The sequence below is a fragment of the Oxyura jamaicensis genome, chromosome 4 (assembly GCF_011077185.1).
Source record: "Oxyura jamaicensis isolate SHBP4307 breed ruddy duck chromosome 4, BPBGC_Ojam_1.0, whole genome shotgun sequence".
Lineage (NCBI taxonomy): Eukaryota > Metazoa > Chordata > Aves > Anseriformes > Anatidae > Oxyura > Oxyura jamaicensis.
In genome coordinates this window covers 84,312,439-84,384,527 of record NC_048896.1, presented here as the reverse complement: position 1 = coordinate 84,384,527, position 72,089 = coordinate 84,312,439, and the positions used below count along the sequence as shown (strand labels likewise).

The 72,089-nt window shown below is 39.0% G+C and overlaps 2 protein-coding genes across 5 annotated transcripts in view; both read right to left on the bottom strand.

Annotated features, from left to right (window-relative positions):
• The window catches only part of TBC1D14 (TBC1 domain family member 14), a 65,965-nt gene extending 59,244 nt beyond the window's left edge, over positions 1 to 6,721 (bottom strand). The window contains exons 1-2 of one of the 2 annotated variants that reach the window (XM_035324127.1): positions 6,511 to 6,721; positions 500 to 1,235 (exon numbers count right to left, since the gene is read on the bottom strand). In XM_035324127.1, the coding sequence (XP_035180018.1) occupies positions 500 to 1,235; positions 6,511 to 6,706 (932 nt within the window). In that variant the 5' untranslated portion in view covers positions 6,707 to 6,721. Of the gene's footprint in view, positions 1 to 499; positions 1,236 to 6,283 lie in introns of both variants that reach the window. The other variant, XM_035324128.1, reaches the window with a different exon arrangement.
• Positions 6,722 to 14,098: 7,377 nt separating this feature from the next.
• On the bottom strand, positions 14,099 to 65,642 carry KIAA0232 (KIAA0232 ortholog). Of its 3 annotated transcripts, XM_035323550.1 has the most exons (8): positions 65,142 to 65,642; positions 49,642 to 49,779; positions 37,116 to 37,182; positions 35,691 to 35,772; positions 31,012 to 34,309; positions 19,767 to 19,848; positions 17,694 to 17,791; positions 14,099 to 16,730 (listed from the first exon to the last, which is right to left on the bottom strand). In XM_035323550.1, the coding sequence occupies exons 1-8, from the start codon at positions 65,370 to 65,372 to the stop codon at positions 16,551 to 16,553; spliced, it is 4,176 nt and encodes a 1,391-aa protein (XP_035179441.1). In that variant the 5' UTR covers positions 65,373 to 65,642; the 3' UTR covers positions 14,099 to 16,550. The 3 variants fall into 3 exon arrangements, with proteins under 3 accessions (XP_035179441.1, XP_035179442.1, XP_035179443.1); XM_035323551.1 differs by lacking the exons at positions 49,642 to 49,779; positions 65,142 to 65,642 and adding an exon at positions 39,334 to 39,416; XM_035323552.1 differs by lacking the exons at positions 35,691 to 35,772; positions 49,642 to 49,779; positions 65,142 to 65,642 and adding an exon at positions 39,334 to 39,369.
• Between the last annotated feature and the right edge of the window lie 6,447 nt (positions 65,643 to 72,089).

The following is a 72,089-nucleotide window of genomic DNA, read 5'->3' as shown; positions in this document are numbered from 1 at the left end:
ATCATAGCAGTCAGGATGTTCGACGAGCATTTGTGTTTTAAACTTCATGTATCCATCAATAAAATGCTCCATCACTACTAGATCATTATGAATCCTCAGATGTCAAAGCTCTTCCATACAGGTATGTATCCTGCCTATATTTCTCTACAGAACATGAGGTTAAGGATCTTGGCCAAAACACTGAAGGCATCACTGGAAGAAAACCCTTGCTCAGAGGAAGAAAACCCTTTTTCAGGTCTCCTTTTCCTGTAACACAGAGGAATCTTTTAGGAGGATTTAAAATACCTCCATATATCCTAAAGATAATACAGAGTGGGATTCAAAGCCTTAGCAGGCAATATTAGCCTACTTACTCAGAACAGACCGATTATGTTCATAATGCCATTTTACACTAAAATAGCAAGGTATTTTCTCTTTCAGAGTAAAACGTCACAGGCATTGCTCCTCTGGTCTCGTTTACTCTCATTGTTAAGACCAATGTATTTTACAGAAACGTTACCTGGCAAAGAAGTTAGTGAAAGGTCCCAGTATTTTTCGCTTACTGTCCACGTCTGTCTCTTGGCAGCACTCCTGCTGACTCTGATCGTTGGTCTCTTTAGTGGAGTTCAGGGTAACATCCGAGAAGTGCGCTTCGTCAGTCTCGAGAGTCACAATCGCGCTTGAACTGCTTGTGACCACGAAGTCCAAAATGTCTTCGTTGCTAACAGATAAAGTCGTTGACAGTTCTGTGCTAAGACTGGAAACACTACAGACAGAGATATCATCACTTCGATTCAGAGTTTTTGAAGTTGGGCTATAAAGTTTGACGGTGTCATACCCAGTTCTTGGAAAAGTAGATGATTTTCGCACAGCGTGATCGTGTTCAGAAGTCAGAGAAGGTGGAGGCACATAAGACGGCAGCGTGCACGCACTCTGAAAAGCTCTGTCAGGCACAATCTCAGGTTCTGACTGCTTTCTCTTCACATTTAACACACTGCAGTGAACAGGCTCTGGATTTCCTATTTCTAGAGTTGGAATACCAGAATCCACAGATTTAAGGCTATGACAATCTTCTAAAGCACTGGAGGGCTGACCGGGTCCGTACTCAGGCAGCGAGAGAGATCTTGGGGCCCTTGAATTCAAGGTTTGAAGACCCTGGATACCGCTGCCACCTCTCGCGTCCAGAATTCCCATCAAGCTCAAACCATTTAAGGAGTTGGATAAATTTACGTCAGTTGTCTTGGGCCAAATGGTAACTGGTTAAAAAGGAAGAAAAGACAAGATTATGAGTTTGCAGGGAGATTTTTTTTTTTTTAATTACACTCAGTCCTGTCATAGATTAGGCTCTGTAATTAAAAGTTATTCATCTTCTCCTGCAGATAATTGATGTCCCTTCCCCCTGCTTGAACAAGCAGGACAATGGCAACTTAATTTAGGCTTCTAGAAAATGTCAAGCATGAAAAGCTTTTCTTCAACAGTTTGTGTGCCAGTGATCGCTCCCCATCCGTCTCCTGAGAGTGAAATTACACGCTACAAAAATTGCAGTACTTGAATGTTCCACATCAATATTAATACAAAACTGGAGATTGGTTTTTATATAGTCATAAATGCATATTTTCTGATGTATAGGACCTATAAAAATTGTTTCCACACACTTTACAACTAAGACCAAAATTACAAAGTGAGTGTTTCAATAGAATTTCTTAGCTTTCTCCTGCAAGCCACAAAACTTACAATAAATTTGTCACTCAAATAGAACGTGTAATATATGAGCTCTGCACTAAGCAAGAGATGCGGAAGCTGAACAGCTATGATGTTATTCATATAGTCAACGTTTTGACAATGCACATGATGCACTTCATCAGTGCACGTACAGTAAAACTGACACACATCTATTACATTTACTGCAGGCACGGACCGCTCTACTTCCTATTTGCACCACTACTGACCCTTTAAAACAGGACGTGATCGTTACCATGGCATTACATACGTGCTTCTGTACAAACAGTTAAATTATGTCCAGCTCTGCTGAAGTTTGCAAGGTAATTACATCAGCTGGCAGAAATGTGCACATATTGCTTCAGTTTCTTCCCTCCAAAACACTTTCTGTGCTAAGTGTGAAGCAGTGAAGAATACTCCTCCCATCTTGCAAATGGCTCTTTCTAAGCAGATTTTTCTCCAGCTCCTGAAGCCGGGCCTCCTGCTGCAGGTCTCTCTCCGAAGTGCAGCACTTAATTAAAGGTGCCAGTCGTCCTCCAGGAGGATCCCCCCATTCAACAAATAACTTACTCAAGAAAACTCCGAGCAGGTCCAAACCTCTGGCTCACAGCCCTTGAACCCTGCCAAACGCCAGGGTCTGAGGCTTCTTTGGCCTTAGATCTGAGCTTATCAACGCACTTTGGAGTTGTGCTGCAGGCAGGCAGTGAGCAGAAACACTTTTCAAACATATTCAATTTCTACAATTTGTAAAGATTCTTCCCTAAGCGTTTGGTCATGTGAAATGTTCGTGAACCCAAAGCTAATTCTCAGGTTATACCAATTCCTTAACTGAACTCCAGGAACGCTATTCACTACACAATCCACCACTCCATTCACTCCTAAAATTAAGAAAAAGTCAAGTAAAAACCCCTCTGGTTATCCCACCTTTTGGACACTTCCAGAACTTTCTAGCAGCCAACTATGTACCATCCATGCAAATCAATCACTGCAGCAATCGTCTAGGCCTTTGGATAAGCCAGGTTTCAAACTTACTGTTTTGACTAAAAAGCTTGAAGATGTACACTTCTCTTATAGAGTTGCTATAGCAACCTTTATTTTTTCCACGGCTTCAAAAGTTTCCATCCTCTGAAATTTTCAGATGTCTCCAGCTAGCTAGCATACAAAGTGCATACATTGTGAAGCTCTCCGGTCACTAAATTCAAATTCCAAGGGTCAGCAAACAGAAACCTTAAATAACAATTCCTGAATAGAGGGAACTATTCTCTCTCTTGAAGTCAACTATGATATTCAAAGCATACAAATATGACATAATTTGAAGTATTAGATACAATTACTGTTGCATACACTTGGATGTTCTGCTCTTAGGCCTTCTTGCTTGGGTTCACTTATTTTTCTACAGTTCACTTCAGTGTTTTCTCTTCCCCGTGCTCACCCATCCCTTCACAGACATTACATGGCTCTTTAAATCAAGAGCTCATCCAGCCCCGGCACTTCTGCACACACAGACAGAATTTGACAAGCACGGGTGCAGACGTTTGCTTTACCACAACTCATACTTGTTAACACATCCAGAAAATAAAGTTGAGAAACGCAATGAGCCAGGAACAACGCTGACGTTTGGGTAAATGGCACAGACGTGTTCCCATAATGAATTCCTGCACTGACTGCCTTCACTTCTGCTCAGCAACTTTCATAAGCAGGCACCAGTCCTTAGTTTATTTGCACAGCTCTTCTTGACTAAGCTTACAAACCGTAAGCATTCAAGCAGCGTTGGCAAGAGCTGGGAAATACAGCAGCTCGAGAGGCAGAACAACTCTGGAAATGAGAGTTCAAAGTGAAGTGAAAATAAATTTCCATGCAGGGTGCTGAAGCTGTTTTGACTTGGCTTGATAATTTTTTAAGGAGGAAATTTAACAGGAAGAGATTCTTTAAACAGGCAAACAGCAAATGCAGAAGTACATAACAGCCACAGCTCGCTGGAGAAAATTATGCAATAACAAGCTACAAAGATTTTACGCTGTTCAGCGAAACCGTGAGAAGCTTTGAAGTACTCATCAAGGGCTTTGAGTGAAAACTTGAGATGCGATCAGCTGTCAGAAACATACACACGAACTCCCTGATTCATTTTGCATTATGCTGTTGTAGGACTGCTTTTAAGGATGTAGTGATATTTATATTCCTTATTTTAGCTGCTTTGCTGGCAAGTGCAAAAACTGACAATTGATGCCAAACATTCAAAGTGTCATGTGCTCCAGTACTAACTTCTTTCCATGAATCATCTAGTAATGTCACATTATTGTAACATTGCTACTATGATAAACATGGTAATGAAGTATTATTAGTATAATAAACTACTGAAAAACAATAAGCAATTTCATCTGCACAACATCCACAACCCCCAAGACTTATTTAGATGGTAATACATCTACATAAAATTGAGGTATGTAAAGTCTTCCTTAACATCCCTTGTCTTACAGGAGCCATGATCTCATCAACGTTAACCTCCCAAAAGACAGATAATGAGAGAAAGGGAGACAAAAGAACACAAGAGAGGTCACAAGTAGCAAGGACAAGGTAGGAAGGGGTCATTTACATATTAACTTTTCCAGCGTAAGAGCTATGGGGCACCAAATAAAGTCAGAGTTGTAGCCAGGCACAAAAATAAGATCAGGATTCATGCAACAGGTACGTGAGCTACGGAACTCCTTGCCATAGCACACTGTCTGAGCCTAGAAGTTTCCATGCAAATTCACAAAAGGAAGAAAAAAATCACTAAAGAATCCTACACACAAAGAAGCTCAGGAACTCCTTGAGCTGCAAGTGTCAGGGCCTCAGGAAAACATCAATAACCATTAGCCCTGCTTGCTGGCTCTCTCGCAGGTAACTTTTTCGGTCTGGTAGGTGGAGTTTTGGTCTGACCCCGCATGGCTGTCCATACGCCCCACGTTGCTGAGATTGTGCTCACGGCACATAAGAAGGCATGTTCTGACAGCACCACAGCTCTGCAACGGATTTTGACTTTCCACATCACCCAGCCATGATGAGGGAAGAAGTCACAATTGATCGTAACTTCTAAAACATGTACAATAAAATAGTTTTTTTACCCATTTTATTGTAAATTCTTAATAAAAATGTTAACGCCATCAAACTGTTAGAATAAAACAAAGCTCAGAAAGAAGCCAACTCAAGTCATGTTCTTTTAAACTTGCAGGGACTTGCAGCGTGACTTAGACAAAGAACTTATTTAGAAAGTACGGTATGACAACAGCCCGAGAAACTGCCTTTGTATCTTCTTGCCTCGCAGGAAGGAGAATGGTTTGCATACACTGCTCAGCCATCAAGGGGTTAACATCATTTTTATCACCTCGTCTCCTCAACACATCCCTCTGCCAGCTTTTTTTTTTAAAAAAAAAAAAAATGTTTAGAGTGAGGAACTTCCTCAATTACAGAAACTCGCAACTGCTTTTTTTCTTCTTAAAGGATTTTTTTTTTAAGTGAAAGGTTTACACCCTTCATGCAGCTGACAGCATCTCTCGGTGCATTCAATAAAAACATGCTGTACATTACTGCTACCAAGCGCAGGTGACCTCAGCGCAGAGGAGCATCAAGCCCAGCTCTGTTTACTGCAGCTCTCCTAGGTTCAGGCTGTTTGTGCTCACACGCTAGCAGCCACAGCGCTGCCAGCAGCGAAGAACTCCCGAGGCTACAAAACAGCTCGGCTTTCCACAAAGCCAGGAGAGACAGCGATTATGGCTACACATGCGATCGCTGCCAAAACTGTGATGGCAAAAAGATGAGAAACGACTTGGGGTTTTCTCACTAAGCTGCCGTTTATCCATCTCCCAGCTGGCTCCCTTCACGAAGGGCGAGCTGTGCAAACCTGGCTGCTGAGCGGAGCACCCACAGCGCTCACAGGCGAGCCACTGAGGGCTTTTCCACTTTCCTGCTGCAGCAGGCAGGCAGCACAAGTGAGTCACAGTGTTTTACCAAAGCCTCCGCTCCAGAAGCGGTTTACAGGTCCTTTTTTTTTTTTTTCTTTACACCCCCAATATTACTCAAAAATGCGAGGCCAGCGTTAAGTTGGCAGCAGGGCTGCAGGAACTTGAAGCACTGCTGCGGGGTCCCTCAGTATTTAGTCTCCAGGAATCGCCTGAGAGGCCTGGGTTAGAGACCGCAAGAGATGAAAGTTGTTTCCTTTCCACGAGCCTTAGGTCTGCCTCGGCACTGCGAACGGCTCCTAGCCGGTGGCCTTGATGAAATAACAATAATAATGAAAAAAAAAAAAAAAATGAAAAAAGAAAACACCAGCCAACCAACTTACGCCTGTCCCCAAAGGCCTCTGGGCTCCCCACGGGGTCGAGCAGCTCCTCCAACTTTTTAAGGGCCCAAGAAGCCGCCCCGGAGACCCCGGCCCGGTCGCCTCACGGCGGCGTCTGCCCTCGGTGCCAGGGGCCATAGGGACCCCCCCGTCCCCTCATCCCCGCAGCCGTCCCCGCTCCGTGCGCTGCCTCGCTCCCAGCCCCGGGCAGAGCCGCGGCCCGGCGGGGCTCGGGGGAAGAGCCGCGCAGAAACTTGGACGCCTCACCGGTGCGCCGCTGCCCTCCGTCGCTCTGCTCCTGCTGGGCCATGCCCGCCCCTTCCCCGCTGCGGCACTAGGAGGCGGCCGGCGGCTGCTCCATCGCCCCTCTCCGGCCCCCGAGGAGGAGCGGCGGCTTCAGCGGAGGGGAAGCGGCGCAGCCCTCGCCCGCCGGGTGCCCTCCGCGGGCAGCGCGGAGCCTCCCATGGCGCCCGCCCCCGCGGCGGGCACGGCACCTGGCTGCGCCGGCGGGACAGGTGCCGAGCTCCTGACGGGACTCCCCGCTCTCCGTGCCTCGGCTGCCCCCTCCTCCTCCACCTCCTCCTCCTGTTCTTCCTCCTCCTCCAGCCCCAGCGCCGCCCGCCGGCCGAGGGAACGCCTGCGCGGTGGGAGGCGGGCTGGCACCCGGGGGAGGCGGCCGTTGGCCGCCATTTTGAGGCGCCAACAGCCATGGGGGGGGGACTCGGGGAGCCATCGTGGGGGATCGCCTCAGGCGCAGCCCCGGCGGTGCCGGGTTGTGGGGTGCTGGGGCATCACCTGAGGGGTCAAGGAGGAGAGGGTGCCCTGGAAAGGGTTCTCTTGGAAAGGGTTCCCTTGTACCAGAGGCTCCCTGCAGGCAGGGGGTTGTGAGGTTGTGGAGGGATGACCCCCAGGGAGAGGAGGGCAACGGCGTGTTCCAGGCTGGATTTAAGAAAACGAAATTTGGTGTTTTACACTAGTTTGTTACTGTGGGAAGTGTCAGTCTGGGGGTGCATCCATATTTCTGTGGAACTGGACCATAATGCCAGAAGTTGAGGCTCTAGGGTGATCGCTGTTGTTCCAGCAGCTGTATTTATGGTTCCATTTTCTCAGCCTTATTTACCGTCTTTTACCCCGTCTCAAATTGCTCGGATGTTTGCATCAACACAACTCTGTGCACCCACACACTGAAACCAAAGGGGTTAGAAGCACTCAGTACCTCACAAGAGTAGAGCTCATGTTTCCTGCTTGTGTTTGAAGCTCATCCTTTTTTTTATTATTTTTTTTTCCACAAAAAAAAAAGTTCTAGATAGCACCCAAACTCAGCGATCGTGTATATAGATTATGTTAAGATATATTAAGGTAGCAAAGCTGTCATCTGCCTTAAGAGCATCTGTATATACGAACTTCTCATGATCTCACTCACACGTGTTAAGTCTGCCGTGAAGCTGGAAGTGTGAATGCAGCAAATGCAGGAGTATCTGAACTTGTATTAATGTAATTAGTTAAATAACAAGAAGAGCAAAAACACGATTATTTAAGCTTTGATGTGGGCAAGTTACACCTGAATAAATTGTCAGGCTGAGGTAAACTTATACTGAACTACCTGCCACTGTGACCCCATTGACAGCAATTCCATGCTATCAAGATGAGAATTAGCACGTTATCAAGATGAGAAGAAGGCACTTATCATCAACAACCAAAAATTATACCTCTGCAGGTATATCTCTGGGTCAGAGAGAGATAAATTTCATCATTTGTTCTGCTGGATTTGTAAGATAAATATCAGAAATAATATGAAACAGTTAAAATGTCATATTTCTCCTTATCTTTCTTTGACAGTCACTCCTACCTCTGTAAGACACCTTTCCTGTTACATTTAAAACAGAATAAATAAAAGCAAAACAGCTTTGAAACACTATAATATAGTGTTATAATATGTATATAGTTTATGCAAGAGATACTATTTTGGAAGATTCACTGTCACTAATTCCTTTTTCAGTATTAATATTTTCCTTTTGTTTTTGAGAATGGAAATCAATCCTTCTTTTGTAGCAGCTAGAAGATTGTACCGTCACCATGGTATCATCTATCTTCGGTCAATGTTCTAGGATAAAAAAGTTCTAGGTCCTAGGGTAAATAACAGAATGAAAGTACGCAGTCATTAATTCTGTATCTGTGAAGTGTCTTCAAAGGAACTAATTACACTCCTATCTTTGCAATTTTAATTAGGATGAAGAAACTTTAAAAAAAAAAAAAAAAAAAAAAAAAAAAACTGCCATAAGAGATCTTTCAGCAGTAGCAGAAAGTAGAGTAAGCTAAAAGTTTCACATCAACCAAGGGAGTTAGGCACTTAAAGACTTTTAGAGTCAGTACTTATTTAAGAGCAGAGTTGTGCCCTAACAGTCATAATGCCTTGAAATCTTGCATTGAAATGCCCATTCTAAAGTGATTTATTTTAGTGATTTTTTCCATTTCCAACCCACTCGTGACTCCTCCTGTTCAGCTGGTATACTTTTTGACACCTACTCACAACAAAACTCATATTGTTCTTTGCACTGAAGACACGTGTAAGAACAACCAGGATCCCACTGTGCTAGGCAGCATAAAAATACCAGGCTCAGGCTTAAAATGCTTGCAGAAAATCACAGCCTAGTCAGTGTAAAATATATACTCCTTGCTACGTGTGAATGACCATATACTTTGTTGAAACAAGTAGTAGCATTTTGGTTGTGAGCTACTAGCAAAAACTTCCTTTTTCCAGCAACAGTTAGCATTAGGTCTGTAAGGCTGCCTCCATCAGAGATAACGTAGTTTCTCTCTGCAAATATTGTGTATTATTGCTCTGTATTGATGAAGGGCTGAAATTATGTGACTAAATACAGCTTTGTTAGCCTTCATGGAAGTGTGGAATGTCCTAATTACTAAAAGGAAGCTGAACAGGTACTACCAGGTACAGGAAGCATGAATGCATAACTGAGATCAAAGGAGTGCTTTAGAAACCTTTGTTTTTCTGCTGTGTAACATCTAATTGACTTCATCCAGAACGGCAGGCTGAGAAGGGCCTGTTCTTTTTAACAGTTGGACTGTAAGTAAACCCCCAAAAGCATGATAAAAAATCAGCCTTGGTGTTGTATTTTTTGCTAACGTGTCATGTGCTTGTTAGTGTTTCTTATGTTTAAACCTGCTCAACTGCCTAAGTAGTTTGAAGAAACAGAAATTTGCATGAAGTGTCATGACCACAGAGTATACAGGAAAAATGTTTGCAGTAGCTTGAGGTTTTTTGGTAGTAGGTGAGCTGTATCCTTCCTGAATTATTTGGAACCTACTAAATACTTCTTAAAACAGTGAAATGAAAAATAAACCCAAATAAAAATATGTTCAGCCTTCATCATAATTTGAGTAGCCTGGCACAATGACAAGGGCAAAAATAAAAAGAGACATTTATGCTAACCACTCAGGGTGGTTATCATCAGTGTTCTGGCATTGACTTAGAGTCAGGTAAACCTGTAAAATAAATATTTAGGTTTGTAAAAATTCTGGGACAAAATGTTTTAAAGTTCAGGAGTGTTTTGCCTGCAGCTGCTGGGTAGAAATGAAGCACTGGACAGAGCAGCCTGGGATTGGTAACTGATGTTCACCTAGCAGGCAAAAAACATCTAAGTGGTCTAATACTGGCTTAGTGGTAGAGAATTTAATTTCTAGATGTGTTTCAAAAGCCCTGTCATACAAACTCATATCCATACCATCAGAGTTAGGTGCACCAGTTTTATGATTACTCTGTGAGAAAGCAGGAAGGGTTTGTGCGCTCTGTTCTCTCTCGACAATTTCTCCAAAATATACGTGGCTATGGAAAAAGTATGCAAAGTAACGCTCGTACTTTGTTCTTTTACAGTAGAATTAAGAAAGAGTTAGGGAACGGAAATGCAAGCTCCCCTCGTGCTTCTTTAGCCTATAGATGGTGGGAAATCATTCTCTGCTTACTCTTTCAGTTCTGTTTTGAAGCTTCAACAATTTTGCAATTGAGAAAACTTTTAAAGAACTAGGTGGAACCGTCTAGATTGCATGTTCATTCATCGCAAGCCAAGTATGATGCAAGCGGGTTTCAGACAGCCAAACAGAGCTTCATGTGAATCAGCTGTGCGGTTCCCTATCGATCTGGAGGTCAGCAATTCTGTCATAAACTAGTAGAAATTCCATTAATATTTCTTCTCCAGTTAACCAAAGGTTTGCATGTTGTGAAGATCCAGGATTCACGCAACATTGTATACCAGCTGATCAGCAACCCCTGCCTGGATTTCCCATCACTGTCATTTAAGGTAGTTTTTTTTAGCTCATGCAAGCCAGAGAGCAAGTGTGCTGAGTATAACAAGTGATGGATAATCTCCGATACATACAGTGCAGAGACAGAGAAGGTCACTCCTGAAGGTGAGTGTCAGAACAGAAATGAGACATTGATCTTTTTCCTCCTTGCTTTACAGAATTGTTTGTACATACGGGTAAGTAACTAATGCCTGTTCTGTGGCACAGGAAAAGGGAACAGTGAATTCCTATTTCTGCTGCTGAATTGTAACCATGAGCAAGATGATTTGATCAAAAATTATTACCTGACAAGCAAACGGTGATGTTTTTGACAAATGAAGAATAATTTGCTGTTCTCCTTCAAAGTCATCACAAATTAATTTTGTTCTCACCAAACTAATATTTGCCTGTTTTTTGTACATCTGTGCTTGGCAGCAGTCCATTTCTAGCACAGCCACCACCTGCATGGGCTTTCCTACTAGCAGTGGCAGTCTGTCCACCAAACCAGTTTAAGAGGTTTGGGATGAGTCGGGAACAGCTAGAGAAACTGCCATGTTACTCCCCCCAGAGGGTGGCTCCTTCTAGAGGCATTTCATTCTGATAAGCGCAAAAGGTTGAGGAAAGTGAAACCAGGGCTGTAACTGCCATTACTGTTCATCCTTTTGTTACCGCTGGGTAAAAATAGACTTTTATGGTTGAAAGCTTCCATCCATGAGACAGCAAAATAAAGAAACCTAGGAGAAGGTATTGTGAGACTTTGCAGCACTTTTGAGTTGATATTACTGAAACCATATGTATGTGACCAGAATGTTTCTATCGTTGTCTACAAGCTATTTAGGAAAGACAAAATGAGTAAACAGGTGTGAAGGAGGAAGACTATACATACTAAAAATGCTGCTTCTTGTATTAGTATCTCAACACAATTTAAATTGTGTTTCTAAAAGCAAATAGGTCAATTCTATAACACAAAAGGCATTGCACCCAGCGTATGGTAACTTTCTATTGGAACTTGCTAGGAAGAAAGCGAGTACCGAACTAAAATCAGTTGTTGTCTAGAGCTAGTAATGTTGAATGCAATAAAGTAATACTCAACTTGGGCAGATAACAGATCCAATTAATATTCTCTATGGAACTGTAGTGCTTCAAAAGACTTGGTATTTCTGTCTTGAATAGGATTGTAGGGAAAAGGGAAGAAAAATATTTTAACAGCATGAATGAGAAGATGACTTTGTCGTCAAATAGATAAAGGTTCCAGAATCAATAGAATATGGGATAACATCCCATCTCAAAGCAAAGATAATTAAAAGCTAACATCAGTACAAAGATTGGAAGTTAACGTAAAAAAAAATATAAGAGTAAAATCCTACTGATGAGCATGAAGAGTGAAAAAGAAATGTGCAATGCCAATAAAATAAATGTTCAGTACCGATTTCTGTTCTGCAGGTGGAAGGGATCAGGGAAGCCTGCTATAGGAGGGATTATGAGGCAAATTATTTCTTGGAAGATGGGTTTTAACCACTCAAACATTGTACTTTTTTCAGATGCAAGCTACTGGGATGAGTAAAGGAAAAACTGCACAAGATTTAACACTACATAGGCAATTTATTTATTTATTTATTTTCCTATGAATCAATTTAAAAGCCCCTCTGGATATAAGCTATTCCTGCACGGAAAGAGGATTCACGGAGCTCTAGAGTCCATTTTGTTCCTCCTTTTCCCCCTAAGGCAAGATGTATGCATACATACCTGCATAACTTCTGACACATTTGTCTAATCCGTTCCTAAAAATCTCTTAGGGGAAGGTAGTGTCAGTTTCTTAGGCAGTCTATTCCAGTGCTTATATTTGCTCTCAGTACCCTGACTGTATTGTAGTGCCATTTGCTACAGCATTTCCTTGCTTACAATAAAGCACTGAGATGAACATGGTTTCATAATCACATAATCACCTGCACTTTTTAACAAGCTTACTTGTTTAGATTAAGTATAGAAGAAAGAAGAAAATAAGAATTCGAGAATACTCAATTCTGTGCCGTAGGGGAAGCAGCTACATGTCACTGTGTCTCCGCTTCCTTGTAGTGGGAAAAATGTCTACGCAGAAATGATGGGCAGTGAAGCCTTCTTCATTAACAATTACGATGATTCCTAAAACCTTTATGTGCATATGAATTGTAACAATATTACATAGACATTGCTAATGGTAATAAAAGTGACCCTGCTGTGTGGTGACAATGAAAGAGACTTATTGCACTTTCACACCTCCTCCTCACAGTCTGAGATTGACTTGGCTCTACAGTAGCAAGGAAATTACAGCAAGAGGTACAGGCCTTCCAGAAACACTTCTGCAAGAAAGCTTCAGGTAGGAAAAGGCAGCGTGCACGTAAGTCTCTCCTCTCAGTCCACATCCATGGTGTGTTCCTTGTAGGTGATGCTGTAGGATATGATGAAGCAGGGCAGGGAAACCAAGGTTTTGCCACTCACTTTATCTCCACAGCCTACTGACCTGCAACCAACTCTGCCAGCTTTGTCTTTCCTTTAAGTCCCCTTATGATCATATTGAGCCTAGAGGTAGCTCAGAAGTTTATAAGCACTCATATATTGACATACAGATTGAGAGCAACTTGAACACTGGAAAAGGAATGTTACTGTACAAAGCTACAGTGCATCAGGCAAGTTTCATTTGCCCAAAACCTTAGTTTTGTTGCTGCTGGTTTCATGGGTCATAAAATTACTTGTGATGCTAAATGTAAGGGTAGATGATTAACTCATTGACAATATTTAAATACGCAGCTGCTAGGAAGAAGAGAATGAGTTACTGATGAGGAATCCTGGCAAGACCGGCTCTCCGGAAAGCACGGGACCTTTGCATGCATCTTCACTGTGGACAGCACCTGCGCTCCCCTGCACGCACAGCTCGTGCATTTACAGCCTGCCTTGCAACGGACAGCAGCAACTGCTGCCTTGGAATATTCAGTGTTTTTGGCACGACAGAAGCATTGTTTATATTGGAAACAAATTCCTTAAGATAGGTGGAGTTAATGCTAATTTAGATACAAAAACTGAACGGCCTGGCTGATCATGTTTAACTCTTATCAAGCATCAATGAACACAATGAAGCTCCTTTTGCTGTACTACTTGAAAGAATCCAAAATAATTTGTTACCAAGATGAGTTTGAAAATTCCAACTGTGAAGTTTAAAAAAGGCAAAGATTAGGTACAGGTCTGTGAATGAAAGTATTCACCCAAGTTCCTTACAGAGCAACTATTTCCCCTCATTTTCTCAAATACATATGTATGTATTGCTCTCCCATACGTCCAGCTATGGAGCTGCATGCCACAAACAGTTTTTCTAAAAGCAGAAGTCAGACACGGAGCGTTTGATGGCTGAGCACAAGTTCAGAGCAGGAAGTCTGCTAGTCCACACCTCATACTACATGCTATATAAAAACAGGTCTTACAACGTGTTCTCCAAACATGAAGTTGTCATTACAAATTAATTTTTGGATTGAGATGATGGCATTTTCTACAGAAATAATTAAAAATGGGGGCTAAATTTGTTAGATTTGCTTTGGTTGTCTTGTGTGTTCTTCTTTTGTTTAAAAATACATATGCAGTATTTTTTTATGCTTTTTCCAATAGAAAACAGGAAAAAATACTGCAACAAGAAGGACTCCCAGATTAGATACTTCAAGCTATCTCTTCAGAATGTTTAACTCCTAACTGGCACGTTGTACCTAGGTTACATACAGCAGCCAAAGAAAATGAAGAGACACACACACCGTCCAATTGTCCTTTTATATTTTTTATTTGGTGTTAAGTAACTCCACAAGAAAACAAAATCAGTTACTCTGGTGTACGTGAAATCAGAACAATACAACCACTTGAAGCAAAAAGTAGAAACAAATTTCAGCCCAGGAATGGAAAACTGATACTTCAGTGCTATGGATATGCAATGCGCTTCATACCACAGTGCGGTTCAGCGTATGCCAACCTTTAATGCTTTTGTTGTTGTTTTGTTTGTGTTTCTATCCATACAGAAAAACTAAAAACCACACTTCAACTCTCACTGAAAGCTTTAGAGCTTTAGCCATTAAACTATGAAAACAAGTAAAGACAATTTGTTATTGCCCAAGCTCAAAATACGATTTTATTTTCCCCAAAGGTGCTGGAATTATTACATGCCCCAATGTAACTATAAGCAACACCTTTGTTCTTTTTGAGCCCTTTCTTACCAAAAAAAAGCAGCTCCAGCCAAAATTAACTGAGCTGAAGTTTGTGTTTGAAATATGTCCATTTGGTCATTTCTTGTTCTTGAATGAAGTTCTTTTCCGTTCTTCAATGTAGTGATTTGAAGAATTTACGTGTAAAGTTCTTTTTTACTTTCATGTTACAGTTAACTAGTTCTCAGTGCAGGTGCTAAACAACCTCTCAAGGAAGCTCCAGAAGAAAGTAAAATATATAAAAATCTATCCAAAGTCTGCAAATAAATTAAGAAAATAAACTGTAAAGTGTCAAAAGACTCGTTGTATGAATACAAACCCTAAAGCATAGTTTAATAGGAGGACCAAAAGAAAGTCCCCGGGTAAGGACAAACCAAGCCAATTTTAGGTAAGGATTTCAACAAAAATGTTGCCCAAAGAATGGCATGGTTTTCGAACCACGTACTTCGATTCTTAAACTATCGCTTGAATAAAGGCAACAAAACCCAGTTATTCAAAAAACCCTTCTCGCACAGAACATATTTCAAAGCCAGTTCAGCTCACATTTCAAACAGCTCTAGTTCTCATGAGGTTTATTGCCTGTCAAAATTAATGGTTAAGCTTTTCAAGTCAGCATTGGACTTTCTGCACTTCCTGATGTTATAGACATGCTGCTACTGTATAATTAGTTGTTTGTTTTTTAAACTATGAGTTGGTAAAAACTTAGAACGTTTAGTTTTGCAAATATTGCTCCTCCTGGCTTATACGTTTTGCATAATGTGTTAAAAGCACAAGGAGTTGATAGTCTTGTACAGATGCAACTTGACAATGTATTGACTAAGTTAACAAAATAAAATTTAAAAGCAAGTCACATAAAGCAACAATCACTACTGCAATCACACATGTATGTTTGAAGTCATCACTTTCCCAACCCCCACCCACCACACACATAGCTTGCCCCACACATTCTCTCAGAAACACAAAATGAACTACGAGATTTACTAAATTACAGCCACAACAGCAGCTAACTGCAGCAGCCACAGGATTTCTTTCAAGTGAAGCACTGACCCTTTGCATTTAAAACATCGAACACTCTGAGCATTTTAGATAGTTTCAGTCATTCAGGCTCAAATTCAGTAGAGGATGCTTTTGCAGGTTACACGAATGCCATCGTTTGCAATAAGACAACATTCTCATTCCTTGTTACAGAATTCACAACAATCCACATTATCACCCCAGTGGTTTATTATTTTTGGTGTTACTTCTTTTTAAAGTCCTGCCCTACACCGGCAAGTTGCTAAAAAGGACAAAAAAAAAAGAAAAAGAAAAAATCCACATTGCCTCCATACCTACAAAAAATCCTTGGCTTCTCCAGTTAGCAAAAATACAAACCATGGTATCCTCAGTGTTGGTTTGCGGGAAGGGGGGAGAGGGGGAATCATAGGATAGAAAACACAGTTTCTGTAAGTCTCTAAAGCACAACCCTGTTGTTCCTACTTCAAAGTTATGAGATTTACTGAATGAAGACTGGACAAGTCATTCATGCTTTTCTCCTGCATTCAGAAAGGCACTGATAGATTACAGTGTTAAGTATTTATCTCCCAGTTCTTAAAGAACAAAGCCTAATGTGCCAAAAGCTAAAGTCTCTGAATAGCAGAAGTAGTTGTAGACACTGCGATGCTAAGAAGATAGTAATAGTGGTAGGGCTACAGTTACGAATGAAAATAACTGCAATTAAGATGCAAAGAAGCAGTGGTACTACTAAGACAAGCACATGCACATCCATTCTTGATTTGACAACACAATCTAGTCTAGTTCAAATAGCCAAGAATTTAACAGTTTGGGGGTGAAAAAAAAAATCTTCAACAGGACAGCTGTGTCCCCTTCTATAAAATAAGCAAGAAGAGAAAGATAAATACACATCTGAATCCATTAACTGAAGAGGAAACTCAAGTTGTTGTTTTAGAGCTACAGACCCTCAGGAAGGATAGTTTTCCATCTCATGTTACTTTTGTATCATCTGTTCTACTCTGCAGTTTTTAGAGTTGAGTTCGAGAAAAAAGCTCCTCCTCACACGGATCAGCCCATTCACTTCCACCTTCTGAAGCGGTGTCTTCAGAGCTGGAGCTATCACTGGAGTAGATCTTCTTTCTGAAGCCATTTGGTTTTGCCTCAGCATCTATATCATCTGCACATCTTGCTTCATAAACAGAAGAAACCTAAGGATTTAAACTGACAGTGTTGATGGGGAACAATAAAAACATGCTTGCTTTTTTCTAGGCTGGTAAATTGTATCATTTTATACATGGTCAAGAGAAACAGCACAATTAAGGGCAAATTATCCTCTTTCCCTTATGTACGAGGATTACAGAACAGCAGGAAAAAAAGTGAGATTTTTATTATTTATTTGTAGGGCCTTAGTATTTTAGGGCCCTTTAACTTTAGGACTCGCACAAAACAGCAAGAAAATCAAAAGTGAACTCAATGTGTCATTGATACTTATTTTTTATAAACAGAAAATTGCCGTAAATGCCGTCTCTAAGTTTCGGTACTAAGTATCAAATACCAAGAAACAGCACAAACCCAATTGTATTTCAAGCAAAGCCAGTATATTTTCATCTGTATCAGTAAAGTAACAGCAAGCATGTCACAGTATTAAATTTAACTGCTATCATCATTATCAAGTTGGAAAGTACATCAGTTGGAAAGTACATCAGTAAGTACACGTATACATGAAGATTTTCCCTACAGCAAAAATGACTTAAATACATCAGTTTTTGCTTGTAAGGAGGACAGAAGTCAGCATACATTGTGTTTACTCCTTTAATTACTGGTCCTTTCTGGCTTCATAGTGCACATCAGCCAGCCCTATGGTTGGTGAAATTTGAAGTTGAGGAAAAAGACTCGTACGTTTAACACACACAGCACACAAAAGCCAAGTGTTCCCAAAGGAAACTGAGTATGCTGAATTATTAGAAGTACAATGCTCAGCACTCTGTAGAGTTTTCAGAAGAAAGCTCAAGACACAGAAGAGATTAAAAAACGAAGTAAGGGTAGAAAAGCTTTTGAAGGTTTTTGTAGGAATTTCACTTGAGATCAGACTGAGAACTCTGAACAGAAAGACATGGTGGCACACCCTTATAAAATAGGAAGCACCTCCCCCAAACCAATGACAAACTTACCATATTAAAATCTAAAAGATGTTCATCATCATTGGATATTTCCTTTACATCTGCAAATTCTCCTACACCATTCTCTCCCTTGGCATTTGTATAACATTCTTACAGTGCGTGAGGAAAAGAGGAAGAAAAAACAGATTTGAGGAACACTGTTATTTACATTTAGCCAAAATAAATGCACCTAAAGAAATATGCTTGAAATTTACACCCTAGGTCACTTAAACTCTGTGGGGGATTCCAGTTGGACTTCCTTAAGAAGCTAAGTGGAATACCTTACTGCGACTTCATAGGACCTTACCTGGATAACCAAATAAAAACAAAACAAGCTATCTAAAGAAAACATTTTAAATAATGGTCAAAGAGGAAGAATTAATTTATGATAAATGGCTCCATACATTTTACAGTTCTGATACTGCGTGGTGTTTTAGATCACATTTCTATACCCATGGAAAATATAGTGCAGCCTGATACCGATTGAAACTCAAAACCAAACGAACATTTGATGTAAATGGCTGTAGTTTCTATTTACCAGAGTAAGCTTCCATACATAACGACATATATTGTATCAATATATATGGATCACATGCAATGTCCATATATAAAACTGTCCATACAGAAAACTAATGACTTATGAAAGAACAACATTAGCTCTGAGTATGATAAAGCTCTGGTTAACTTTGTCTAAAAGATGAAATCCTGAATTACTCAACTTCACAGAAGTTCTGTGACCGTATTAAACAAGTTCTGGACTTCACGGTATTTTACACTATATATAGTGTATTCTCCTGATGAAATATGGTGGTGAAACACTGGGATAGTTTGCTAATTCACCAGTAGATGTCAGCAAAAAGATTACATAAGTCACTCGCAGAAATTAAAGGATTACTCTGCATAAAATACATACTCAAGGTTGCGAGTCACTGCATTTGCTATTACACCAGTAATATCTCGGCAACTAACAACGTGGATAAGAAACTTTCAGAGGACACTAAATAACTTTAGTTACTTCAAGTTACCAAGTATTCTTCTAATATGGGAGGCCCAGGAGGCAAATCAAAGTCCTGTAGGCATGATCCCTTTCACAGAGCAAACATCATTATGGCTGGGAGCTCAGGAAGCCAAGATGGTTTTGAAAGCAACCTACACTGTCCTGAACACCAAAATGAGTGCACTTCGGTACTGAGAATACAGATTAGTTGGCTGCACTTTAAAAATAATTCAGTAGTAGCTACTTGCTTATCTACGTCCAAATTATTACACAACCAGGTCTTTGATCAAAAGCTTCTTGCACTGAGCCTCTGCCAAACAGAAGCCACGAGATATCCATCAATTCAGCATGCAGAACATTTTTGTTTATCTTATTGCCTTCTCCCCCGAACAGATAAATTGTTATGCAGCAAAACCCAGAGGGAAAAAAAAAGTGCTCTGGATTCTTGCCTGTGTCCACAGAAAAAAACTGGCCTTGGGCCAGCTGTCAGATGCCACAAATTCTTGGGAGGCAACAGAGTGCTGGAAGCACACCTGCTTTTGCTTATGAGCAGCCGGTCTACCAAGATGGGACAGAAAGACTCCCAGACTGTCACTGGAAAGGAGCGGCCAAGCGGCAGATCCCCCTGCTTCCCGGCTTGGGAGAAATTCCACACATTCACAGAATAACTGGCGTGGTGTTTATGCGAACCCAGGAAACATAGTTATCATATTTTCACATTCTGGTAAAATTAGCTGCCTAAAATCTATGACACAGGTTGAAAGATACTCAAAAATGCAATGAAGTATTTTCAGAGTCAGAGGTTAACATCCTGTGCAAAGCTAAGCTCTGGAATTGAGTGAATTTGCAAAAATGGTAAGACCATTTTAAAAGCACTTTTGTTCAAGAACTATTTAGAAGCGTGCTAGAGATGACAAATGCAAATTAAGCATCCCAGTTCTCTCAGATTACTATGAAAATTTATTTTTTTTTGAATACAAATGATAGTTCTAATTCATCTGCAACAATTCAAATCCATAACAAAGACCACTAACAAATTCTAGCATGGGTGCAAGAACAAGTTAGTTCGAACATGCACGGCTTCTTACCTTCACACTGCGATGCAGGAAAAAGGGGAGAATAGAGCGCCTTTTCCCACCAGCATTGCTTTTCCTGGCTGCCACTCATTCTCTGCAGATCAGTATTCAATATAGGAAACGGTTTAGACAATAATCATGCTTCATTATGCCATAAATAATATACTTACACGTAAAGGAGGGAACTCTGCTGTTACAACCAATTTGCTAGGTAGCATAGGTCACACTGTTCAATTTCTAACACTAATGGGAAAGGACTGTCAGGCTACAGCCATAACCTCAACTATTACTGCTAGTATGAATCCCACTCTAGGGCTCGGACTGTTGTAGAGTTGTACAAACCCAGAACAAAAACACGAATTCCAGCTCTACGCTTTGTAGTCTTAGTGAGAACACACAGGTACCCAAGAGGTGAAAATTACAGTGACGTAATGAAACAGCATTAGCCAACATGATAAATAGTTCAGTGTGAAACAGAACAGGGAAGGAAGTAAACAGAAAGCAGCAAAACTTAATGCTTAAATTCTGGAAAGGTGAATTAGCAGTACCATTACCATAAGCAATAAGAAAAAATTCATCTGGAGAATTAATATGTCAACATGAGGAAAAACTAGTTGATAATCTGTATTTATGCTAAAACATTGTCTCAATCTACTCACATTTCTATCTACAATAATTTACATTTTAATCTCATATTTACAAATTTTAATCTACATCTTTATGTCTGAGTTGTCTCCCAGTGCTGTATTTTAATGCTAATTCAAGTTTAGCAGATCCTTTTCCTTGTGGAATTAACAGACATAGCTAAGGTACTAGTCTCATTGTGACAGACATGCCACTGGTTTTATGACTGCATCTGCGGTAACCCCAATGACCTTCAAAAGATTATGCCAGCTTGCAGCATCCCCTACAGATGCTAGGTGGAACAATTCATACAAACCACACTGCTACCAGCTACTATAAAGTGCTGACAAAGGAGTTTCAGCACAGTCTCTCCCTGTCCAGCCTCCTCCACTGTAAACCTGAGAATATTTACGCGTGAAAAACCAAGGAGCCTCCTTGTGCTCCCCTTTAAGCTACCGCAGAACTACAGACCTGCAGAACCCAAACTTACACATTTTTAACAGACAGAATTCCCTCTCAAACCAAATGAGCAAATCCAGAGTGCTGTATTCAGAAGTGGCTACCAGATGTAGCTGGTTTTCCCTAGTGAAGTTCTTCCATAAGGAATATCAAAGTTCACCACGCTTGTTTCCTATCGTGACACTCTCCTTTTGGAACCACAATCCAAAAGCTCAAACCCCAGCTCCAGAGAAAAGAGGAAATTAAACCATAGACAAAAAGAAAGCCAATACCAAGTCCTTTTGGTTAGGGAGGGGACAGGAGCTGCTGTCTACTCTGTACGATCACTGAAGAACACCACTTTTCCCTACAGTTGCCAAGATGTTTACTACAACTGCTCATCTGTCATCACGAACATTTCTGTGGTTTGAAGCACACTTAACTAGTAAATATGAAATACCAATTTGGCATTCTCTGTTAAAACTGCATTTTCAGTGTATGCCTCCTTCTCACGCATACACCTCCAGTGTTTTCATTGAAAAGTTTTAAGTTTTCCAGCTACCCAACTAAACAGCTGTTATTCTCAAATTTTACTAGTATTACAAACTGCAAGTTGCACTCCTTCCTCTCTAAAACTCTTCATAGTTATTTTATTTTTCTCTTAACCAGAGCTCAAAGATAACAAGGCCAAACCAACTGCTGTGGTTGCTGCACTCCTGGTCTTGGTGCAGCTCTGAGAGAAGACCGATGGGTTACCTTGTTTTACAGCTTGACATAGGCTAACTGAGGTTTTTCTTAGAGCCCGTGGTTAAGGACATATAAAAATCACTTGAAGAATTCAGAATTCCCAAAACTACTCTATCTTACAGTTACGCAAGCTTCTCTTGTGCCTGAATCCTGGTTAATTTTGGCCACAGTTTTCTCCTGATTTGCAGTAGATGAGGTCAGACTTGCGCAGTTACATGCAGAACCTCAAATTTCAATTCTTTCATTGCCTCTATTTCTGTTTCTGTCCCCTTCTCCACACAGTTAAACCAACAGCAGAACAAAGTGATTTTAATATTTGTTATCATTTATACACGAGTTTGTAAGACAAGTAAAATACCCTCAAAACTTTAACCAGTATTTATACACCTTTCATTGGCTACTAGCTCACCTTTGTTCCTTCCAGTATCATTTTGTGTCTGTCTCAAATAAACCTTCCTAAGAACTTCATACAACAGCAGGGCTATCCACTTAGGTCTTTCATCTAAAATTTCAAATAAAACCTCCTGTATAAAAAATAATTATTCATGGCAAACATCAATTCCAATATTTTCTAAAGGAAAAAAAGCAATATATATTTTTTTTTTTTCCCCAGCTAAGAATTCTAGTGCTGTTCAAAGATCTGATTACAGTGAAACAACTCTAACCTATCCAGGCTAAAGAAGCTAATACAAAAGAGACATTTTATTATTTTTAGTGGATAATGACCACTTTAAGCAGGATATTTGATCATGAGCATTGTGACAGAATAGCAATTAAGTGTTCTGCTAAGGATACAAGTGAATAAAGGGAAAAACAGGCAGAGAAGTGAAAGATTGTTTCCTGCCCCATCAATGGCGTTTCCTATAGCAGATGTGGTTTTTCCTCACCTCTCCCACTCACATATGACTTGAAATAAGGCTGCTGGGAAGATTGCTGTTCTGCACAGCTTCAGTGTACTGCTGCTTTCTTCGTAGGACTGCCACGGGGAGCAGTAACTAATTCCTCAGGCAATGAAGCTGCCCCACGAGCAGGCAGCAGCACACCACCTCACATCCACCCGGTGAGAAGGCCAAGCCACTCTGACATGGTTACCACTTCTGTCGGCCGAGCTGGGCCTACCAGAACGAATCCCAGGAGAGTAATTTTATTATTTTACTTGTTTTGCTTGTATAATGTTTTTCCATATCCACTACAGGAAGCAACTGAGGTATCTAATGCCGAATCTTTCGGCAGTGACCACGAGGCAGCCTGATGAGCAGCACATTCCAGTGGCTCTGTTGGCATGCTGACACTGATGAAACTCTTCTCCCTACAGGACACTACAGCCACCTTTTTAGGATACCTCTGACAGGGGCATTTAGGTGTATGAGGTAACAGTGACTACCAAAGCTGAGAAAGACAAGGATGAAAAGTATGAAAGCAGAATTCAAGGAAGCTGACCCAGTCCATCCCCAAAGCTGGTTCTCTCACACCTGCAGTGCGAGGTGTGATTACACAAAGGACAGACACACAGATGGAAACGGTAAGGAACGAAATGTAGGAAAAAAAACAGGGGATGTGGGTTGGGAATTCCCCCCTCCCTCTCCTCATGCATACAAATGCTTTAAGAGGGAAGTTCATGTGGCAAATTTTAAGACAACCACAAAGCCCCAAACATGTCCCTCCCGTCCCCGTCCCCCTTTTCTTTTATTTCCCAAATTATTTCTCCTCAGGTAAGAGCTTCATTGTCCATATAATGAAGTAAATTCATTAGGAATTTACTTTGTTATTTTTCTGCCAGGAATAAAAAACAGATACAAAATGTTTTATTTTGCAACTTCTCCAATTTCTTAGCATTTATGAGTATGAAACAATTCGTTCTCCACCAAGAGCTTGCTGAGGATTTGCTTAACAACTTAAATCTTATCAATAGCCTGAGGGGAAATGTTAGTTCAGTATTTTTTTCTGTTCCTTAACTAACATTTAATTTTGTATGAGAAGTGGTGATAATTTTTGCTGATTTCCTTGCATCCATCACAAATTCTTCCCTATAGTTAGGGGCAAAGCTCCCTGGCAAATTCACGTGGCAGATTAGTCAGCTGCTAGCTAGAAAAGTTGCACGGACAGAACTTCAGTCTTCAAGCGAAATTTATGCAAAGCATCAAATAATCCCTCTGCCCACCCACACCTGTCTTTCTGTCAATCTTTTTGCTGTTCCACTCTTCCAGGCCTTTTTGTTTTTCTTTCCTTTTTTTATATATATCAAAACCTGATCTCAGAGCTGGGGTTTGCAGTTTAAAGGACCATCTGGCTCAAGCCCTTGAAACAAAGGCAAGCTGCCTTGTCTTACTCTTCAATGGCACTTTAAGCTTCAGGGCTTTTAAAAAGAGAAGCTTTGCTAAATTATTTTGCCCATCATACTGCTTCCCCCCCCCCTCCCCAAGATACATTTTTCAGTCCTCTCTATCTTTGTTTCTTGCAGCCTTCAATTGTAAAAATTCTCACTCCTTTACCTCAAGAGATATTTCTCTCCTCCAGTGCCACCTCTCTACATAAGGTTGCTTCCTTCATCTCTTCCATTTACAAGTGGAGGAAACAGCACAGTGTCTTTCCAAATCAAATAGCAAGACTGAGACCAAGGTGAGACAGAACACACTTGATTTTTGTCTAATAAAATTTTGTCCTTTCCAAGCACTGTGTACATTTAATTCTGTTTCCATATTTCTGGTTAAAGGCTGTAATTGCAGTTAGTAAAACAGCAATTCTAACCACAAATCTCAGTGTTTGGCTCCATGTAAATAAAGTGGTTTGCTCAAGTACAGAAACATTGCTGCTACGGAACTCCAGTTCTTTTTGAGAAACCAATGTACAAGAAGAGGGAAAGGATAGGTAGCTAAGATTTCCTTGGCTAGATTTTTACTTTTCCATAAATACATATGTAAAATAAACATAAATATAATTCAACCCTGTTACAAACACAAACATAAACATCGTGTGCCTTTGAGCTCTATTTTTGCATCCCTCCCTGCAGTTTTATTCATCCACTCTTTACAAATGAACAAATGTTTGTATTTAACAAAGCAAAAACACAACCCTCTAAGTTAAATTTATTCTATTTTCTACCCCGTTTTCTTTAAGACTTCTACGCAATGAAGATTTGAACTGTGAAATCCAAGCTCATGAAATGTCCCGTGTTTAAGACCTTTTCATATACGTAAATATGGATATTACATTATATGAACATATACAACATGTTAAAGGGGTAGACGTTGAAACAAGTTAGCTACGTCTGCAGAGTTCTATGAGATAACTAAGGCATTTTCTAATTTTTATTTTTTTTTAGAAGAATCTAAGCTACATCACCATTTGTAATGCTCACATTATTTTAAAAGTACAGATGCCAAACATGAAAACAGTGCATTAAAGAAAATTATCTTTCCGGTAGCTTTAATCAACAACATTATACAGATCACTATACACAAAATGTTTTCGATTTGTACCCAGAAGTGACACTTTAACACTAGACTGAAATAGCAGACCCTAGATTCACCTCATTTACAGTGCCAAAATGGGACAATTGAGACTATTAAATTGCTTCAATAATCAGGAAAACAAACTCAATACACAGAGGATAAAAAAAAAAAGGCTTAAGCTTTTCCACTATTCTTTCTCAAGTCTTTTGGCAAAACGTTGCTTCCCAAATTTAAAATTCCTTTCTTTCCAATTCTCATCTATCACCTCAAGACCGATACCACTTTCTTTAGATACTGATTTGACAACACCAGCATTAAACGTTTCTGCCGTTTCAGAACGCATGCTGACAAGGATCGAGGCAGTGACAAGAGCGTTGCAGAATCTGAACAGAACAAACACTAAACCTCATTAGTATTTGAGCGTTATTTGAAGCATTATGACTGTCAGTTTCATAACCAATAACAGAAAAATTAAAGTCAGTAAGTAACTGTACAGAAAAACTCTGTAAGTGAAAGTTTTCTTGAAGCTGCTCTGCAATCCCTTACGATTAGGAAGAACACAAACAAATAATCTAGAAGTCACAGCAGCAATGAACCCACTGAGTCCTATTCCAAAAGATCAGATCCAACTTTTAGTCCACCCAATTTTATTCCACTCAAGGAATACACATCTGGCTCTAAAAGCTAGTCATAAATAAAGGGTTTAACTTTATATCCTTAAAGCCTATCTGGCAGTCACCTCATTTTGGAATTTCACTGAAAACACATCTGTAAGGGAAGCCAGGTCATCTAGCCTCTAGGCTTGCACAAAGCCAGAATCAACTACAATGCACTATGCCTAACAGATATTTGCCTACACTTTAAGTCTATTCAAGAGAGAATTACTACTGCTTCCCTAAAAACAACTAAGCCTTCCAGGGAGATCATTTTCTTGTTACAATTCCTGTACTGCAATCTCCCTTGCCGTGCTTTAAGGCCATCACATCCTCCTCTGTGTCTGCCAGAGCTTATAGGACAAGCACAGCTTTTGCCTTGTCTTCTGTGACTGTGAGAATGGCTTCTGCAAGACTACGGAGTACTCTTTCAAGTTTCTTTTCTTTGAGATACAACCACCTCAGTTCCTTCACCCTGTTTTCAGCAGCAGTGATCTTTGTGTTGCTCTCTTCAGGATATCTTTCTTGAAAGAAGATAATCAAAACCAAGCACGGGACTCCAGCAGAGGGCTTGCTAGTTCCAGCTACAGAGGAGCAATAACTTCCCCTCTTACAGAAGGACATTCCTATTTATAGATCACAGTGTTGCTGCTGTCTTCTGCAAACTGTGTCATTGCTGATTTACGCTCAGCCTATGATACACTTGAAGGTGCTTTTCTGTTTTGCATCATTTCCTTGCCTGTCACTCCTCATGCTGCGTTTGTGAAATGGATTATTTTTTCTTCAGAAGTTTGCATGTGTCCATGCTGGATTGCATTTTATTTTTCAGCTCATTTCTCCATTTCAACAGCCTTTTGATTCTAATCCTGTCTTCCAGTATAACTGTAGGCCTTCCAAGTTTGATATCATCAGGGATCTTCATAAACATGTTTTTTACTCCCCAGACCACAAAATTAATGATCTCCCTTGTCCACTAGAAATACTTTCAGAATAACAGTAAGCCAGTGATAGTTACTTTGAGTGCACAATCTCTGTTTGTCAAGCCAATACTTAGTAACTTCTACATTTAATGGTGCACCCATGCCATTTACTGGTTAAAACATTTATTCAGGTAACTTAAGAGTCATTGACAATACCCTTGTTCCATTTTCCTTCTTTCAGAAGATAGAAATGTGCTTGCCTTTTCTGCACCTTCTATCGTCTTGAGTTCTCAAACAAGTATTTTTCTAGACTGTTTTCAAATTAGTTGCTGCTCCTTGGGATATTTAGCTGAACATTCCTACAACTAGCAAAGCCAGTGTAATTTATAATCTGTATTTCTCTTTTGCTCGGTCAATTGTCTTTTCATTAATAACTCAAACGATGACCAAAAAAAACATTAAACAGCACCTTTTTGTCATTACCATTTCATAGTTTTTCAAGCTCATGCACTGTGTGTCTCAAAAAAAAATCCTTCTTCAGAAATTTTTCTGTGCCTGATTTACTTCTAGGACTTAGAGGCAGACCAAATCTTTACATTTTTGGCTTACTTCATATGTATTTTTTTATCATGAATTTTATGCCAACACTGTGAACTCCATCTTTTTAAGGTCCTCTCCTACAAGAGGCTTCCATCTTTCAAAATCTCAACAAATTATGTCTTATTAATCAGAAAATTATAGCCTAGAGTCTCTGTAGCTGTTTTCATCATCTGCCATGATCAGCACATATCTGAACTATCTGGACCAATCCTTTCTCAGGTAGCCCCACAGTTACAATCCCTTTTACAAAGGTGTACTTTGCTTTGTATATGGATGACTGTGTTTTTTCTACCTGATTCTCCTAAGAGCCACCCTAGTGGTTTTACAGCAGGTTACCCCATACACTATTCTCAGAACCAACGTATGTAAGGCACCCCTCCTCCCTTCCTCTCCCACCAGTTCTTCCTACAGAAGTTAGATACTGGCATTGCATTACTCCAGTCAAACACAGCACCTCACCAAATCTAACCCCATTTAAGTCACAAGATCCATAAACACTTCAGTGCCTTTGCCAGTCAAATTTCCCAGCCCCATAGGCGTTCTTGGCATGTTCAGACCTCAGAAATTTGGTAACAACCCCAACAGAACCCACAAGTTCCTTTATCTATGTCAAGGACTCAGCAATACAAGCACATGAGTTCTTATACACACCTACTAGATCAGAGTCCACATAACATTTACTGGTAAGAGTTCCAGCGTTATTAGTTACAGACCATTAACTGGATCGCAGTGCATACTTACCCACTACTCCAGAGCTAAGTGGTAAGAGTATTTACTTGGAAGAAAAAAAGATTGTACCTCAGTATCCCCCAACCCTCCCTTTTTTTATTTTAAGTTAAATCTTAAAGCTAGGTATATAAATATAATTCAATTTTGAATAACTTCTCCAGGATCTATCACCAAATTCCTGCTGCAAAACATGCTATAATCCTGAAGAAGTACTCTACTAAAGAAGGCATGCTACTTAAGAAGGTACGAGGGAGGAAACTCAATAAGATTCTCGTACATTCTTATAAATAGAAGGTATTCCAAGATGTGTATTTGCACAGCATGTATATAATTCAAGTTAACGTGACACAAAACATACTCATCCACTATTACACCGTGGTCTACATTAGTATTTTTAAGTCCATTACTTACGCAAAATGTTGGAGAAACCCGTATCTCAGAACACGACTCAAACTTTTGTTGGGTAACAGTGAGTTAAAACAATACATTTAAATGTTATCAGAAGTCAATAAAACAAAGCACGAAAGCCTCGTTAAAAAAATTACAAATATTCATCTCTACTAATCAGTCAATTCTCTTCAAGCCTCTGCTCAAGTTAAAACTCTCTCCCATGCATATACATGTGGGGTATCAAAGAGGAACGCCTCTCCTAAACTGTTCTAATTCTACGTATTTTATATCAAATTTAACACTCATGAAAATAATACTACTTTTACAGAAAGTTCACACGTTAAACATCTAATTGTATGATATCTGCACCCATTCCTGCACAAAAAATCATCTTTACTGACTGAAGTTTACTTCATAACCAACACATTAGAATGTATTGTTTTAATGCTTATAAAGCTTCTCTTTTACAAATAGATATAACTCCAAAATTTTTACAAATAGATATAACTCCAAAAATAAATGTAAATAACTGTTCTCAAGCCAAAAAGCCAATTAACTTCAGATGCACACTAATGGCTCTTAGAAAAGCTCAGAGTGCATACACATCCTCTTGAGACACACTAGATACTGGAGGGCTGGTTAACCCAGTCTTTCTGAGTTTAAGTTGTAATGAAGCTCCTCAAGCCCCCTACGAAGAGCTTAATTTCAAACCAAATTGGAGTCTAGACTGCCAAGATAGTTGTTGGCCCTTTGTACTTAACAGTAGCTTTTAATTTTGAAGCTATGAAAATTACTATAAAATTACGTGACCTGAACATGGGAAGCAGTGGGCTTGCTTCTTGTTGTAGGGAACTTAAGGAAAACAGAATACTGGAAATTTCTGTCCAGTACTCAGTAACTAGTTTTTTTCAAGCCTCATAGCTACTATAAACTCTGTTACCACTGTAAACTTCTTATCCTATACCAGAAATGTTCTACTTTATTGTATGGGCAATTAGTTGAAGAAAAGATGAGAATAAGCATCCTTGTGGAGCACTAAGCAACCAGAAAGGAGACCTTTTGGTCTCCTGCTGAAGAGGCTGGAAGGAACTTCAGTCTCTATCACAGATAAGTGCATTATACCATTTATTCATTTATTATGTCCTGCTGTATGATAAAGCTAGATTCTGTCTGCCTGGTAAAAGGTAATTTCCAGAATCTCTTCCGACTTACAGCCTAAGTTTACTCATGGATTTTTTTGGTGACTTTTATTGCAAGGCCTGGCACAAAGACAGAAAATCCCCAGGGAAGCGGGAACCACAATTGTTTGATTTTCTTGTACAAGCAGCAGACAACAACTTACTGACACTGGTAAGAGAAGCAGTAATAGTGATTAATTTAAAGGTGAATGAAAGGAGAAACAAATGGGGAAGAAGCAAAATAAGGAACTCTGTTTTCATTCAACAAAGAGGTTAGCTTTAGTTTTAGCGAGAAAATAGTTAGCTTTCCCATATATGAATTAGCATTTCGAACTTGTAATTGAGGAGTATACAGTCAGCACAACACAAGCAAGGCACAACTCTCCAGTTAAAAGCATAAAAGAATTCCTTCCCAATGGAGGTGCTACAACTGCCAAGTATGCATAAGAAGAGACTGAAGAGGAAAAGAGAACATAAGATCCAACTGCTAGCTATCCAGACAATTTCTCTGAGCTGGCCACTCAATGAAATGATTTTGCAGGTCATTTTTTTATTATTAGTATTATCATTTTCCCCCCCAAGAGCAAAGGGAACGAACAGCAAGAAAGACTTGGCTATTTATGTCTGGAAGAGTTTTTGCTCTTGGTCGTTACTTAACCTATGTCTACAATGACTTGAAACAAAATTCTGAGCTTAAGTCTTAGTTAGAATGAGGCCTCCTTACAGCGCTGCAGTAGCAATGTATATTTTGCATTCGTTGCATTCGTACTTTATTTCTTTTTGTGTCTAATACCAACAGGAGAACACTTCATTTTTCAGATTAATTAAACCTTTCTAGAAACCCTTCTTTGCTTAAGTTTACATGCAGTAATTCAACTCCATAGTCTTCTACTTGTAAGTAACTACAATTCATGTTGAAATTCATATTGAAAAAACTGACAATATTTTCCTCTTCAGTATTTTAAAATAGGCTCAAATCAAAATCAGTAATATCTCACTATTCAAAATTTATGCACATTTTAACATATGTAAATCAGGAAGAAATGAAAACCTAAGGCAAACAGATCTTAAAGTCACATGAGTGTACACATGCATATATTTCTAAAGCTATGCAAGATGACACTGTAATGCCTGAAGATTTTTTTTTTTTTTTTTTTTTTTTTTTTTTCCACAGAACCACAGAATGATCAAGGTTCAAAGGGACCTCTGGAGGCCATTGTGTCCAACCCCCCCGCTGAAGCAGGGCCACCAAGAGGAGGTTGACCAGGACCATGTCCAGACGGCTTCCGAGTATCTCCAAGGAGGGAGACTCCACAACCTCTCTGGGCAACCTGTACCATTGCTTGTCACCCTCACAGCAAAAAAAAGTGTTTCCTGATGTTCAGGCAGAATCTCCTGTGTTTCTATAGGACTACATTTTTCTAGAGAGCTATATAATTACAATCATTTAAATTGAACTGTCACATGATGAACTGCTGGTTATCAGCTGTTAGCTGCAAATTCCATAATTTTACACATCCACATACCTCTTCAAGCTCTCCTGAAGAAACAGGATTATCCTCGTATGTGGGGAAATGGCACCCTGCTTTACAACTGCAAAACCTGCTAGTCTCCTCACGTGGCTCCACTATTCTGCAGTTTACTTTAGAGCTCTCCATTGCCCTCCCATCTAGGGATTCTTTCATACTGCATTCTAAACATGGATCTTGGTTTCCTACTGGCAACATCCCAGCCGATTCTTCTTGGGAATCCAATGATGTTTGTGCACTCTTCTCCATTCCAGACTTTTTTAATCTGGGAAGGAATTTTCCAGATTCAAGCTCTGATTTTCCATAATAATGCCCTTCCTTTTCTGCATCTTCTTCCAGAGGTTTGAGATCTGCTTGCGGATCCTCAAACACATCTACTTGAGAAGGGACAGCAATACTTCCCTCATCTTTTTCTGACTCAAATTCTGACTCACTTCCACCACCTGGAGAAAGTTCAGATGCAGAAATTGGGCGAAAGTGAGTCCTCGGAGAAATCCGTATAGCCCTGTACTGCGTTCGATCAACACCACATATCCTGGGGTGTAAAACCTCACTGTCTGAATCGGAGCACAGAATTGACTTAGGTTTAAAACTAGGGCTGAAAGATGCAATTCCTTCTGGCTCAAACGAACACTCTACATGAAGAACTTGAGAAAATGGATTGTTCAGGTCAAAGGAAGAGAATGAGTACTCAAGCCCTGGTTCTTCAACTTGAAAGTTACCACAAGCTCCCAGTAAGTCTTCATGGAAGATAAAAGAGAACCCCTTATTTAATCCATTATCTCCACTCTTCGATTGCTCATTCTGTTCAAATGATACAAATGGCCTCCATAATTGCCTATGACCAGGGGCAAAGCTGTTACCTGGAGTCATAAACACATCTGTACCAGCTATCGTCACCACATCAGAAGCTGCACATTGTAATAAGCTCCCCTTTGAGTGACTAGGTGGCACCACCGCCCATTCTCCATCACTGTTAAATGTTTTCAGCTCCCCGTACACACCGCCAAGTATAAAAGAGTTTTCTTTATCTTGGTTAACATCCCAAGGTTTTGATGGCGTTGTATAGTCACCACCATCTACTTTTGATAAATCATTTGAGACAAAGGCTCTCTTCTCTAAATTCTCTTTTTGACCTTCCCAAAGGTGATACTCTGATCTCTGCACTGCTTTATTGGGCTCCTGGAGGGTTTCAACTTTTGCTTCTGTATCCAAACAGCAGCAATAGTTATTTACATCAGTTGAAAACAATTCATCTTCTATTCCTTCTATTTCTACCATTGCTGCAGAATTTCTGTCTGTCATATTTGTCCAAATATCTTTAATAACCCCTGAGCTGTAGCCATCTCCATGTGGACTGCTTTCACTACACCCTTGTGTAGTTTCATAGTCTTTACTTTCTGCTTTTTGTTCTAGCTGAATACCACAGACAGATTCTAGCTTAGATTTTTTTTTGAAAATCAAAGTGGGCATTTCTCCTAAAGTTCTAGCTTGTTGCTGGCAGGTTTCTTCTGGCAAAAAGTCTAGAATTTCTTCATCTACATAACTTGAAGACACTCTAGGAACTACATAATTAATATCTTCTGCATTAAATTGCGTGGATTCTTCATACGGAATATTTAAAGTCTCATTGTCTGAACGTGTTTCTTCTGAGTGTGACCATGGACTACAAGTTCTTGTTGAAAGATTGGAACAGTGTTCATTTTCATCAAAGGCACTATTTTTGGTCCATATTAGCAATCTAGACTGTGTTTTCCCAAGAATATTAGCAGTGCTACTAGAATCTGCATTTTCATTTCCCAAGTTGAGTGTTTCAAAAGAAAATGGTAAAACAGAGTTACTGCATTGCACTTCAAACACTGAAAAACAAGAGTTTATACCAGACCCTTCATTAATATCTGAAAAGAGCTCTTGATTGCCAGCAAGCATGTGTGAATTAAGCATTGTGCTGTCTAAGATGGGGGAGAATCTGATAGGAGAATCTCCTCCAAAACTTTCCCCATCCGCATCACCAGAACTAGAAGATGAACAGCACTCCCAAAATTGAGCTAAATTACTAAGGTCTTGCAAGAACCACCCTTCAGCACCAACAGAGCTGGTCGAATCTGTCCATATTGCACTTTCCCCTTGCAACTCCATTCCATCTAACACTATGCAACATTCTGCCTCAAAATCAGTTTTTTCTTTACTCTTTTGTCGAATCATATTTAAAATCCGACTCTCCCCTTGCATCGTATCTGAGGCACCAGGATCCAACATGGATTGATCAATATCCACTTCATAGAAGTGCGTTAGTTCTGATAGATGAACATCATCTAAATATTTGTCGTCCTCCGGTTGAGAACAAATTGAGGTCCCAGCGAGGTCAATATCCTCATTTAGAACTGCAGGCATTTCTACAAAGTGACCATCGATGAAAGTACCTGCTGCGAGGTATGTTTTATGAATATTATTGTTGCTAATACAAAGACCATGCACTGATTCAGACAACTCTTCTACAGTCTCTGATGTTATGCCACATATATCTTCTCGGTTGCGGTACGTAGTCTCCAGCTTGCTTTTTCTGCTAAGAGGAACAAAATACTCTGTGATCGGCTCAGTATACCACAAGGGTTCTTCTTTATATTCCCTTTCATTTCTGCTGTCTAAATACAAATCTTTTCCATCGTTACCGCCAGCTTCTTTTCTTCCAATTTCTTTTAATGGCCTTTTACCTCTTTTGCACAGTTGTTTGATGGACCCGCTGCTACTGCTGCTACTGCTTCCGCTGTGGACTTTTCTATCAGCCTTTTCACCAGATTTCACTGCAAGCCTGCTTTGCCCATTACGCCCCTTTTTGTTTCGAACCTCTCTTGTTTTATGTCTTACTTTTATACATTTCATCGATGCCTTGTATTCACCTTGATTACCACTAGAACTTGAGCCAGCCTCACTGGACCCAGATGACCAGGAGCGCGGACGCATCTTTCCCTCAGATTTATGTCGGACTTGTTTTTTGTACAAAACAGGCTTATCTTCAACAGCATTGTTACTAAATTTGTTTTCTTTCTCATTTTTACTTTTCTTCTGCTGCGTTCTTTCATGTACAGTGGCAGGTACTTTATTACTTCTATCTTTCGTTACTTCACTTTCACTATTGCAGTCCTTTGGAGAAGATGTATCCGTGCTAGTTGGTGGAGCAGTGGATGAAGATGAGGAGCTAGAGTAAGAGCATACTTTGGATTTATTCCATACAGTCATAATTTCCTGCAGGCAAACTGGCTTTTCAGAAAGAGGAGGAAACGCTTCATAGTACCTGAAAGCAACACAAAAAGGTGACATTTGTATCTTTGAACTTCAGACAAGCATTTGAATCAGAAAGTAAAACACATCAAATCCCTACCAATCTGATTGTCAAAATATCAGGTTTGTTCTACTTACACACACTCCACTCTTAGCACTGTTTATTTGAATGACAACAAAGGGGAGATTAAGATAGCTTTAAAAGCACTTATAAATTATTAAAAAAACACAGCAAAGCAAAACAATCCCAGTTCTAGGAAGTATTGAATTTCATTGTAGACAGAAATTGTGAATGCTTAAAACAGTGAAGGCCTGACTCCAATTTTCTTAGATAACGTAGCAATTTACTATACCAGTCTTACGTGTGTTTGGTTTAAAGTATAAATGTGGAACTTCTGATTCTCAGTCAATTCAGTTCTGAATTTCAGTGGCCAGTTAATTCTCCTTTGTAAAACAAGAACTGTTAGCTTCTACATAGCTTGTTCTTCCCGTTATTAAAAAAAATAAAAGTTACTGCAGAAATCAATCATCAACGTGGTTTTGCATAGACAGACAATAAGCTCCAAATTCTAAAAAAAAAAAAGTCTTAGTTATTGCAAAAAAAAAAGTATAGTTATATAGTAGTTTAAGATGCATCACAGCTTTGCCCAGCAGGGACAAGATTAAAAAATGTTTTTCTGCCACATGAAAGCAGAATGTGTTTGACAGTAAAGAGATCTATACCGATTCTCATGTATTTCCATATTGTTTTTAAAAACAAGAAGTCAGTCAAGTTAAGCATCAGCACAATCAAGACCCTGAAGAAGTAGCATCCATATAGCAACACTTGGACTAGACTGTTGCTAGCAGTGGTTGTTAGTAAAAGATACTGAGAGTCTTATCTCCAAGAGTAGACAACGATAAAGCTCCTGGGTACAAGAACACCAGGGTACTTGGTAACCAGAAGACTGTTTTAGTTATAAAGAGTTTAAGGGTTATAAAGAGTTGCAGTCTCCCATTTTTGCAACAGAAGAAAGAGTTCTGAAAACAGGAAACTGATTCTCTCCCTGAAATGTGTCAATTAATACCATTTTAAGGGCTTTTAATTTGTCTAGCTGACTTGGTCTCAGGAAAATCAAAACACAATATGGTTTGAGTTCTGCATATAGCCAAAAGAAGGCAGCAAAATGAAGTAGTAAGGACTTGCCAGAAATTAAACTAGCCTATGGCACTAAATGCTTATGCTTAAACATGTAAGATAAACAAAAGAGGATGGCAGGAAAAAAAAAAAAAAAAGGATTGCTTAATATCCAAAAAGCTCCAGATTTACCACTAAGTTAACTTCACTGTTTTAAAATGTGTGTGTAAAAGGATAGAAGAGAGAATGTTCTAAGATAATAATAACAACAACATACATTTCTACTTGATCCTTTGCTGTGGGAGATAAATCAGTCTCAGGAGACAAAGAGCCTTCTAACTTTTTGTGAATCTTCTCCTCTGTTTTGGAAGAAAATTCCAAATGCTTAACAGAAAAATTCAAAAATGCAATGCATTTATAACAGTCTTTAACAAAAAGCACAAGGATGTGCAGTTTTTTTTCATAAAACACTTTAAATAACAGATGAAAGCATGGGCTGTGTATTATGCATACAGAAGTCTCAAGAAATCAACAGATTCAAGTTTTCCACAGTTGTGTTCCTAAACCCCATAAATTTCACCAAACTTGACAGGCTAGCAGCAGCAGGCCTTTCCGTGGTTAACAATGCCCTCACTAGGAGGCTTACTATGGAGTATTTTTTAATTATTTCATATTCAAATCCTTATCCCCTCCTTACATTGCTACGTATAACAAAACCAAAACAAAACACAATTTCTTTAACTAAGCCTTTTTATGAGTAGTTACACCTAATTTCTCAAATACTTCACCAAAAGAAAGTACCCTGGCAGTAATTGCTGTGTTTTGTGTGGATATAAAAGCATATTTCCTATGTGAGAGGTGACTACACTGATTTTTAATTCTATTAAAATATGTAAAATACAAAAATAAATAAAATGCTACAAGATGCAGACAAATTCTACCTTTTTCTAAATAAATGGTCTGCATCACCTTGGCTCTATAAGAAAGTATCACAGCAGTATGAAATAGTGAGAGACTAGTGATTACTGTTTAAAAACATAAAAAAGGGAATTGAAACAGCTAAAATTAGGCTTTAAGCAGGCAAATACTTACCCTTCATTGCTATTTATACTACCCGAGACCCATATTATTTTTACTGTAAGGTGTCAAAGGCTGCTGCTTTGTGCCTGAACAAACATTGAAGTGCAATGAACTTCCATTGGAGACATAATTTTATATTATGCTCCCTGCCATACGCTTGGGAACATAATATCCTCATTACCACTCCCTTAAAGACCGGGGATTTTAAGTACACCTCTGTGACAGCTACTCGGATGATTTTCACAAGGATAGCTATTCTTTGTAAATATCAATATACAAAAGGAAAAGAATCAAGCCCACTTTATTGTAATTTCTTTTGGCGGGAAGAGACAATGCTGAATATGGAATATTTACTAAAAATGCATGCCTAATTGGTTATGAACAGTTACTTCTTTTCACAAGAATTACATTTGTGAATGGCTATTTCTTAAGTAAATAAAGCATACTAGAATACAACTGTTTAAACTATTTGAATTAAATTATTCAAATGTATTTTCAAATTGCATGGCCTAAAGAAGAGCTACTGAAAAACAGCCCATCCCCTCTTCTCCCAAATCTCAGAAGGGTATACAGTTAGTAAATACAATATACAGCCTCAGAAGTTTCAAGATTTATTCCTTACCTTGCTTACTCTGAAGGTCTTTCAGTCTGGAGCAAAGCTCCTCCACTAAAGTTTCAATCCCAGAGCTCTGTACAATAACAAAAAACAAAACCACAAGGAAAAAACAAAAAACAAAACACACACACACACACACAAAAAAAAAAAAAAGAAAATATAGCTTACCACAAATAAAAGAATATTCATTTTATACAAAAACATCAATAGAGTAAACATATCTTGGCAGCCGTGTATTTTTGCATGGTAGCTACGCATTAAAAAGCAAGGAAAATTATTCCTAAGTATAAATTCATTCCTGTAAATACATTAATCAGAGGTAAAAACAATTCCACAAAACAAGTGAATGCATTCACACAAGTGAATACATTCAAACTGCAAGTCACAAATTACTGTATATCCAAGGTTTTGTAAACTACATAGATCATCACATTTACTGCACTGTATCACTTGGATTTAGCTGAGTGTCTCAGGATAAAAGTTCCGGAATCAGCTCATCACCGAGACACATTTCAAAAAGCTAAGCCTGACCCTTTTTGCTGCTCAATTTAAACCTGCGAGAAAGGGACTGTTAAAAAGGACACAGAAAATCAGGAGTGAAGGTGAAAAGTAGAACAACACGAAAAGGTGTTTAACAAGGGCAGAGAGGAAAAGTTCCCAAAGTATCTTCATGCAAAACATATCCCATTGCTCTAACAGTTTGCAATGCCCAATTTTTATTTAAAAATTTTTATTTTATTTTACTTATTTTAAAACATGGTGTTGTTTGCTTAGGAGAACAGAGGGAAAAATAGCTTATTCATCTTCCCTTATCAGCCTCTATTTTCCTCCTTTATTCCCACACATAAACCTTTACACTCAAGTTTCTTTTTAAATCCAATTTCAATGCTATTTGCACATGCACTTTTCTGCTTTTACTATCTGCCTAGATTTGTGAGCAGTTCTAGATAAAGCAGCAGTACCAGAGCAGCAAAACACTGAAAGATAAACACTCACATAACGCAGGACAGTGTCCTGCCAACTATCCCACTGGAGAAAACACCACGCTATTCTAATAGAATTAAACTTGCATGCCAGTCAGTGAAATACTGAACACCAACCTACAGCCTGGAATGTTAATTCCTTTTGGAAAGCAAACCAGGTGAGGTGAGTACTGTGCTATTATTTCGATATGCAGGGGCCACATTTGGAGATTACACTGCACTTTCCCAACTGCAAACAGAAGGCTGGAATCACAGTAAAAAGGCAATCTGAAAAATGTGAGGATGATGTGGGAAGCCCCCTTCACAGTACCTCACAGCTGGGTGTGCTAACTACGGAGACTTGGGCAGCTTCTTGTACCTTATACTGGTTTTCCCAATAACAGCTTCAGCATCTTGTCCCCATCCCACTTGGAGATGGAAACTGCTACAAACCTCCTATAGAACTATCTCACCTGAATTTGATGTGATCTTGTGTGCACATAGCCAGGGAATTTGCACTCTCTCCAAAAGTAATATGAATAACACAAAGGTAAAGAAATGCATAAAAAGAAGTTTAAGAACTGCTGTGTCACTGTCATGGCAGATTTTGTTTTTCCAAGGTCTAGGAGTTCCTTCTTTCTCCTGCCCACTGGCTAGAAATTGCTAAAAAAGTGAATATATGATGTTAAAGTACAAGTAAATTTTATGGAAAAGGGAATACTAAATTATACAGTGAAACCAGCTTATTTAAATCCAAACACACTTGAAAAATCATATACTGAATCACTGACTTAATGCTAACCTCTAAGTTTTAATTATTTGCAGTCAAGTGAGAAAGCAATTTTCTGTTTGCATCAGCATTGCTGCACTGAAGCCTTAAATATAAAACTTTATGCCACGTACTTAACTGAGGATGACTTAGCAATATTAAACATTAGAAGGTATCTTCTGTATCAGTAAATTTACTAGCAGAAATCATATTATTCAGAAAGAGCTAAGCAGCACATTAAAATGGACAAACCTATGAAGCTGTAATAATTGTCAGTTTATACCTTTATCACTTCTGACTCCCCCTTCCTCCCCGCAAAAGGGCAACAGAGGAGGAGCTGGCCTTGTTTTTGCCTAGCTCTCAGAACCCTCTAACTGAGCAGAGGCTTGTAGCAAATGCTCAAAACCTAAGCAATATAAATAAGTTAAGGAAGTGAGTCTACACCATCATGTCAAATCAAAAAATCAACCTAAAACAGCAACAATATGCTCACCATTACACTGAAGAAGGGAAAACTTTTCGAATCAGACACTTCATTTCCTCCCGTACCATGAAACTAATACTTGAGTCAGCTGACACCCTGCATGCTGTCCTGCATAGCACTCCTATGTAGCTAGTGCTAGGTTAAAAGGGAAAAAAAAAAGAAGGCACTGTGCAGAATGCCAAGTCTCTAGAGACCACTTACTCAACCTCTTGCTGCGGTATGTAAAAACAGGCTGCAGACAATGAAGCAAATGCCACAGCAACGGTTCTATATATGACCATGTTCTTGGCTGGATATGTGATTTATTAAATGTAATTTTTCATTGTTTAAGTTAATGCGTTGTAGTTGCAGCAACCCCAGTGCCAGAAAGCAGGATATTTCAGGCACTGCCTTCACAAAATTAGGTGATCTGCCTGAAGTGCTTTGCTTAGGTTTAAATTTAAAGATAGTCCCCAAACAGGCCAAATACTAGACTATCTTGAAAGTACTTTCCAATGTGGACATCTTAGCACTTAATTAGGATTGCCTTTGTAATTCCAACATGAAAAGCTTAAATCTCATGATCACCTGTGAGATTATTTAAACTATTGACCCAGATTTCCACTAACCCTTTGCTCTCATTCCAACTACAGAAAGCAGCATCATTTTTTAAATTCATACTTATGTTTTGCACAAATCCTCCTCCGCACATTTTTATTCTATTCTACTTTTTCAAACATCTTATTTCTTTCCTCTGCTTTAACTTACATCCAGTTCCACCAAAAGCTGTGCTTTTTGGCTTTTCATCAGCTGGCTGAGGCAAGGGAAGGCTTACATAAAGGAGAGGTGTTATATTACTGGCACAGGAACGACTGTGCTAATAGATAAATTAAGCTTCTGAACTCACCCAGCATGAAAAGAACAGTCAATCTGACTGCTACAGTTATAGGACGATCCCTAATAGTCTTGCTTACGGACTAACGTTCAGAGGCAAATTAATGCAGTTCTGCATAATGAGGAATGAGAGCAATTAAAAAAACAGCAAAGCTCACTGTTTATAGGTAAATATAAAAGTATGCATATATACTGCATGTAATACTGCAATATAATATTGCATACAAAAATATGTATAGACACATGCATCCAGAAGTATGCATAGGTAATGACAAAACTTAAAGATCTTTTTAACATGCTCTGCTTTTCAAATGGAGCAGTCAGAGACGACAAGCTTACAATTAAGTTGCTTTTGAATGTATGCTTGCACCCCTGTAAAACCGCAGAAAATGTTCACAGAAGATACTAAATCTGTAAACTTAATTGCTTCAGAAATTCTTTTATAAATTTAAAATAATCAATTTAATTAATTGTGAACCATGGAAACAAATTATAATTACGTACACAAAATTATAGTCCACTAAGAACTGTTGCCTATGTAGCAGTGGACTCTGGCTTCTACTGCTCTGAGAGTTTTTAGGATGAAGCTGTCGAACGTTAGGGCCTGTCACTTTAATTCTTGCTGACCTTTATCCCCGCTAGTCGATTACTTCTGAAGGCTGCAAACAAGCACTCCACGGTCACTGTCCTAAAGATTTAATGCCTTTATTTTCCCCTGAATTTGATCACAAATGTTCGAGCACCACTATTATTTCATGTTATTCTACAGAACTGGGGATATCACAGATCAGACTTTTGCTTTTCTACTGGTTCTGCAGCCCAAGAAATGTAATCTAGTTAAGGCTTGCATGCTTCCATCAAAAAAATTCTGGGCAAATACATACATTGTTCTGCAGATTCGTACATAAGGAATAGCCAACAACTCTGGACAAAAAAGGAGAAAACATATCAAGGGAAAAAAAAAAAAAAAAAAAAGAGTTCATTTAGAATGAGCTTTCCAAATCTGATGTACCATAAATTACCTGCAGAAACAGAAAAATTCCATCAGGTTACGTAACTCACGAGGCAAAGGTTGTGGCGTTGTGTTTTTTTCCCCCCTTGTAGCTTAACGTAAGTTAATACCTTCCTCCAGAAGCTTTGAACTGTGTACCCTGGATTATTTACTAAACATGGCTTGTTACTTGAGGCCTGTAAGGTATGAGGAAAATTCCTTGTTCCTCTTTAAGCTTTTTGAAAAGAGAAGCATTACACTTCAGTATAACAACAAAAAAAAAAGTTTTCTTTTTTTTCTTTTTTCTTTTTTTTTTTGAAGTGCTTTCTAGCTTATAGTTGTGAAAGTCCTCATGTCACTTTCACATTTTCGTCACATTTCAGAGACTCACAGAACTCCGCAGGTTTGAAAGTACATGAGGAGTTCATCTGGTCCAAACCCCTGTTCACGCAGGGTCATCTGGAGCAGAATTCTGACACTTCTTTCACAGAATGAGTTCAAACAACCTAGAAATTAAGGTTAATCAATATATCCATAGTTTCAAATCATTCTTTTAACAGGTCAGACTCTCCAGACCGAGATGTACTTTGATTGTAGTGCATCCGGATTGTTTTCTTGGCATGCAGCCTGTCACCAAGCAAAGGATTAGGTAGCTATTCCATATGAATCAGCTGTTAAGCCACGTGAACTGAATAAGACAAGACGTGATTCATTGCAACCACACATCTATTTCTATATTTTGTAGGATGAAGAGAGCTAGACAGAACTCTATGGTTTCATTTTCTAAAATTCTGGTACGGTATGATATATCTGGTTATAGGTATATGTGTCTCAGATTTTTATTTTTTGTAGAAGGCTGAAAAAAAGAGTCACAAGGTTGCCTTTCTTAAATTGATGATCAATAAAAAGTAGCTGCAATAAGCACCTCAGACTGCTTCCAGGATGAGAACAGACTGTAACTTGCCAATCAATGGTCAAGGGGCCAGGAGCACATAAGAAGAGAGGGCTAACTAAAAACAAGCACCTTCACTGCCTTCCAAACTCTTGGAATTTCCTCCACAGTTTCCACCAGTTACTGCCATAATACATGACTTTTCTTGAGGTTACAAATTTTATTAAACATATGATAAATAACTTACTGTTTCCCTTGCTAACTGCATGGAGGAATTTCTAGTTAAACTCAAAATTCTTGGATCTGCTATTCATCTATATGAGGAATGCTCCATTTATCTCCACTGTAAGCTGTGTCTGTAAGTCTATTACTCAAGAAAAAATTTCCAGGTAAATTCAGACATGTATTCCTTTTCTTTGTGCTTAATGTCCTGCATCAGCTTTAATAATCTTCAACAATATACTTGTGTGGAGAAGCAGGACAGTCCTGTAAATATGGTTACCCAAAATAAGCTGAACACTGTATAGTGTGGTGTGTAGTTTTGCAAAGTCTAAAACCAAAACAAGTGAAAAACAAGCAAAAAGCATTATCTCTGTTCATAAATAGCAAGATTAAATGATTGGGCCAATTTAGTGCTGTCTTGCAAAAGCAAGCTGATCGCAGGCACTTGTCACTGTTACCTGGACATGGGCTTAAGGCTCAGCAGAATTATTATTTGAACTTGCTTAGCCCAATTTCCAATTAACTTGGACTTGCATAGTCCAATTTCCAATTAAATCCAAGAATCTCTGCCAATAAAATACCCTCAAAAGAGGTACTCAAGAAATAGGAAGGACTAAAGAAATCCCCACCCCCAATATATATAAATACATAAATAAATCCACCAAAACAACATCCCTCCTGGAGGGTTCAATCTATGTAGAGTTCTAAGGAATAAAAGAAGGCTCTGGTTTGCATTTTGCTGTTTTCTTCCAATATAATAAGACAGATGACATTAGAGAATGTATTTGAACACCACTGTTGGTCCGTTCAGTAGCAAGAATGCAAATCTTTATATTTTTACTTGAATATGTAATGATTTACAAAGATATTGGAACAACCGGAAAAGAAGTGTATTTATTAACTTCTCTTTTGGGGCTATGAATATTTGATATGAATAATCTCCAACAGATGTGTGATTTTGGGATGTCTGATTTCCTTTAGCAGACAAACAGACAATACAAAAAACATCTAACTTCAAGCAGTATTTAAGCAACAGCACTCCAACAAGAAGATAAAAATACTTTCTTGCAACTCTTAGTTCTGTCTTCTTTACTAAGACAGCATTAGGAAAGGTAAATCACGTATCTAGAATCAGGCTCAGGTTCCAGAGATATTACTCTCCACTTTACACACCACGTTCTAAGACTCAAACCGACTTAACACGAACACACTATCCCTAAATGTGGGTTTCCAGACCAGCTGAACTGTTAAACAAGAGTTAAATAATTTAATTCTACAGTGACTACATTCTAGCCACTATAGATTCCTAATCCTAAAGTGAGCTACATTGAGATTCAAGTTCTTTCTTAAAGAAAGGATCATTTATCTCTGAAAAAAACATTCTTGAGTATTATTAATCGCTTGTAAACAAACATGCAAAAATGGTTCTTCTACATTAAGGAAAATTATGGTCTAGTAAATTTTATGATGAAACACAAATTCAGATTCCGTAACTGACCTCTCTAGCATTCTCACGGCCATGACTGTGTATCTGGAACAGTGTACTTTCTCTCCTCAAGACATGTGCATATGCAAACTTCTTTCTGTCCCAGACTTCTCAGAGAAGCTGCTGGTGAAAGAATTCCCTTTCCCTTTTGTGCTCCCATTCTTGTTGGGAGCACATGAGATGCAGTAACTTTCAAATACACCTTCTATATAGACTTAGCTCCTGTGAAGAACTTCTCCAGCTTGATATATACTTACTTATTCTGTACCAAGAAAATTGGTATAAACATTAGAATGATTAAAACTTTTGTCAGCTTCCACAGAAGTTATTATTATACTCAGGGTAGCAACTTTAGTAATCTGACAAAGCAGATACATGTTACCATTAATGTTACTGGACTGCAAAAGTCATAAGGAGAAAGGAATTGATTTATTGTAATTATTTTATTCTGTGGTGATTACCTTGTCAAGACAAATTCACTTCCATTTTCTATATGGTACCTGAAGTTATAAAATACAGTTTAAGAGTCTGTCAAATTCAGCACAACACAGATTAGTTTATAAATGGAGGGGAAAAAAAGGGAAAGCTTTGTAAGCCAATAGATTTGGTTAATGCAGAGCCAATACAAATTCCCTTAAACCAATACAAATTAAATTAACGTAGGGAAGCAATGACTGGTTGGACATTATAAAACCCTATGGCACTTTCTCACAGAAAAAAAAAAAAATAGTGATACCAGTTCTAGCTCAATTTTACTTTTTAAAACATACATCTCATTTAAAATCCTTCTTAGCATCTTGACTAATTTAAAAATCCTTTCCTAAATAATGCTGTGTGTTCTAAAGACAGATAATATACACCTTTCCAGAAGGATTATTATGTTCTCTGATTTTGTGAAGTATTTATGAATTTCCCGGAAAAAAAATCCAACAGTCGTCCTTCTCAGATGCACAGCAGTGTTTACTACTTAACCGGTTAGAATTCATCAGGAAGGACAAACATTCTGCATGTTGGCATGTAAAACCAAAGAAAATTGAGAGTTAAGAAATTCAAACTAGGGGAGACATCATGAAACAACAATCCAGGTATAACTTGTCTAGTGGAGGACTTGGTCCCCTAAGCGCTCCCATATGATAACAGCCATCAGAAAGGTGATCCTCCCTCATAGTTCAAAGCAAGCAAAGCCAATGCTCTGAACTGCAGCATCCCCACAACCTAAAATGTCCTCACAGTTCAGCAGAATAAAGATACACCGATTAATTAAAGCTCTAGCACCATCTTGGGGTAGACTTTCACATGTTACACTACACTTGTTCGGTGAATGCACGGTATGATATAGGGACTTCAACAACACATCTGCTGACTCTATTGAGCACAGTCAGTTAAAAGGCAATCAGGCCTGGATTTGTGACCAAGGGACATGTAACATAAGTAGTTTTCAACATTATTAGTAGGAAATGCACCTACTGAAAAGTCTTACATATATCAGTTTCCAAAGACTAACCTAGAATTCCAGTCTTGCTCAGACAGTACCCACCTTGCTAAACTTCAGGGTATCAGATACACTGCGTTCTGTCCTCCCACTGACAAGTTGCATTATTCAAATCCAGAGCAATTTACTGACTTTTACTTTTTAAGCCTCTTAATTCTGGAAGTATCTCAAACTATACATGAACAAACTGACCTTCTTGGTTTCAGGTGTACCAGACAGAACAACAAAAAGTCATTTTATGACAGTAACTGCTGTTTTACTCAAATTTTGAGGCAGTATTTTCATTATAAAGAGTCCTTTGACAAAAATAAGGATTTTTACATAAATATTCCTCAGTCCTAAGCAGTTGTTTTTTCAACCCAGCATTCCATTAGAATGGATAGATAGCCTTACTCTGCCAGTTAATTGCCAACCAATATTTTAAATTACTTCTATATTTCAGAAGGATAAGAAAGTAAGATCTCTATGCAAAGTCAATAATTACTGAGCATTTCAGAATTTGAACAATTCTTCAGCACATCTCTTTGAACTGCTCTTTATATTCCATTCAAGTGTTTTGGAAAAAAAATTAACTTTAGAACTAGCAGTAAAAATAGCAACTAGTTTGCAAGTACTGCATTGAAATACTTGACTTAGCAGTTCTTCTCATCATCCTTCTGTCTTCATTTTATGGTAAGTTGTAATGTATTTGCATCTTTTCTGCTTCTAACCACATCAAGAATGTCTGCAGCACTTGAAAAATCGACACCTTGAGACATCAAAATGCTTGTCACACAAAAAATACTGTCCTCAAAATATACATATGTAAACTGTTTACATTCTTATGTGTCCCAGAAAGAACTTGTCAAAACCAGGTCTTCCCCTACAGAAGTACTTAGTGCAGAACATACTTAGCCACTGTGAGACACAAGTGATGCTAAGTGGTCAGAAGACTTCAGCTTCCCTAACTTGTTATACTGCGTAACTCAGGAAATGTTTTAGAAATAAACTTATGCTTTTTGAAGTCAACTGTTTGTTTTCTGCACTATAAATTTATTAAAAAATTTATAACCAGAATCTTGCATTTCTGTCTCAGACCAATGTTTTATAGCATTAGTTGTTACTGTGCTTTGTTTCTTTTTAACAAGACACTGTACTGAATTCTAACAGGAACAGAACTAAGCTACCAAACAAAACACTCCCTAAGAATTAAAATCCACAAAAGACAAATTTTCAAAATATTTATTTCAGCCATTACACAAGAGACTGACAAAACAGTGTTTATTCTTATCAATTTTCATCTATTTTATGATTTCCTCTCCCTACCACACATCAGACAAGATCTTCTTGAAGCAATCATTCAACTTTGATTACTGTTGAATTGGAGGAGGCAAATTATCAGCAATTTCTTAACACATTATTAGTTTAAATAATATAGTATGAAGATCAAAATTATGGTATCTGGATCTCTTGCATTGCCTATGAGAGACAGAGTAAGTTATTGGTATCCCTCAATACGCTTTCATTCTCTGCATGCTTTTGCACCCCTAAAAAAGATCAGGTTTCAGAATCCTAATGTTTTCATTTGTCTTCTTTTTTAAAACAAAAAAGAAAACTTTGGGTGCTCGTACATATGTCTCTATACTTCCTCTACAGACACACACATAGAACAAATCTAGGCATTTTCACTTAAATACAATATTAATTAAATACACCTCAGCTTAAGTGCACTTAGACTTCTTTAGATTGTTCTGAATAACAGAACTACCTCAACCTTGCTTGCTTTGCTCCAGTGCTAAGGTTGAAAGAAGAGGTTAGGCTGAAAGAGTTACGTGTCTGGGTGAGGATACTGGTATTTCCGCATCCACTTACTTTGAAGAAAGGACCACAGAGAAAAGAAAAAGTATTTTTCAGTGCTCTTCCAGATTACAGTAAGACTCACAACTGGAATTAAAAGAAATAGGAAAACTAGCAAGTATAGGGAGGGTGATTTACACTAACTGGCATCCTACCTGATTGAGAGGGGTAAGCTTAGCTTAGTCCAGGAAGGAATTTTATAAGCTGCTATTGAGCATATTGATGAAGATGTAACAAACACATGCGACTTCTTCTATTTAAAATAATATAAATATTTATGTAAAAGACACTTTTTCTTGTGCTTTGACAAAAAGGTAAACATTTTCAGATGATTCAGGAAACAGTTAAAATTTCAAGTGGCATTGGAAGGAATTGTTTATTTGTATTTTAGCAGTTTATAAGAACACTTGTCACACACCACTTAAGAGTATTTTTATCTTGCAATTAAGTCACCGAGCAGCCTGAATGGTATTGCAACACTATGTTTCAGAGTACAAGAACCACCGAGTATTCCTGTTGAATCAGCACACAAAAATACATACAGACAGCAGCCAACATAGGAAACATGTTTGATAAGCAGGAAGAGAAGATACCCAGAAGCTATTTTAAGGTATCACTCATATCAAAGCAGGATCACCTCCCTCCCCCAACTCTAGGGTTTAGAAAATGCTTGTCTCTTCTACAATACACATTAAACTACCTACAAAACAGCATTAAGCAACGATGTTCAAACCTTGACAAAGGTTTAAAGGTTCCACTCTATGTTTGAAAATGGGAGAAAATAATAACATAACCTACAGTTTTGTTAAAGACACCAAAGGTGCAAGCCTAAGTATCCGGTAACATAATAGATGTCAAAATAGCCCTGAAATAAAAACGGGACTCTACAGGTTATAGATTATGGTTTCATGTTGAACAATAAAATCTGTCAAGATGGCAGGAGTCAGAGGAAGTTACTTGTTCAGAGTTTCAGATCATATATCTTTTCCTTCTTTTGAAACCCTAGTTGAAGGGCTTCTTTCCTTCTTACTGTTTTAGATTATACAAACGTTCAAGTGGAAGCAGACCAGGGATTATTAATAAATTCATCTCCTTCCTTTTTTCTTTTCAACTGTTTTTCTCAACATAAATTTAGCTGAGTGATGCTCCTTTGTTTTCACTTATGTGATGATGCATCATTCCTAAAGCTAAAAATTAATCAATATTCCTATAGTCTATGTATGAGACTACTGTTTTTTGTTTATAAAATGAGTACACAAAGACAGTCATACCATCAGAAAGGCGTTACCTCTTGCAATTATTTCTCCATACTTGCTTCATATTTACTTTTAGTTTTACAGTAGTCAGAGTGCTGACCTCAATATTCTGCAACTACAAGAGCACAGTAAACTACCAACAAAATTACATTTTGCATCACTTTGCTCAGATTGTAAGTAAAGGGAAAAAAGGAGTTCAGAAAACTCCCCGATTAGTCAGTTAACACTTTAGTAACTAAACAAATGCCCAAGTAGCTTCATAAAAAATAAGCCGATATATGATGGGAATGCTGTTGAAGATGGTGGTGCAGGAAATAACCACATAAATCAATACGACATCCTCCACTATTCTTGGTTGCATACCTTCCCCTTTCTTGCTGGGGCAAGTCTGTACAAATCTGACCGGGAAACTTCTCTAGGTTAACATTTCCTCCACCCCAACCAGGTTAATCTCAGGATACTGATTCTCTTTCCCAATCATGCTCTCCGCACAACCACACAAATGCTTGTGCAATCACAAACTGTGACCAGGAAGTTGTATGGAGCAATAACACAACCAAGCTGCGTAGACAAGGGGAAGAGTTTTCACCTCACAGTAGTGACAGATAAAAGTATTTGTAGTTTTGTAACTAAAAGATAGGTTTTCTGACTTCTGTTGTCTGAAAAATCTCTCTGAAGAGCTTACATTGATCTATGCCACAGATTTATTATTCTACAGTCTCCCTTTCACCACTTTTCCATTGCTGCCTTCACCTCTCCTTACCTTCTCCAGTCAGCGTGCTCCAACTCCACTTCCACTTAATGATGCAATGTAGAAAAATATATGTTTTTGCTACTTACACTGCATCTTATTTAGCAATTCTGGATTGCACATGCACGATGCACAAAGCAAGATGACTTTCCACCCAAAATTCCTTGCTGCTCAGACAGAGTTCATCACAAAGTAAATCCAGAATTTTAACAACTACCCTTATGCAAAGCTTCATGGTAATTTCAGCACAAACGGACACTTTGCAAATGTCCTCAACAATAATAGGTGAGGGCTTGCAGAAAGGAAGGCATGACACTACACAGTACAGCATCTTTTGTGAAATCCTGCTGCCACGTAAAGGTTTCATAATTTCCTAAAGAAAAACAAGAACACTCGAGAGAACTCTTGGGGATATTGTGTTTTCAGAAGCCACAGATGATGAACCATCACAAGTTAAATGTATCTAACTTAAAGAACAGCATAAAGTCTTAAGAATCCATTAAATAATCCCAACTTACTTCATCAGAAGCAGAGCGAAGACACTGGACAGCAGCCTGTTTTTTCATTTCCTCTAGTGTTAGATCGGAGCACTTTTTCTTACTCTTTCCCCATTTTTTGTAAGCTCCCTTTTCCCAGCCCAGGAAGATGTCATTCTCCTAAAAGTCAAAATAAAGAAAATTACGTTATTTAAGATATGTAATTAGACTACAAGACTACAAACAACATACTGTTCAAAAGAAAAACAAATTCACCCTATCCACTAAAAACTGCCCTTTGACAAATTAAAACACAGTTTGATTAAAACCAATGGCTACAGAAGACCTTACTATTTATAAGACACTTACTATTTGGAAAAGTACATGTACTTTTTCTCTGGACATGGAGGATACTCATACTGTAATGCCGTTGTTTTCCAATTGCAAGGCAGCCAGAGAGCTATGGTCAATGGCTCTACGTCCAGGTGGAGGCCATGATGAGTGGTGTCCCACACGGGTCTGTCTTGGGAGTGGTGCTGTTTACTATCTTTATCAATGACATAGCCAATGGGATCAAGTGCACCCTCAGCAAGTCTGCAGGTGACTCCAAGCTGAGTGGTGCAGTCGATAGACCAGAATGAAGGGATGCCATCCAAAGGGACCCGGACACTGGGAAATGGTTTTAAACTAAAGGAGGGGAGATTCAGATTTGATATTAGGAAGAAATTCTCTACTATGAGAGTGGTGAGGCACTGGAAGAGGTTGCTCAGAGAAGCTGTAGATGGCCCATCCCTGGAGGTGTTCAAGACCAGGTTGGATGGGGCTTTGGGCAGCCTGGACTGATGGGAGGTGTCCCTACCTAAGGCAAGGGGGATGGAATGGGATGATCTTTAAGGTCCCTACCAACCCAAGTCTTTCTATGATTCTACGATAACCATAACTATCATTTTAGGGCCAACTTACGGTTGAATGTATCACTGTAATTTACACAAAATATGCTAGATTTGCACTGATCTCTGAAATAAGGATGAAAAGCAAGATGTTCAGAAGTAGGATCAAACTTAAGAGAAAGTGAAATAAGCCAAAAGAAGAAATTGCAATGCTAGATCCGAAAGTCTGCAACTCAGTCTTTATGACTAGAAATAATAGTGTATATCTTCCATTAAACCTTGTAGTGGGTTTACGTGGCAAGGTTTTGGTAGCAGGGGGGCATAGAAGTGGCTTCTGTGAGAAGATCTCCTAGCTACCCCATGTTTGCTAAGGGCCCCACTGCTGAGCTGAGCCAATAAGTGATGTTGTTTTGCATCTCTGTGAGAGCGTATTTAAGACAGGGAAAAAAACGCTGTGCCACACAGCAGCTGGGAGAGTGAGAGGAGTGAGGAACAGCCTTGCAGGCACCAAGGTCAGTGAAGAAGGAGGGGGAGAGGTGCTCCAAGTCAAGGTGCTTCAGCTCCAGAGGTGCTCCAAGTCAAGGTGCTCCAGCACAAGTCCCCTGCGGCCTGTGGTGAGGACCATGGTGAAGCAGGATGTCCCCCTGCAGCCCATGGAGTACCACGGTAGAGCAGGGTTCCACGCTGCAGCCTGTGGAGGAGACCACGGTGGAGCAGGTGGACCTGCACCGACGGAGACTGGAGCCTGTGGAAGACCCCTGCCGGAGCAGATTCCGGGCCGGACCTGCAGCCCGTGGAGAGGAGACCACGCAGGAGCAGGTGACCTGGCAGGAGCTGCTGTCCATGGGAGACCCAGGTTGGAGCAGTGTGCTCCCGAGGGATGGACCCCGTGGTATGGACCCATATCTGGAGCAGTTCTTGAAGAGCTGCTGCCTGTGGGAAGCCCACGCCGGATCAGTTCAGCAAGGACTGCATCCCGTGGGAGGGACCCCACAGCACAGGGGACGAGAGTGACCGAGAAGGAGAGGCAGCAAAGTGCTATAGACTGACCATAACCCCCATTCCCTTGTTCCCCCGCGCCGCTTGGGGGAAGGAGGTGGAAGAGGGTGGATGGGGGGGGGAAGGTGCTTTTGGTTTCTTTCCTTTGTTTCTCGCTTCTCTAGCTCGTTAGTAATAGGCAATAAATCTTACTATCTCCCTATGCTGGGTCTGTTTTGCCCGTCACAATAATTACTGTGCGATCTCCTCGTCCTTATCTCAACCCTTGAGCCCCTTTCATCATATTTTCTCCCCATTCCTCTTTGAGGAGGGTGAGTGAGAGAGTGGTTGTGGTGGAGCTCGGCCACCCACCCGAGTAAAACCACCACAAACCTAAACTAATTTTAAAGGAAGTCAGGCACTGGTGGGTAGGGAGAACTTCCATTAGGAAAAATAAAATCAAAAAATAATGCTATTGTATTATATGTAATCATCTGAAGATACGTAGCATCTGTTTTACATCACTTTTCAAAAGCCAAATCATACCAGCAGCAATCACAGTGCACTTCCAATCCTTCTGCAGTTGCCTGTCTCCCCTACTCATTCTTCCACATTCGGGTAAATACTCATCTTGTTCCTGAAATATATTATCAGACTTGCTTATTCCTCGCTGTCCATTCACATCTATACGTACAAGTTCCCGTGTTCATCTGATCAAAGAAATACTTTGACTACCAGGAAAACCATCTTTATGCGTTTCAATGCATGCTGGTCTAAATCATCTTCTTCAGGGGGCTTCACAACCCAATGCTTTTCAATATACCTCTCATCTGCTCCTAATGAAACCCAGCCTAAAGCCTACCCTCACTTAAAATATCAGAAAAGAGGTTCAATAGACTATGCACCTCTACACTCCAATTTAAAAATACATAAATTAGTATTTTCCAGAATTGTAGTTGACATGTTTCTTCATCCACAGTGGGGAGGTTCACTAACTCAACGTTCACATGGAAGTATGCATACTGGTGAGACCCATCTACCCCCACCAGCTTCAAAAGCCTGTCCTACTCATCCATATGTGGGCACAACTGCCAAAAAAAAAAAAAAAAAATCATATACCCACTTGCTAAAGGTTCTTTAAAACGAAAATCCAGGCATGTCAGCAAACATGTATTAGGAAAATGTTACCAAAACGCTACGTACTAGCATACTTTGCTCTATCTATACCACAGCCTGGCTTTGTACAAGCGCAGCACAGCTGGCCTCAGCAAGGGTCTGATACATCTGATACAAGGCCTGGAGCATCTGCCCTATGAGGAGAGGCTGAGAGACCTGGGTCTGTTCAGCCTGGAGAAGAGAAGATTGAGAGGGGATCTTAGCAATGTTTATAAATACCTGAGGTGTGGGAGACAGAGGGATTTGGCCAACCTCTTTACAGTGGTTTGTGGGGACAGGACAAGGGGCAATGGCCTCAAAATAAAGCACAGGAAGTTCCGCACCAACATGTGAAAGAACTTCACGGTGAGGGTGACGGAGCACTGGAACAGGCTGCCCAGGGAGGCTGTGGAGTCTCCTCTGGAGATATTCGAGGCCCGTCTGGACGCCTACCTGGGCAAGGAACCTACTTTGGCAGGAGGGTTGGACCCGATGATCTCCTGAGGTCCCTTCCAACCCCTACAGTTCTGTGATTCTGTGAAGGGCCGTGTTACTCACCACACGTGCTAGGGGTCTGTCAGCAGAGCTTAAGAATTGCCATAAAGCATTTGATTCAGTTCTCCACACATGTAATTTTGAAAGGCACCTGACAAATCTGTTACTTTTGGTATTTTGCAATTTTAAATATTTACTCTTAGCAATAAACATATCCCTTCTAATGAAGAGAGGGGGGCTGAGTGGAATTTTCTCTTAAGCATCCAGCCCAGAGCTGGTTTTGCACCACCTCATCCTTCCTTTTGGAAGCAAGCACTTTGTTCGGGCACTCTGGGACCAATGTGACTCATCCTGTAGGGTGCAGTGACTGCGGACAGCACTCTGGGAGAATCTTCTCTCCTTTCTACCTCTCTAGTCAAAGCACAGAAAACTTGTTTCTGAACACAGGGTTTTCAGTCACATCTGGCTGCCAGTGCTCCATATCAGCAGTATAATTTTTATAGAAAAAACTATTGAAAACCTGAGGTTTTGACTTTTTTCTGTCATTTTTTCCCCCTTTTTTAAGCCTCATATTTTACAAAATTAGCAAACACCATAAATTATAGTTTCAAATCCTCAGGTAAATTACAACATTTATCAGCAGATGCAGCCAGTATTTATCAAGTACCTTACACTTACTGCACATAATTCAAATAGCCATTAAACACTACCAAACAGTGAAGGAAATAAATTCCTTACATGTCATTCTCGCGTTATAACGCCTTGGAACCTGTCTGAAACAATTTAAAAGGAAGAAAGAGGAAAAGGAAGAAGAACTAGAAAACATCACGTACTCTTACAGGGACGTTTTAGAACTTGAGGTGCCACACAAACTAAGTGGTATTCTGCTTTCATGCTGATCAAATTGATAAAAAGGCAATCTATGGCTTTCTAGTATTTTAAATTAAACTTTTGCTTTTTTTTTTTTTTTCTGGTGGTGAGAAGCCAATTAGTAGGTTTACACTTCAGACTGGAAAATGTTCAGTCCATGATGAACAATAAAGAAAGCAGCTCAACAAAACATTCTGTATGCACGAAGCAGAATAAACGAGTTACTTCACGTGGAAAGAATCACTATGGACTTCTGTTCTCTTCAGCAGCTAGATGCCTTCAGTTACCTTTGCTTCCTAACAGAACTAGAGGTCACATTATAAGGCTTGTTTTAATGCAAGAACTCTACCTTAACTTTGAATTTCCACAGTTCTGTTCAGTGGTCGCTGAACACTTCATAAAAGCAACCCCACTCCAAACTTATGGGTTTAAAAAGTGTGTGCACACAAAAGAAAAAACAAAAACAAAACAATAACAACAACAACAACACACGAGCAAACAGAAGTCTGGCTTATAAACTCCTAACATTTAAAACAAACTGCCCAATATTGGGCAGCTTAACTACCCAATATTAAATACATATCAACAGAAACAGAATGCCATCTGGATACTGGAAAAATATCAAAGCTGCTATTTAATTATCCATTCTTTAGAGTCCTACTTTACCTACCACATAACTAGGTGAGTTCATAGTAGAGATTTTTAATTTGCAAAGACATAATATGTGCAAAATCTTATTACGAGAATAATTTAAGAACTATAAACATGGCTAAAAGAGCGCTGGTGAAGTACCTGTACTCTTTTCTGCTAATGCTGCCTCAAGAAATCTGGTGCTTAATTCAATACTAAATTAATATGCAGATGCAAATTTTAGAAATAGCTTTCTAGATTGTTTCTCCTGCTCAATTATGCAACTGCAGCAGTTCCCCCACTTCTCTCCACATTTACCAAGAATTTGGGGAAGCAAAAGAAAAGCAACTTAGGTAGTGATTCTACTTAATCTCATTTGTTTTAAAGACAGTAGAAAAATACTACTATCAGTAAGAGAACAAAGGTGACACCTTGTAATTAGTCTGAATGAAAATTGTTTTGAAAGTCATGGTCTACATAACAGGGAAAAACAGCATTAAAATGTATCTCAAGAATCCTACTGAAACTACCCATAAAAGCTGGAGTCAAGATCAGGGATGCTGGAACACCAGGACCTTGAGTTTATACTCAGGTAAGCAAACAAGCTTCAATTTTGCCTTCTCAGCAGAACACCCAAGAAAGTAAGCTTTCATACTCCCATACTCTCAACATACTCCCGAAATGGGGAAATCATATCAGCAGAAAACCATGTTTAAGAAATCAGAATTTTCTTCTTCAAGGAAGTTCAGAGAACCCAGGTCCCTAAAATTCTCTCTACATATGCTACAGATTAAATTAGACACACAATAAAATGATCAAATACAAATTTTCTCTAGTTTTTAGATAATGAATTGAAAAGCTGCAATTACCTACTTGGTCAACATTCCTATTTCGAATTATGAATAAGAGATTTGAGGGCAAGAAACTCAATCCTCTTAGAGGGTGGAAGAACATACCGAGTTAAAAAAAATGCTGCCACAGGGAATTCTGAAACACTCCTCTTTTTTCAGCATTTTAATTTCAGTACCAACCACTTGTGATTCGAGCATATTATGGGTTTAGCATTTTTTTGCTCTCCTAAATGTCACTGCTCGCCAGTCAAAAAGCATTGTTTCAACAAGCAAGCTCAGGTACTAAGTTCATACAAAAAATAAGGATTCAGTTCCTTGTGGCTAATGGGTATAGTGTGGTTCACAGCTTCAAAAACTATGTACGTATGGAGCACAGGGACATGGTTCAGTGGTAGAGCTGGCAGTGCTAGGATAACGGTTGGATATGATGATCTTAGAGGTATTTTACAACTTAAATGATTTTATGATTCTATAATTTGTCAAATATGAAATAAATATAGAGTCTCTCCCTTTAAGATTCCAACTCAAAGAATATCAAAAGTCAGTTATCTAATTTTTAATGTGAAAAAAAAAGCCCATGATGTTTAAGGTATGCTGAGTCCTGCAGGACTACATAAAATACATATGAAGAATTTTCCCTTCTTTTAGCTCTCAGATAACAGGTTAAGAGATACCTCTAAAGGAAAATTAAAAAAAAAAAAAAAAAGGACAAAAAAACACCCAGTTTTTAATGAGGGACAAACATTTGCCAAAGATTCAATAGGACAGCTGATGGGTATTTTTGCCATAAATAGATTGGAGTTGTATGTCTGCTGAATGGAGGGCCAGTTCCTGTCAAGTGCCATATGGAATGATTAAGGTTTGTCTGCTTGTTCCAATGTGGGGCATTAGCCTCTACCAAGCTGCAGGAGAAACCTTTCTTACAAAACTTTTGAAATGTCCAAATGCAAACAAAATAAATAATCAAATTACTGGACAGGCCAAAGGGAAAAAATTAGAATGGGCACTCATATGCAGAATGATGAATGCATGAGCCTTACTTCCTTAGAGAGAAGCTCAAAGGCAGGAAAAGACAGATCACCCAAAACAACTGCAACATCGAGGTCTATGGCGTTCCAAACCCCAAAATGTTTTGATTAAAAAGATAAATCACAGAATTTGCAAATCTTTGCTCTGCCTGTGAGACGGAATAGCCTAAACTCAAGGCAGCAGTGTTCTCCAAAGGCACTCATGTTCCCTCTCTGCAAACACACACACAAAATAATTTCTGACTATTAACATGTGGCCCATAAGACTTCTCTGCTGAAGTCTATCACCAATTTATTTTAAGGCAGTGTCAGCTATCAAGACTTGTAGGGGAAGAATAAACACAACAAGCCTAGGCTATGTAACCTGACCTTATGAAAATCTAGGGGGTACAGCAGTCCTGGCTTCTTCTGGCAACAAAGGTAAATTAATTTCACAATTAATAATTAAATACAATGTTCAGGTGGACAGGTATGAACCTTTGTGCCCTGCAAGAAAGCTTTTTCCAAAAAAAACTCCAAGAGTCAACTCTAAGATGTTGGCATAGGCAAAGGAATGGAAGAAAATAGCCATAAATGATATAAAAAATGGAGAAGGTCCTTACTACCTGTAGGAGGATCTCATAATGGAGAGTAACGGGAAAACTGCATCTTTAAAATTATTGAAGAATAGACTGTATAAACAGCTTAAGTGATCTTTCCTGGAAAAAAAAATAAAATACATTCCCTAAATTGAGGACAAAACTTTCAGAATTTGCTTAGAGCCACAGAGATATCTATCTATTCATTGTGGCTTTTGTGAAAAGCTTAAAAGACATTGCATCTTATTACAATGAAAGTTAAAGGTCTAATGGATAAGGACTGGCTCTGACATTCCTGACTGAGACAAAGATAATGAGTTAATACATATGCAAGAATTCAGCAAACTTACATGAAAACAGTGGCTCAGCTTACATTCTCCAAAAGACACTCAACAAGAGCAGCACAAGCTTTCTCTGTGTCAGAAGCCATGCTGGCCACAGAAAGGAGGAGACTGAAAAGCATCCTTTATTATTAGATAATTATTCCAAATGCAGTTCTTACTAGTGGAAGAATTCACCTTGGACTTTTTGTGAAGAAGCAGAGAACCATGTTCTGGTATAAGCTCTGGGTATAGCAAAGTACCTGCAAAGCCACTGCAGTCACCTCATTCCCAGCTGCTCTGAGTGGAGCACAACAATCCTGCGTGGCTGAATCGTAAGAGAAGAGCTGATGGTACATGAGACCACAGCATGCACTGCTATGACTTCAAGGTCCTCAAGGCATTCAGAACTGATGAGTCCACAATGTGCAGGCCGGAAAGAACCAGACATATGAAAGCCAATCAAACCAGATATAAAATACCATAAATTGAGTGCATGTCAATTACAAACTCTTGCTTATAATCCTACCAACTTGAAACAGCAGTCTACGTGTTATTCACTGGTTACTCTAGGCTGAAACCAAGCAAAAGAAATTTGATCACACCCACTCCCAAGAGCTAGAGAACATGCAAATGCTGCATCTGTTGAAATCCCGTTTGAAGAGCAGGCTGCCTTAAGAGTTTTCCAATTAAAGTAAATGTGGAAATGGAAATGTAGTAAGGCTATAGCCAGAGCTACAAAGAAATCATGTTGCTTACATGCCTTACCTACATGGCAGAAAAAGACAGAAATTCAACAGAAACTGCTGCTACATGATCCAGATGTCTGACAGGGACATGTTATGACTTGGGAAGTTATTTCACAGCATGTTATCTTTGCTCTCTTGAACTCAGGAATTAAGTTGTGTGTCAAACATCACAGACTACTGTAATCATCTGATTTCACAGAATTTAGGTAGTGCACACCTGTGCTTGGAGACATGGTGAGCATACTGTCATACGCTGGTCTGCGGTATGAAGAACACTAACGAGGTACCTCAGCCAGCCCCACAATCAGAACCAGGACAATTATATCAGCACAGAGATGGCTGTTAATAAATCCTGACTTTAAGGAAGAATAATGAGCCTGGCAGATGATCTTCTATCTCTGCTTTGCGTTCGGTAAGCCTTTGTAAGAACAGATCAGCAGTGGTACCAACACAAAAGTGATACTATTATTCTTGGGTGACTGTGACTGAGATATACGGTAACTAAGCATTAGATGCTATTCAGAAAGTCACAAAAAGGTAACATAGTACATGTTTCAAAGATTGCTTTGATTACTCAGAAGAGAAGCTGATAACATTAGATTACATAGATGCACCTACTTCAGCAGGCTAGCACACCTGAGAGGCACCAAAGAGCCCAGGTAATTCTGATGTCCTGAAATGATGTTTCACATCATGGAACAGACATGCTTGTGAAGGCGTTGGTGTTTAAACATGATCACACACACCAATACAAAGACAGAAGTTTGTATGAAAGAAAAAAAAATCTGGTAACCACACTTGTTGAGAACAAATGCTTTCCAATAGCTCCCACAGCCTTTTGCACTAAGGTATCAGCTGAAGCAGACTACCGAGGAGCCTGCTGCTGAGCTCCAACCCTGCCATCACAATTCCTATCCTTAAAACAGAGTAAGAATACAAATACACATCCATAGTGCACCAACTCTAGCCCTTGCCTAGCAGTCACCAAGACAGAAATATGGAACAGAGCAATCATCTCTGAATTAACAGGACAAATGCCAAGTCATGGGAGAGGGGGATAAGATCCTTAGAGGTGCTGCACTGGTAAGTAACTGAGCTGCACCGGTCAAACTCAGTTTCCAGATTTATGTATGAGAAAAAGCTGTATTACCAATCTTGCAAACACATATACATGGGATTACTCTAAGGGCTTTAAATTTATACATTGCTGGTGAACTTAGAACACTTGCACACAACAGTCACATGCATTACCCTACAGTAACGGAACTGTACTCTGCATATTTTAACGCATTAACAAATCATTTCTCAATGACCCAGTTGTTTCTTAGGGATTACAAAAGAGCAATTGCAACCTGCATTGTCATGTTCTGCTAGAAAGGCATACTAGCGAGTTAATGATTAATACACGTTAGGTTTAGTACGGAGGACCAAACCCTCCTTTCCCCTCAGACCTTTATGTTGCAGATGCAGTTGTCACTTCAAAGCAAAACAACCACAACAAAAACACAACCTCTATCTCCCTAAAATAAATCCTTAACCACTAAATACCCATTACTCCACCATGAACCCAGTCATTGGGTCCCTCTGCTGGGTTCCTGTGGGATGGCTGGCAGAGCAATGCCCCGCATTGGGCTGGATCCCATAACCCGGGCTGGTGGCCCAATGCTGCCAGCAAGAAGTATCTCGTGTCACCAGCACGTCACCAAGTGCAGGACGGCTGGTGGCAGCATCCCGAGCCCATTTCACAAAGCTAGGCCAAAAGCATCTGTGGAGATACAGCCACAGGGCACAGAGCTAAAATTTATCATGTGTGGGCTGAGGCCTCTTTTCCACCACCCTGTTCTTCCCTTTATATAAAGAAGAAAATTGCATTTTGGGGCTCTGAGTATATGCTAGCGATGAAAAAGTAAGACTAGAAGCTATGATCAGAGTCAGCAGAAGTGTAGCTGTTATTCTGAAGACTGTTTCTATCCCCTTATGTAAAAGATCACCTGAACAAAACTATTTCAAATGAGTCTGTAAATAATAAATCTTTGAGAAAGGCCTCCTGCCATTTCCCCCAAACTTCAAAATCAAGAGATAATCTCACAGTAGTCGCAGAAGAGCACGGTTTGCAGTACAACAGCTACTTAATTCCAAGACTTTGGAAAGCATTACCTTTCTAAAAAAACTTCTCTACGATTTTTACTCTTGAGGGTCAGAAAAAAGGTCAACTTCAAAAGAAAAAAAAAGTGAAAAGAAGGAGATAAAAACCAACAGACAGCACTTGATATGGAAAGTATGCATAACAAGTGCATTTAGGCCTTCCTGCTGCATGACCAGAGGTTTACAAACAAAGCCTTTATCTCGCAGAGTGTCTAGCTGTTGGGGGTTAGTTTGCTGGTGTGTTGGGGTGCTGGTTTGTTTGTTTTTGTTTCCTTGAAAAGGAAGAACTGTCCGCAGGCAAAAAAATGATGAACCTGTCATATTCAGAAACAGCTGTGCTTACAACTAGGATATAAGAGACATATCACAAAACACTGATTTTAATACAGAGCAAATGAAGACCAGTGAAATACAGTTTCACACAATATATTTTAGGGCAATGCTTAGTGCTGCACAGAGCATGCTATCTTAGTGCAGTATTTCTGTATCACAAACTGGTTTGAGAGCACGTGGATCTATAAATATACTTTTAATTAGCACTTGAACTACAGTCAGGAATCTTAAAAGCACCTAGTTGGTTGAACATCGGGAAATACTAAGATCAAGGCATTCTGGTTAAAAGTCAATTTAATTTGCAGTCGAAAGGGTGTCTCACAATTTTCAGCTATCTCCCAGCAGCATTTCTCGTGTCCCCCAAACTTAAAGATTCCCCAGTAATTTCATGGGGTTTTAATCTTTAACTTATCCTTTATTTCTAAACAAACAAACAAAAAATACAAATGAAAACTTACAAACTTAGAAGAAACATTCTGCATTTATGTTTCCATCAGAGTCTAAAGTTTAAATCCATACGAATTTTTATAAGGTTTCCCTTTACAGACCAAAAGTGCTAAGAATTAAGGATTGCTTGAGATCTTTCAAATCTTAAGTTTTTAGATTTCCAAAGGCAGCAAGTATTCACAGATACAACTAGCTTGAATGAAAATTAAGTTATAAATGTCAATGATAATCAAGTTAACTTCAGTATTTATTTTTCTTCACAACATTTACAGTGCTTATGTTTAGAAGGTGTTACAGAAATACTTGATAGGTATGTCTAATACACGTATAACTGCAGCATGCAACGTATAACAGCTATGGGGACACTGCGCAATTCAGCATAAATGAGATCCCTTCCTTAAAGGCTCTCTAGGACTTGAAAACACAGCTGGGCAAAACATACCTGCTTATCCATTTTCCCAATATTTTTATATTCAAGCCAGTGAGTCAGAACAAAAAATGCAAACATTCCAGCAAAATTTGGTTGCAGCGTATTAGGGTTTCACTTTCATCTATCATTTCTGTACAGAAAACACTATGTCTTTTACAGACAAACCTTGAGAAAAGGCAATGTCAAGTCTCTAAGAACTCACGGCTTACTTATCTAGCATTCAGCAGTATTACACCTGCTAAGATATAACTACACCCAAGAGAAACCACTAATTGGGCAAGCCATGGAATTAACAGTGAAAATAAAACAAAGAATAAGAAAAGCAACCAACCAACCAAAAAACCACACATCCCAAACCCGTAACAACATTGTGTCTTCTATCCAGATATCAAACTCCCTCATTGTACAGAGCTGGATAATATTGGAGGAAAAGTGATCAAGTGACAAGAGGCATAGAAGTCAGCAGCATAATCAAGAATGGGAACCACGTATCATGTATTGCTAACAGAACAGAAGGGAACATCTTGCTTATTCGCAACACTAAACCCTGAAGAGCTAGTCAATTAAGACTCCCATCTTGAAATACTTATTTTGTCACTGTAAACAGAAGCAACTGCTAACACAATAACATTGACATCTTACATAGCTGGGTTCACCCAGTAAGGCTGGGGATGTTTTTTGCTTCATTTTTTTTTAAATTTTAAATCTTTCTGTACTTACCTGATGTAAACTCAGTCCAGGACTTCAGCAGGGAAAATTGATGCATGCAGTTGATGACACCAAAACACCATAAAAAAAAAAAAAAAAAAAAAAAAGGAAGGAGGCTTCCTAAAGCAATTAAACAGTGCTAATGATGTCATCAACATCCTGAGGAGGAAAGATCTTAATGACTATCTAAACTACAGTTTACAACATCTCTAATGAAGATGATTATACAGTATCCTTAAGATTAATATTTCCTAAATAGTTTGTCCCCTGCAGCACTCTCCTACCCCAAACATCAGAATGGATTCCAGTATCATCTGTTATTCCATGCAGTGCTTATAGATTCCCTTCAACCTGTTCTAAGCTGACATCATTGCTGTATTTTTGGAAAGAAGTCATGGCTAATCATGCCCCACAGAAAGAAAGAAAAATCATTAAAAAAAATCCACTATTGAGGATATTTCTACCCCTGGAAATTGTCACATTTCTCAAGAATCAGAAGAATTGCATGGGGGAAAAATTCCTGAGATGCCAAGAACCAATTCTTCCCCTGGAATTAATCAGAATTGGAGGAGCTCAGCATCTCTCAGTATTTTACTCCTAAAATATTTCTCTCTCCTTTAGATATTTAATTGCTGCACTTTTCCCTGATGCCTACCTGTAAACAGTGCTGGTATTTGTTCTTTCTCTGTCTTAATGTTATACCCATCATCAAAATTGAACTGAAACTGCTTCAATGCAAACTTGCTTTTCAGAATATAGACTCTTGTTTCTGAATGACTTAACTAAACCAAAATTATTTTTAAAATGCAAGGTCATAAAAAAAATACAGAGGAGTGTGTTTTAAACTTCAATTCTTCCTATATATGTTCAGTTTTCAAAGACTAAGCTATTCAAGAAAGGAATTAGGTAGCAGTGTGTTTCCTAACATATGCATCCAATCATTTTTACGGAGTGCCATCACAAAACCAAATTGATACAGTTGATACTAGACCTCAAAACTTAGAGAACACTAATTGAAATAATGTGAACAAATATGATAACAGTGTATTATAAGCAGGGATCAAATTGGAGGAGGTAGAAAAGAAACTTTCAAGCTTAATATCTAGATGCCATTCAGAAGACATTCTGTATGTGTCTAACAGCACCAGTGCAGCAACACGCATTTGGGCTACTCTGCCAGCATGAGCTGTTCTTCTCTCTTTGGCTCGTTAAGTTCAGATAATCAACTTGGAAAAAGAACAGGAACATTCCTTAAAGCTCTGCTATCACCCCACAAAGTGCCCAGCTAAGACATCGAGATGAGAAATAAAATGAATGAGGTTTTCATAATACAGTTATTCTGCTTCTTGCAAGGCGTGATAAAAAGAAATTTAAAATCACTGAAGTGCCAAAATTAGTTTATCACAGTAGTGATTTACTGTTATGACTATGCTCCAAAATGGACTGGAAAGTCTGGCCACAGGGTTATTTTTAAAGCTTCTAAAATTCTGGTGGGTTTCACTTGATTCTTTTTTCTGTCCTGCCCCTAAGCTCTCCTTTTCAATTGGTTGTGGAACTTTATTCTGCCCACTTTCCAAAATGCAGCCATTCACGTCTGACTAAGACCTAAATAAGTTCTCAGTTTAGGTATCTTCTAAATAGTGCTCACGGCATTTTTTTGTTTGTTTTCTTTATTATTATTTTAAATCATGAGGTTGTTCCTGGTGGCTTCCACTGTTGTCAGATAAACTTTTGCACATAAATTACTTTTGCACATGAAGTTTTCTGTTTTGCACAACAGAAACATGAGGGCTTTCATGCACAGTAACAGTTGCTAAGAGTTCGGAAACTAGCAGTGTCTGACTTTTTTTTCCTCATTTCAGCTATTTTCACATCTGTTCCACAATACCCTGCCCTGCTCTTTCTCAATTTTTAAAAAGGTAGACTAGAAAAAAATAAATCTGAAGGACTTAGGTTGCAGTATTCAAAGTATCACCAAAACAACAGCAAGAAAAAAAGAATAATGAAGCCACCAAATAAGTGGTATATGCTTTCCTTCCTTCCCCTTCTCACATTAATTGTAACCACCTTATAAAGAAGTCCAGGCAGCACCCTTACTCATTGAAAATGCCAGAACTTCAAGTTCCCCATCCAAAAAAAAAGAAAACAAACCTTTATTAACAGTATTTTGATATAGCTTCATGATGCAGAGAAATAAAACAAACACACACCTAAAAATAATAAAAATTGAGCTGAAATTAGGAGCAAAGAGAATATTCTTGGGATACACAAGATCTTTAGCAATAAGGGCACATGGGAACAGTAACTGAGTTGTTTGCTGTATGGCTTCACTTTTGCTCCCCAACCCGTTTTGAATTAGGGCCATGTACCGCAACTCTCTGTTCCACAATTCTTTTGCATGCCTTTTGTCAGGACTCAGCATTAACATTCTTTTAGAAGATAAACACTCTATTTGCAATAAAATATTTTAGATCCTTGGATACTAAAATATGTATTCCTTTTTATTCTTTACTGAAAATAACATGAGATGAAATTTGTAAGAAGTGATGGGAAGTCTACTGGCTACCGTGAAGCAGCCTAATCTGACAAACAGTTTACAAAAATTACAGTTTACTCACGTTCCAATATTAAATAAGCCTTATAGTTGTACCAAAGGTCTACGTTTATGATACATGACATTCCAGTGTTAATTACTCTAGTATTGATTGCAGTAATGCTAAAATGTTGTTCAGTGTAATTGCTGATAAAGCAAACTCAGTACACCAACCTCAGCTCACCCACTGAATTTGATCCCCGTGTGTTTATACCCCCCTTCCACCCACACACTGAAAGACAACCACCCCCCACCACGTGAACCATGCCCAAGTACAATACACAAAACATAACCGATACAAAAACTCACTTTCACTGGACAACATCTAAAATATGTAAATACCTGTTCCTGCAGGTCGTAGTCATAGCTATCATGCAGCAGAAGACTGAGGACATACCGAGTATAAATCATGGCATCAATGCCACACTTCTCTAGCTCTTGTCCCAGCCAGGTCTGCACTGGACCCAAAGCATGTAGCAGAGACATTTCAGAAACAGATACAGGGCCTGGATAAGAGCTTGAGGAGCTTTCAGATGGCAAACCATCCACAACAACTGTACAGATAGGGCGCATGAATCTAGGTGGTTGGCATCCTTATAACGTGAAGCATTTTCTGTAGTTGATATTCCGTCGATATCTGGAGGTGATTTTCACTCCAGTAAATAGGAGAGAGGCTTGACTTCTAGGACAATCATTTATATTTCCTGGCAGTTAGCCGTCTAGAGACGAACATCACTCTTCAGGCATGACCAGTGAATAAACTAAATCCTAATAGCAAACACATATGTAGATGTGTTTTTCTACCTTAATTTCACATTGAGGCCAGATGCAAGTCCCCAGCAGGACCTATAAAGAGGAAAAAATGAGAAGCTGTGATATTATATATCCATACATGAATAATATTAAACAGTGAAAAATAAAGTCAAAAGTAATCATTTAGATACTGCTGACTCCACCTATACAGTACAGCTGTTTAGTGTCCTTTCCAAGAGTAACAGGCGTTATTCCAAGACTTCAGAAAAGGCACTTTCTAATGCAGAAAGACAGGCTCCTTCATCAAACACTTGACAATTAATGCACCGATTACAATATACGTTTGGCCTAGCTTTAGGAGCAAGTTGAGATTTTACTACTTTCACTACCAGCTGAAAAGAGACGCTTTGAACAAAGAAATTTACTTTAGTTGATATCAAGACTACATATTTTGCATCACTACAAAACAATATAATCCTATCGTTTTGCTGTGATTTCCATTTATGAAACAAAAAAAGGTATAATGTTTATAAAACACTGAATTTATGAAATTCATTTGGCCAGGAGTTTCATCAGACCAACAGACATGCTTCTCACATTCTATCACTAAATAGTTGCTATCGTTGGGCTTGGGGTTTTTCTATTTTTTTAGTTTCAGTATTTGCTTTGCCTCAGGCCAACAGAGCACTTCATCATCCAAAATCTGTCCACATAAATATAAATTTCAGAAATAACTTCAAAAAATTTGATCAGAATAATTTGTTCATGCAAGAATTAACATTTAACCTTCTCTATATAACTGAATACCCCAGACTTACCTTCGCAAGCTTACACTCTAACTCATATTCTAAAATAGAAAAACCAGCCCAGGAGTGAGAACACCTGCAACCCCAAACCAATTATGGCCAAGCAACGGGCAGAACGTGCAAGCCCCACACATGCAGGCGTTCTCCCCCCTAACCCCAAGGAAGGCAGGTCCTTCAGGAAACAAAGCCTGAAGGAAAGGAAAGGAAACAAGCCAGAAGCATCTAAGCAGTACCTCCTGCTTTGTTTCAACTCCCCTACAGGACACTGGGAGCAACTTGCTCACAATACCCATCACCTAACAGAACTGAACAATACGGTGCGCGTAGCACAGGTTTGATGGCCAAACCAAACTTAAGGGTGCCCTTACAGCTGACACCTATGTCTACACAACAGAAGATCACAGTTTTTAGGAGTTACAGGTTTTCTTTGCATCACTGCCTGGGTACAGCTGCATATTCCAGAGCTTTAATGAATCAACTGTAACAGCATCGGGGGGGGGGGGAGCATTATCATCAGTTGCTACTGAGCTGACAAAAAGCCTACCCTACAGTTACAGCCACCTTGTATCGCTCTGACAGCAATCTCTAAGTAAGGAGGTAACAACAGCATTCAGGCTGTGTCAGTCGCATGTCTGTATCGGTCAGACTCACAGGCAAGCACAAATAAGGGTACATCCAAACATCTTGCAAAGTTGTTTTTCTTTCCTTCTCCCACTGGCACAAGAAGAGACGTGGATCTCTTCATGCAATGAACACTCCCAAGCTCAACGCCCCCAAACACCACATTTTGAAGATCTGGGAAAACTGCCCTCCTGTGTTCTTTTTTGGGGCAGGGAGCAGCACTAGCTGAACGTTCAGGAAATCAACACTGTTTGGGCAGAGCTGATAGAAAGTTCCACTGGGGAGTGCAATTATGAAAAGAGGGAAACAAACAGGAAAAAATAGGGGGGGAAAGGGGGGGGGGGGGACGACGACACAGTAAGCAAGAAATGTGTTGCTTCTAATCCTGTATGTCTCTCGTCTACCCCTCATCTTTTACAGAATGTGCAGAGAATGGAGAGGGGGGCAGAAGATACATCTGAAGCAGTCTGTGGTTTGCAAAGATACCATCGAAACGAGTCCAGGGGAGAGTGTGGGGAGGGCTTGCTTAAGGTGGTGACATTTTCCACTGAATGCTTTGACAGACACAGCATAGCAAAGGGCTTCTGGAAAATGAGTCGTTTCAACCCAAGGTCTCTTGGACACATGGCTAGTTAGATCTTTAGCATCTTGTAAGGACTCAGTTTACACTTCAGCTTTTCCCTGAATAAGGTGAAAACACAGCCTCTCTTTCCTATCTAGACGTGTATTTACATGAGACATTTGAGAACTTCAGTTGTTGAGATCTAATGTGACAAAACATCGTTCTGGCTGACCAGTTACAGTATGCCTGGCTTTCTTAGATGGGTGGGGAGAGGCAGCAAGAGAGAGAGATTATTGCTGGACTTAAGAAACAAGACAACAAAATATCTATGATGTTCATGCATTGTGGACAAGCTTTTTTGAATATCACATTTCAATTCCTCTTTTTAACATTATTCTACTATGTTTCAAAAAAATATGCATAATATCAAAACTGGAAAATTAAAAAAAAAATCTGAAATAGTCTTTGAGAGTTTTCATTTTACAACTGTCTCGAGTACTTTGCTTTACAAGAAGTGCTCAGCATCTATTCCCGCTATGTTTCAGAACAGATTCCATGCAAACTGGGAACCATTTTCCCAACCCAGCACTAGACAGAGGTTTTTCATATCAAATTAACACAAGTCACTCAAATAGCAAACATTTCTGCTAACAGATGTGAAGCTCAACTTGACAGATAACGTTACCTGAGAAATAAGTTAGCATCCTTTTTTCATCTTTTTCACACTGTCTTGTTAATACTGCCTCCACCCTCACAATGGTCACGGCTAACCTGAACACAGACACTGCAATGCAGCTTAAGTAATCAGTGCAGAGCTTGTTACTTTAACTATCCAGTTGGAAAGAATTCTCCATTTCCAGCTGTACAATACAATGGAGGGACTTGCCTCATAATGATGATTACTAAATAAAAATCTATACATCTACCAATAGTTTGTGAAACCTATATTGATTACTTACAAATGCCAATGTCAGACATACATGATGAAATTCTTTCAAAAGAATTTCTCCTTACTCCACTAACTAGTACATGTTCCTTTCAAGTAGCCTTCAGTTTTTATAACACTAATCAATGACCTTCACAAGGGCATTGACAGCCAAGCTATGAAGTGTCCTGTGCAGGAAAGAGACTGCAATATTGTGTAAACAAACACTGACTTCACCACCCCAACTACTTCAGAATAGATTCTCTTCCTCAAAACTTGACTCAGTGTGATAACCACTAAACGTTCTTTGGACCCAAAACAAACAGCTGTAGACAGTCACTTGGTTTTAGCATGCTTACATGTAGTTACAGCAAAGGCAACAGCTCTAAGTGTTGTGTAGAAAAAAAAAAAAAAAAACAGGAGGAGGACCAATGGTATGAAAATTGAAGCTGAACACTCCATGCCACTCCCTATGATACTGTCTTTTATGGTAAATAGTCTTTTTTGAAGACAAAATAATCTTAGTCTTCCCTGTAAGCAAAATGGAATGTAGCTATTGCTGTGACAAATTCATAAAAATAATTCAGAGCACACAAATACCTTTGTGACAGTTGTGTCTACAGATATGGAGTTTTATAATGTAAAATTACAGTAAGATTACTAAAGAGTACAGTAAAATAAAGATGTAATTAAATCACTTCATTTAAACTGGCACAGGCACACCCAGGAAGTGCTAGCATCCCGACAGAAAGAGCAAGTTCACTACAAAATCATGCCACGTGAGACATTTCCACATCTTCACCAATTTTTTTCTCCATAATTCCCTTTTGTACAAAAAAAGGATTTTACAGAACTTAAGAGGGAAAGTAGGTTCTTTTTTTTCCCCCCAATTGTTTCTAATCTTGGAAAACACTGAACAAAGCCAAACCACAAAACCCACTGAATTAATCTAAGGCTGCCTCATCTGTATTTTTATCACCACCAAAAGGCCCCTGAGAATTACACATTTATATGGCAAGGTTCTGAACAAACACCTTTAAATGAAAAAAAGTGAATAGACTTCATGCTTTAACAAGCTTTCTTGGAGATATACCTAATATCAAGACTTAAAGGAGCAGAAAACATTGGAATTGGAAAAAAGAATATGTCTTATTACTGTCCTTTCAGTAAACTAAAGGACAAGACTGCTTCTTGTAGATCATAAAAATATAGCTTAAAAAGGAGGCAAACTGTTTGCAGACTTAAATTCACAATACCAGGGTCTATACCCAAATGGAAAAAAATGAATAGGATCTACATATTGAAGGCGGTTGTAAACTAGTATTTCTTTGCATAATCTGCAAATAAAGACTCTCAGGCAACAAAGCTTTCTTACACTCTGCTGTGCACCTACTACGGTGTCAGCCTCTTAGATAAAGCTACAGATGCCACCTTCTTCCTTCCTTCCATTCCCAGGAGGGATAACCATCACACCTGGGTCTCCACTGCTTCATTCTGGATGTTAACCATTAGACCAAACCTTGTCACACAGTAGTTAAGTGCTGTTTTACACAACATTTCCTCTAATATCTGTGAAATATGCTAGTACATTACGTAGTTTACGATTAAAAGCTGTCATTTATTAAAGTTGTTTTTTTTTTTTTTGCTACCATCTCTAACAACGTATGACAATTTTTCAATGCATAAGCAATTACAGAATTCTTAGTTTTTTAAACGTGAATATGAAAGTCCACACTTTTAAACTTGAAAATAAATTTTGCAAGCAGTGCTTTTTTCACAGAATGATTTTATTAAGAGCCAACAACCAATCCTTCCTCTCCCTGACAACTCCACGTAGGTAAATCTGCAAACCCTAATTAGTATAAATCAAAAGTGAACATTTTATCATGTGTGGTCAATAACACATTAAAAATTATGTATTCATTTTAGTAACTTCCAGTCCGCTCTAGAAGACTGATAATCAAAAGCACTGTCCCATCGTATGATGGTAACAGAAGTCCCCTTTTTTTTCTGATATATTATGGAGGAATCATCAATTTTACCATCATTTGTTTTGTTTCTTTCAGTGAAAAATCTCAACAAATCCTTAATATGCAAACCAGTCACACACAGGGGAAAGCACTGTCAAAGCCCACAAACAATGCCTATTTAAAAATCCAGTGAACAATGGAATCTGTGTCCTTAATAAATTTCACATGGCATTTAAAAGACGTGAATCCAGAAGTTGTTGTTTTTTAATCACATTCTTTGACAATCTAAGAAATTTGGCTGTGTAGTCTTCAGAGCAAGGACAGCCTTTTTATGTGTTGGTGATGGTTGATGTTATTGTACAACAAATTGCAGAGCAGAGACTCAGTTCATGACTAAGGCTCTGAAACACTATCGTAAACCAAAAAAATTGATAAGGCTTGTGCTATAAACTAACCTCTCCCTCCATCCCATTTCAGACAGTTTCTGCCACAAAGTTTCAGAAGCCTTGTGTCACAACAAACACGCTTAAAATACTCAAGTGGAATCAAAACAAGGAGTGCTAAAGGAGTCAGAAACATGCACACAGCTCTGTGAATTAACCTACAGAGATATATATTGAATTATTGAATTCCTTTTTTTTTGAAGAAGTATTTCTGAGAAGTGCAAGAGTGGTACGATTTTGTTTTCACAATGGATATAGGTTCTGGAGTACTTCGGTCATGTCAGAGAAGCAGACATGGGACAGAAACCCGTGTGTGGCTGTCACTGCAGGTTTTTTTTTCCTTGAAAAATCTGCTTGCCTATTTTCATAATGCTTATCCAAATGAAAATCTGAAGCTGCTAATCCTGTGTAAATGCTTAATGGAATTACTCAAAGAATTCATGAGTTACCACATAAGCCTCATTTTCTTAGCTTCTTAGTGAAGAGAAAGAACACAGATATAACCAAGATGACACAAAGGAAGTCACAAGCACAGTTCTGTAAGATTTTGCACCGGGACCTGTGTTACTTAATAAATTCATAAGTGACCTGGAAGATGGGTAAGTGACACAATGAAGAATTTAGCAAGTTACAGCAAGCTAGCGGGGCTGTGAGCACAGAGCAACTGAAAAAGTGCAGAAGGACCTTATGAAATTGAGTGGCTAGGTAATAAAAATCAAACAAAATTCCATGTAGATAAACTTGAAGGGAGACAAGGCATAAAACCCTCGTGCTACTACTAATAAGCTCCTTTTACAAAACAGTGAGTTCTGAACTCATTGCTCACCGCAGAAACAAGCTCCTAAATAGTATGTTGGAAATTTCATGAAACCATAAACTAGGACCCAGTAGCAGTCCAAAGACCAAACCACATTACAAAACCAAAGTCATCTGTGCCACCACATTCACATTTTGCCCACACGCTGTACACTGCGATGGATGCACCTTTAAATGATTCTGACCCATGCTTAACACACACATACATGGACAGTAAGGAGCATGGGGTGGAAATTGCACTGGCATGGGCTGGGCTAGAATTAATTTGCTTCAAGGCAGCTCATATCCTGCTATGTTTTGGCTTTGTGACCAAACCAGCCTTGATAACAGTGGGATGCTGGAGCTATTCAGAGCAGCGCTCGCACCATGTCAAGGCCTTCTCTGGCTCTCAGGC

What these genes read in the sequence shown, in the direction of transcription:
- KIAA0232 (XM_035323550.1), bottom strand. Translation starts at nt 65,372, where the DNA reads ATGCGCCCTATCTGTACAGTTGTTGTGGATGGTTTGCCATCTGAAAGC. An exon ending in GCAAAGGATCAAGTAGAAAT is followed by an intron (nt 34,310 to 35,690) that starts GTATGTTGTTGT and finishes TGTTGCTTTCAG; the next exon opens with GTACTATGAAGCGTTTCCTC. An exon ending in CTTCAGGAGAGCTTGAAGAG is followed by an intron (nt 19,849 to 31,011) that starts GTATGTGGATGT and finishes ACTGATCTGCAG; the next exon opens with AGAATGAGTGGCAGCCAGGA.